General features: G+C 47.8%; 1 long non-coding RNA gene across 1 annotated transcript; it reads right to left on the reverse strand.

Annotated features, from left to right (window-relative positions):
* Positions 1-37,431: 37,431 nt before the first annotated feature.
* Positions 37,432-48,884, reverse strand: LOC148164650 (uncharacterized). The gene is made up of 3 exons (XR_015767924.1): positions 48,752-48,884; positions 40,757-40,835; positions 37,432-39,006 (listed from the first exon to the last, which is right to left on the reverse strand). It is a non-coding gene; the product is annotated as an uncharacterized LOC148164650 (long non-coding RNA).
* Positions 48,885-72,089: the final 23,205 nt, after the last annotated feature.

The raw sequence follows: 72,089 nt of genomic DNA on the forward strand, positions 1-72,089 counted from the left end.
TATCTTCCCTGGAATGAAGGGATTATTCCAAAAGGAGGAAGATATAAAATCGACAAAGCAGAGAAGCCCACGGGGTAGCAAGGCTAAGGGAACGCGTCAGAGGGGGTGAGAAGGTGCCCCACAGTGAGCGCTGTGCGGAGGCCGCAGGAGCGCCAGAGTGGGCAGGAGGTCACAGGGCACAGGGACACCGCCCAAAGGAAATTACAGAATGTGAGTGACCATGTCAAAGGGGTTGTAGAGTTTGTAGCAAGGTTTAAGGTTGAATTTAAAATAGGTGCATAGAAAAACAGACTTTAATGGGGGGTGGGGGGCATCAAGGAAAGGAAAAATGTTGTCCCTGGGGGGAAAAAAAAGAACGTATGCTTTGGGTACAAGTGCCTTCATTGTGAAAAATACATTCACGAGCATAAGAACAAACATCAAATACTGACTTGACCAAAAATTTTGCAAAGACTCGGTGATGAGGGGCTGTGGGGTCTGGGAGGGAGTGTGTTCTCTCCACAGCAAGAGATCAAGACCATAAGCATGTTATTTAGAAACAGCTCCAAGAATTACGAAGCCCTTCCTCTGGGTACTTCAAGAGAGATGGCAAAGGGCAGGAAAAGTCTTGTTTGACCTCTAAAACCAAGTATTTCTTTTACTTTGGTTAGAAAGTGTTGGGTTCTTTTAAAGGAAAAAAAATCAGGCCACCCTGAGATGTTTTCATTATGACAAAATGCCTGAAATTTGAAAAACTATCAAATTTTTAAATCTTTGAGGGAAAAGATTATGAGCAGAGACTCTTGTACCAAGCTATTGTACCTGCAGGAAAGAAATTAGGAGACATGTTTAGATATGGGTTCTCAAGAATTGTTCTACACACACACATGCATATTCCCTTAAACATTACCTGAATATATCCATAGTTGAATGACTAAAATGTCATCAAAACTGAGAGTTCAAAGGTATAGAAAATATGTATTTTCAAAACTTATGGCGATCAATAAAAGCAGTTTTCAAAACACATGAGTTTCAATGAGTACCATTGGAATATTTATAAAAAAAAAACAACAAGGAAAATACTGCAATTATTTGTGGAGAAGTTGCTGATGTTCTGAAATTCAGTAATAACATTTTGGATCAAGCCCCAGAACATAGTGCTGCGGGTTAAAAGGAAGGATGAGTGCACAAAGAATTTTTGACACACGTAAGGAGAGGAGCTTGGTACAAATAGGGTTGGAAAAACCCTAAATGCGCGTTTGTGCTCCTTTCACAACCAGATGTCCCAAACAACCAAAATGTCCGAACACAAAGGATCGGATCAGACTGGATGATAAACTAATTGTTACCACTCAGAATCTAGCCCACAGTGAAAACAGGAGTCACCAGGACAAGATGCAAAATATATTCTCCCATTTTCAGAAAATGTAAACGCGGGTGCATATGTATGCCCAGGAAAGCATCCCCCAAAAGGTTCCCCATCATTCATAAATCACTTCGATTCTCTCCTTTGTGATCTTTCTGCATCTGCCATGTTGTCTGCGCTGATTACGCTTGACCTCTCTGTGAGGGAAAACCAAAGCAGGAGTCTGGGGGACTGAGCCTCCTGATGACCCCAGAGAGGTGAGCGTCCAGCAGGGCTCTGAGCGGTCTGACGCCCTCCCCTTCTCTTCTGACACTCTCTTATTCTCCCCCAGAAACCCAGAGGGAAAAATCCAACAGGTGCACTTTGTCCTCAACAACAACTCAGTCCGGCCAAGACGCTGGCCTGGGGACAGCCCAAGTCAAGAGAGAGAAACAGCGGAGAGGCGGACGTGGGAGACAACGTATGGAGCTTGGTTTCAGAAGGCATTTTGAAATTGTCAACCAAGGTGTTGTAGAAGGATCGGTGAGCTGAATCGAGACACTGAGCTCGGGTGGATTCCAAGCCAGGCTTTACCATTCACTAGGCAGGTTGTTCTGGAGTTTGGGGGAGGGCATCTTGGAACCGCACCAAGACTTGCTGTCTTATTCCTGAAACAGGGCTAACAGAGCGCTTGCCCACCTCTAGGATGTAGTGGGGCTGCAGCGATGTCAGGGACCCGCGGGAGGGAATCCCAGCGCCCCTCCGCGCGCCCAGCCCGGGAGGCAGTCAGGCTAATGCCTTGCACATGGGCCGCCAGTCATGCCTCCCTCCTTCCCCATCACCTTCCCTCTCTCAATTGCCCGGATGAGGCAGTTATGCTTTCCTCTTTCCAAAGGCTGTTGCAAACGTTAAAGAGCCATTACTTTAAACTATCGAAGATGCTTCTGTCTGAAGTGGAAGTTTAAGCCTGTCGGGAAATTTCACCTCCAAAGTCGTTGAGTTGGTTCAGAACAATCCCTCACGTGTACTGTTTCCTAGATGGGGTTTCCAAGCCCCTTGGAGCCTGTCTGAAGGGAAGGGGTCCACGCTGGGGCCCTTCTGGGGAGGTAGGACAGAGCCCTCGGGGCTGTCAGCCTCCTGGGCTTGAACTAGGTCAATCACACCCGGGGTCTGAAACAGGCCTGCTTTCACAGGAGTCTTTATTATGCTGAACTCACCAGTTAACACTGCAAAGCCAAGAATTAGAAGGTTTCCTGCAAGAGAAAAGAGCAAGTGCCCCCTGCTGTGCTTCTCCTCCAAGGAACGCTGGGGCTGGGGCTGGGGCTGGGCTCTGGGCTTCTGGACTCAGGCTCTGACAGCCAGAAATCCAGCCAACGCCAAGGGGGCTGCACCTGGAAAAGGTTGCCCAGACATGCCATTACCCTTGGACAACAGCAGAATAGTTGCCTCTACAGAGGTTGAAACAGAGTTACGGTTAGTTTCCCCGTTTTACATTTACTTTACATTTTACAAAAGGAAAGTAAAAATGTTGCCTTAAAAAGAAATCCTATCAACCCAAGGCAGATTGGTGGTTGCCAGGGGCTGTGGGGGGCGGGGGGGGGGGAGGAGGAGAAACTGCTTAATGGTTAATGGGCTTTACTTTGGAGAGGTGACATTTTGGAAGGAGACAGAGTTGGTGGTTTCACAACAGTGTGAATGGATTCAATGCCACTAAATTGCTCGCTTTAAAAAATGGTTAAATTTTATGTTATGTGAATCTCACCTCCATAAACTATTTTTAAAAATCATTTCAAAGTGCTCTCCCCTCTGGCTTGCAAGGCTCGTCAACTTTGGGTGAGGGGGTGGGGCTGTGTGGTGTATACTGCCGTTGGCAAAGGTGGGAACAGTCCCGTCCCAGCTCTGCTCGGGAGGGGTTTGATGGACGGCTGGGGCAGAGTGCCTACCGGTGCTGCTTGATCCAATGAGGCCAGAGAATGGTTCTTCTTTTAAAAACCCGTACATTTTTCTGGTTCATAAAGTAATATGATGAAAAAATATGTATGATAAAGAAAATAAAAACCATCCATCATTTCACTACTTAGAATTGACATTTTACGTTTTGATGTATAGCCTTTTAACCTTTTTTGAATTTGTATATATACTTTTTAAAGTGCTTTTGGGTCTCTCCACTTTTTTAACCAATTTCTTGTGTTTGGTTGTATGCAGTATCAGGCATAAGCTTAGGGATACCTCTCTCCATTACTCTTAAACTGTGTGTCCCCGGGCGGAGTGGAGAAGTGGAAAGATCTTTCAATAGCCTGCCATTGAGATTTGATCTTTAAAATCTTTAAGTTTTTCTGTTCCTTCCTTTGTCTTCACGGTTTTAACTTAAAAAATACCAGTTTTCCATCTCCTCTGAGGCTTCTCTTTATTTTCTGTTCTTTGACTTTCAGAAAGCTTAACACATGATGTGTGTGTGTGTGTGTGTGTGTGTGTGTGTGTGTGTGTGTGTGTGTGTGTGTTTGAAGCAGAGTGAAAAGGAAGTGGGGTCTGGAATAATTATTTGAACTTGGTTCTTCTACAGATATTTTAGTAAGAAATAAATCTCATTTCCCTTGACAGGAATTTGCATGTTTGCAGGAGCCGAGACTGTGAATTTGGTCAGAGCAACTTGCAGTTGAAGAGCAGCTCTCCCCAGACTTGGTGGCGGGAGTCCCCCCCCACCCCCGAGGGTTCCTGGGCACCCTTCACACGGGCATGGGGCATGAGTCAGGGCTGTCTGCCATTGGAGAAGGACACTCCCCAGGCGCGTCTCTACTTGCAGGATTGTTTCCAACTCTTCAGGCCCCTCTCTCCAGCTTCCTGGTGCGTTGTGGTGTGCCCCCTACCCAAGTGAGACCATTCATAGTCCACCGTCACCAAGGGACAGCTGGTGGGGTTAGTCCCGCCCAGGTGAGTGACTCAGTCCCTCTCTCAGGGTCACTTCTCTCTGGCACTGGACAACAGAATGACTAAAACAAATAGATCTCAAACAATAGAGCCTAAAGCACCAATGAGAGGTCAATGAGATGGCTACTGAGGGGCAGGGCCAATGAAGTTGGAGGCTACCCTTTCTCCCTGCCTGGTGAGGGTGAGGGCTGCTAAGCAGACATTATTAGAAACCCCACAAAGAAGGGAGTCCTCCTCAAAGAACTCAGAAACTCAATGTGCTGAGCTCTCTGAAATGGACTTTCCCCTATTTGTCTTCATGGGTGGCTGTCCATAGCTGTCAAATATACTGAAAAGGCTCGATGAGCAAGTCAACATTGTCACTTTCTTCTGAAAGTTCCCCCCCATAAGCCAGTGTTGCCCTTTCTTCTGCTTGGCATAAAAACCCTGCTTCTTGAAAGCAACCTGAAAAGCAGACAGATTGCAGGGTCTCCTGGCCCTCTTTCCCAGCCCGCCTCATGGTGGCCCTCCACCCGAGCAGGATGCCCAACAAGCCCCTGCAGCCATCGTGTGCCTGAGAGGACGCTGGCTGGGACAGACCCACACGGAAGCAGAGCAGACTGCAGCGGGACCCCACATGGTGTGAGCGGGGCTTTGGTGAAGTTCCGTTGGAGCAGATGTCTCAGACTGAGGCTTTAACAAAGGAGTTGCCTCCTTCTAAACCCAAATCTTCGCCTTGGTATGCAGTCCTCCCCTGTGCAGGACAGTCTCATCTGGAGCTCCATAACTTAACGTCATTCCGTGCCCCCTATGGGGCAGTAGCCTGACCTCCCCTTGGTAAGAAAACCTCATCCATCTCTCCAGCTAGGAGAGTAATCATGCCTGGAACCCAGGGCACTCTTCAGGGGATCTCACCACAGCGATGCCACGCCCAGTAGTTAAGGTTAATTTAAATTACAGCAGCCCAAGAAACCGCAACGTGATCGAGGATTCGGGCACTTGGTGGCTGAAAGTTTGAGTCACTCCACTAGGTAGGGAACCCCCACGAGCTGAGGTTCTAGCTAAGGGTAGGGAATTTGGTCTGGATCATTAAAGGAGGAAGCCATAGATATTGACTGTGTCCTCATGACCCGTTGCAGACACAAGAACTTTGGCAGCCTTGCCTATTTTCTCTTTGCTCATTATGTGCACTTAGAAGTGCTAACTATTTTCTTTTCCTCTGTCCTCATGAGCACGATTATTTTATATACAAGTTGTCACAGGTTAGTTTTACAGTTGGGTCTTTAAGGAAGATCCCAGAAGCAGCGCTTTGCTCCTACACCTGCTGTATCCTCTGTGGTATTCTCTTTAGCTCTTAGTAGGTACCTCTTTCACTAGTTAGCAACTCTTATATTAAATGTTCTCCGGTCAAATTACTGGTGTTTTTCTGTCTCCTACCAGGACCCTGGATGCTACATTATTACTGTATTGTGCAATGATACATACACAGTATTATATGAAGGTGTCATACAAATGGAAACTTGAAAAAAATATATAAACCTCCCCAAATGCAAATTATATATATATATATATCAAAAAATAGAGAGAGAACAAATAAAATAGACAACATAAGGAAAGACAATTTATAGGGACAATCTGCTAAACTGAGGGCACACGTTTATCATATTAAATACATGAAAATTGGGTGAACTCATCTACAAAAGGAAAAGATTTTGAGCTTGACCAACAAAGAAATACCCAAGACTGTGTATATAAGAGACACGTCTAAATCGAAGAAATTTAGAAAAAGTAAAAGTAAAAATATGGACAAAGAGGTACCAGGCAAAGGCAAATAAAAAGAAAGTAGGGATAATGAACTTCGTATCCAATAAGTTAGAATTTAGACAAAACAAAATTAAAAGACACAAAGTAGCACATTTTATAAAACTTAAGTGTTCAGTTTGCAATGAAAATATACACACCAACAACTTAAGCACAAACCTAAGAGAAGTAAGAGATAACAGGAAAATTTAACACACCTCTCTCAATAAAAGCTAGGGCAAGAAGAAAAAAATAGTACAGATACATAGGACCCAAACCACATAACCAATAAGCAATAAGTAGATTTTATACACATATACTGCAGAATATACATTCTTTTCAAGTGTGCATGGAATGATACAAAACCTCAATACAACCCAAAGAACAAAACAAATACAAACAGGCATTCTCTGACTACTATCAGCAAAACTATAAACTAATAACAAAACCAAAAAAGAAAATATCCTGTTATCTAGAAAAAAATTTCTAAATGCTATTTAAAATTTCTTGAATCAGGAGCAGCTGGGTGGCTCAGTCATTAAGCGTCTGCCTTCGGCTCAGGTCATGGTCCCGGGGTCCTGGGATTGAGCCCTGCATCGGGCTCCCTGCTCCGCGGGAAGCCTGCTTCTCCCTCTCCCACTCCCCCTGCTTGTGTTCCCTCTCTCGCTGTCTCTCTCTGTAAAATAAATAAATAAAATCTTGAAAAAAATTTCTTGAATCAAGTAGAAAACACAGACCAATATTGTAGGTTTTCTGGAGAAGAATAATGAAAACGTCGCATATCTGAATTCATTGGCATATGGCTAAAACCGTTCCCAAATAAAATGTACAGTATTAAATCTATTTATGTATCTATTGATAGAAATGAAAATAAATGAAATAAGCATCCAAATCAAAAAGTTTTAAAGAGAAAAAAACATAAAATAAGCCCCCAAAATTGGATGATGACAAAATCAGAAATTAATAAATTAGGGGGGAAATGCTGTGGGACTAATGGTAAACCTAAAAGCTGGTTCTTTTAGAATCTGAACAAAATAGATAAGTCAATAGCTATCCTAAGTAAGAAGATGATGAAAAAGACAAAACACAAATCTGAAATTCTGTGCAAACATATTTGAGAACCTAGATGAAATAACTACTTTTCCAGAAAAGTACAACATACCATAATCGACCTTAGTAGAGCCAGAAAACTTAGCCAAGCCAATGACCACAGAAGAAGCAAAAGAATTAAGGTGTCCCCCTCAAGAAGCATTGCAGAAAGATGGTTTCAAGGGAGAATTCTATCAAACATTTAGAGATTAGATAATCCCACTGCCACATAATTTAGTCTAGATCCTAAGCAACAAAGAAAACTTCTGAAGTTTTTCCATTAAGCAAGCATAACATTAATTCCCAAACCTGATAAAGAATACTCCAAAGAGCAAACTACAGACCAACCTCACTTGTATCAAAGCAAACGCCCTAAATATAATGTTAGCAAACAGGAACCTAAGATCAATCTGTTTAAATAAACCTGAATTGGTCCTGAACTTAAATTGGAAATAACAGAATGGATTCACGATGCATTTATCTTTAAAAACAACAACAACATAAAAAATTACTGGCTCTGCTGAAAATGCTAGACTCAAAGACCATCCAGCAGCACTGATCACTCCAAAGCCCATTGATCTCCCAACACCATTTTCCACTGAAAGAAACCAGGATTACTCGGAGAAATGGCCGAGTCCAGGTGTGGAGCAGGAAATGTACAGGATGAGCCTGGAAGGTCTTCTGGCAGCCAGAAGCAAGGAAGCTCTCAAGACCACTTGGGTGGGGTCAAAAGGGGCCAGGAGAGGTTCCCACTGCCCAGAGATGAGACAACTGGATCATGGATCAAGGGAAAACTGCAATGGATTGGAACCCACCAGGAATATTTACATCTACGAGTTAATGATGACACCTTTGAAAACTCATCAGTCAGCTTTTGAGGAGGCTAGCAAATCAATGCATTACTTTGCAAACTACAAAAGAAGGGAAAGAATAAAGCATCTACCCTGCTTTTTATATATAAACTCTTCCTCATAGTAATCGAGGAGGTTATGGAGATACTCCAACTAATTAAGTAAAGAAATTATAGAAAAAGACTATGACCACATTAGTCCCTCATGAAGGAATAGATGTAGCAAATGATCATCCAAGCCTGCTAGCATCACAGAGAGACAACCAGGCAGGATGGGCCTGTGATAGATGAATACACATCCACTGATGAAGGATTATTGTCCAAAGGGCCCATCTGAACCCCTAAGGCTGGTCCGCATATTTTAGCATCAACCATATCAGTTATTGGTCATTGGCCATATGGCGGGCAGGAGAAGGGCAATCTTTTATTTTCCTCTTCTTCCTTACTCTCTGATTCAAAGAGATTTTAGGGCGCTGTAGGATCCTACATGTGGTATGGCCACAGTTGAAAGAAATAAGTTGCATCGTTGGATTTCACAGTGCCAGAACCCCGTGAGACAGGTGTTCCTTTCCAGCATTTCACAGATGAAGACAGTGACTTCCCTAAAGTCTACAGCTAGTTAACTGCAGACCCAGGATTCCAAACTGGAACTTCTTTTCATTCAAGTAAGGGAGCTTGCCCACACCCCACGTTTTCTGAATAGGGAGAGTTGCTTAGGATTTTTCATCCACAGAAATGCAACCGCCTCGGGCATTCTTTCCACGGCAATGGGAAAGATCACGAAATCAGGAAAAAAAAAAATACGCTCACAAATTTTTTGTGAAGTTGGCATTTTATTTATAGATTTTTAAATCCCATGTCTCTAAAGGATAAGCATGTTTGTCTTGCAAAGCCTCGCTCTGTAGGAAAAACAAACAAAACAAAACAAAATCTTGGAAACATGTGTGTTGCCCTTAAGAACAAACAGTAATCATTGTTGCTACAGTCATGGAAATTCTGAATGTCTTCACCAATGCATAATTCAAACACATCTGAATACATTTTACTTAAAAGTTCCCCCCAAAGTTGTCTCCTACTGGTTGATATCTTCAACATGTCCATTTGTTTGATTTTTAGCAATTGGCTCTCAGCATTACATAAGAATGGAAGGAAGAAGATCTGAGGTGAATTAATGAATTTCCTGAGATGTTCCATGTGTCCTTGTTTTCTGAGAATTTCTTTAAGTGGTACAGGTAGTGACAAAACTGGTTACTTTAATATTTGATACTTAGCATGAGGTGACCCACCAGAACCAGCTTGGTCACAAAGAGCAAACCATGCTTCTTGGCTCTCCGGAAACACCCAGCTTCATGGAGTTTTGTCGGGGTGGTGTCATCTGAAGGGCAATCTGAGGGGGCTGGTTCCTGGGAGTCAGCTTTCCTCTGCGCCTGTTCCAGTAAGGATTCGAAGGACGGACCCGTCAGTCATAGCACCAAAGCTGACCAGTTCAATAAGGAGCCCAAAAGCATTCCATTCCACTTCCTCAGACTCGTGGCACTGAGCTGACCATGAAACAGTATGAGGCCAGACTTCATGTTGAAACCACAGTGTATAGGGACACGTAGGCGACAGCACAATCTGGATGGATAGACTCTTCTGGAAAAGTGGAGCTACCCAGAAAACTCTCCTTTTCAACTTCCTCATTTAAATATTTTAGTTCACTTCTTTGCCTTAATTTGTATAGGGAAAAGGTCACTGAAGCTTTATAAGATAACCATGTTCCTGGAGTGAGCCAAAGGAATTAGCGGGATAGACATCCCAGCACTGTGCAGGGAGCTGCTGAAATCCGGCTGAATGCATTGCCGTCTTTTAATGAATCCTCGGGTAAGTTCTGTTCCTCATGCTTTTCCTCTTTCTCCTGCAAAGTAGAACGCACTGAACTTTCTTTTCTGTTTCTTTGGAGGCTTCCAACAGTTGACTTCAAATAGTTTCAAGACCTCTTGCCTCTAAAACGAGTTCTGAATGTCGGCTAAGATGAATCTTTGCACAAACCTCAGGTTCAAGGTAGAGATGAACTGGGAAATGCTATTTTAAGAAGAACTGAACCACTGGGAAAAGTTAATATTCAGAACCCAGGCCGTCAAGCGCTGTCGGGGGCAGACACTGATGGTGAAAAGATGTTTTGTTTTTATTCTCAGTAACATCTAGCAGCTGAGTACATCTTGTTCAGACTCCCCAGAAAATTGAGAAAATTCACCTGCCAGTGGGATCGAGCAGAAAAAAATCTGAACCTCAAAGGGACGGTTTGCCAAAGGTCCCAGGATAAGGAAAGCTGGGTAGTTCAAACACAGTTCTGAACTGTTCCCAAGTTCGGGGTTTCTCTAAACAGAGGCTGAGGAGCCTGTCCTGCCCACGGGGATGTAAATATAGTCCGTCTTGCTTAAGCCAGCCGGCTGGACCATTCCTTCACTCTCTCTGGGCCTCTCTTCCTCGCCTGCAAAGAGAGGGCCTTGGGGTCACCATCCTCCCATGCCTCAGAGCCCGCCGTCCTGCCAGCCCCAGCAGAGGCCTGTGTGGTGAGGCACAAGGTGGTTGCATACCTTCCTTCCAGACGAGATATAGGCTCTGCATCCACATGGGCAGCCACGAGCCACAAGGAAACATCGCACTCCTTGGACACAGGCAGTGATGGATCGGCACCTCGGGCTCTCTTGGCCTTTTGAAGCAGATCCCTTTTCTCAGACACATGCACTCCAAGCCAAAGGGAAGGCAGCATGTCCAAGAGGGACCCTCCCCTTGCATCCTTAGGACAGCCCCGTCCCATGGGGGCAAGTGAGCCAGGCCCCCAGGAAAGGCGCCAGGACTCAGATCCTGCCCAGGGAAAAATCTCAGCCAGCTGAGTTAGAAACTCCTGGGATATCGGCCTTTGCTCAAGCGATGCGATCTATCACGTGCCTACAGCCCACGGGCTAGTCCCCATGAAGAGTGCCATCTTCAAGCACCAGTTCCACACCAAGGCTCTGTCCCCTGATGTTCTGGGGGCGCTCCCCTCCTGCAGGAGGCCCTCGCTCTGCAGGCAGCAAACCTTCAAAGGCACCGACTCAGGGAGGGCCAGCTGCAGATAATTTAGTCTATCAGTCAAGCGCTGGCCAGAGTCACATCCACTTACATCCAAACACGGCTGTTACATGTCCAAATGACAGTTGTCAGGACAAAGAAGAAGGCACGGGGGCGGGGGGCAGATTCCTGAAGTCGGGCATGACATCTCTGCACCCCTTCCACGCAGAATGCCGATCGGACGGCTATTTTCATCTGTGCCCTGTGGCTTCCCCCCTAAAGCAGCTCATGGGGTCACAGCCCAGAGTTAACAGACCAGGATTCGGATCGGCCGGGGTTTTGCCTCTTCCTACCTTGCAGTCTGGTTTCTTGTCTCCCAGGATAAATGCCGGTCTCGCTGCCTCACCAGGTTATACGTGAAAAAGACTTGGAGAATCCTAAAGTGCACCCAAAAAGATCATTTTTGTTTCTTTCCATTTCCTTTATATTCACCAACATCCAGTATTTAGAAGCTGCATGGGAAAACAAACGATGACCCCGAAGGCTTTACCTTTCCTAGAATGCCAGGCCAGGCCAGCCTCAAAGGACAGAAGACGCATGTCCGCGAGTCACAGCGACAGACACGTCCAGAACCCCGGTGGTCAGAGATTGCAAGGACACAGCAAAATTCGGAAGCCAGGGTCCTCCCAAAGCAGGTGCTGCTGGTCTGTGCATTTGAATAATTTACATATAAAGGTAAAAGCACCCCAGCTGTCAGGAAGAAGTTCCCGATCATCCCATAAAGGCACCTTCCCCAGGAGACTGCCGCGTCCGTCAGTCCATCCGGGGAGAGAATCCCCATGCACCTGCCTTTGCAAATAGTTGCGGGCCAGAGGCAAACCACCTCCGGGCTGGTCAGCATTTTTCCAGCCCTCCTCAGACTCCAACTGTGACAAAGCATGTGTTGAACTTATTTTCCTCTCCCCTCACTGGACACCAGCTCTCACCGGCAGGACTCGGGTCACCCCTCTATCTCCAGAGGCCCCTTCCCACTCTCGACAGGGATGCATGAATGGCCCTGGGTCCTCCAGCTTGGGATAAAAGCCACTGTGTTGGCCAGACACCATGTGTGCCCACCAAGTGTCCCTTCTGACTCCAGGCAGTTCCGTCGTCTTGCCCGAGGGCCTGAGTCTTTACCCTGGGACGCTCTTGCCTTCCCTGCTCCTGACCCTCAAGCTGCCTGGCACGCCTGGGCTGCTGCAGACGTGCAGCTGATTGGAAAGAGCTCTCCAGTCCCCCACTGCCCCCAAGACCTCCTGCTATTTCCTCCTGCTTCTGGGGCTCTCTTCACCAGCCCCGTGAGCAATCCATCTTGGTCCTCACTCCTGGCCGATGCAATCGTCGGGCCCCCGGCTAAGTGCCCTGTTAGCATTGGGATGGCCAATCTTCTACTCCATTTCCACCTTCCATCAACAACCTGGCAGGAGCTTACATGAAGTCCTCTTAGATCTGAATAGTAGGAGCCAACCTGACCGTGAAACCTTGGGGTGGGGGTGGGGGGTCTGTTGCACAGACACGGGCCAACCAGCTGTCACTTCTCAAGGGCCACCATGGAGGAGACCAGGCCATCCAGTTTATCGGTGTTGTTTTGCTGAGTGACGAAACACTACCATCTTAGTTGGCAGGATTCCTCTCCTTGGGGTTCAGGGCTGAGGTGCCAGGGGCTGCTCCGTGCCCAGAGGCTGACCACAGCTCTTTGTCACATGGCCCCGTCCACGCTCGGGTTCACAGAGCGGCAGCTCACCTCTCCCAGGCCAGCAAGGGAGTGTCTCCCACGACTCTGCTATCACCTCCTGGAGGTTAGGAGCAAGCCGCAGGTGGGCCTCACACTCAAGTGGAGGTGGTCACGCAAGAGCGGGAACACCAGGAGGCGGGGACCATAGTCTGCCACCACACTGCCATCCTGAGTCAGGCCTGCTCCGGGGCTCTGTGAGGCTTTGGTTTGTTTCCTTGTTCGGAGGTGTTTGGGAATGCAAGCTCCCAAAGACCACGGAATTGTAACATTAAAGCTGGAGGGACCTGGCAAGTTATCAAGTCCAGCCCCTAATTCAGATCCGGACAGTGAAGCTAGAGAGAGTAAAGGCCCTGTAAGTCTCACAGACCCCCCTGGAGCAGAGACCGGGAGAGAGATCTAGGGTGTCCTACCGCACACCCCTCAGAGGCACCCTGACCAGGGGGCAATTTGGTCAGGCGACCTGAGACAAGCTGACGTCATCTATCCTTTGGATTATCTGCCCCAGTTTGTTCCTCCTTGCCGTGGAAAATGGCCACTTCGAGGTCCTGGTGCTTGGCTTCCTGAAGATGTAAACAGGTTCAGACCTTCTGGAATTGGAGTCACCCCTCCTCTGGTTCTGTCCGTACCGAGAAGAACCACCTCGGGCTCCTCAGCTGGGAGCGCCCAGAGGGAGACGCTTTACAGGGGAACAGTGCAAGACAGGGAAAATTTTAAAAGGAAATAGCAATCTCCTTTGGGATCCTATAATAAAATAAACATTCCTCCGAGACATCTGAGGTTTGCATGAAGGAGGGGGAAAGTTGCTAACACATGAAGAATTTGAGCGATAAAGCAAAGTCCGGAATGCGGTTCGCAGCCTCCGTGGGGAGCAGATGTCTGAGCTGTGGCTGCCTCTGCATCACCCACATGCCCGCTGCTGTGTGCAGTGCTCATGGCCAACGTCTAGACCTGGGGCCCAAACAAAATAAGGACGAACACACAGGAATAAGCAAGTGATTGTGGCTCAAAAGGGCAATGCCACCAGGACGTGGCAGCTTGGCTCCGCACATGCAGCCAGAGGGTCGATCACATGGGGGGCTCTGCGAGCCCACGCCCCGTCCCAGCATTCAAGCCAGCCAGGGTCAGCTGCCGGTCCCTCTCTACTTCTTGCTGGTCTTTTCAGGAAAACAGATCGAGAAGCCCAAGTAAGCAGATGAAAAACAGAAACCCTTCTTTTGGACGGGGACTTGAAAAAATCTTTTTAGATACCTAGCTCCAGCACTCAAATTAGGTGTGTTTCAATTAACGTAAACTCTCTGGCCATTCCACTCCCCAACCCACAAAACAAGAACCTCATAAAGAACCTTCCGGCAACTTCTAACCAGTGTTGGGTGCCCCCCCCAACACACACACACATCTGTTTGTGAAGCAGATTGCATTCAGCTGATGTATTCACCAGATGAGTGGGACGTGCCCCTCGGCTTAAAATTGTTGAGTATGTGCTGGGGTTGGGGGGGACACAGATGTCAGGCAAACTTTTTTAGCGCACAGAACCTCTGACGCACGAGTGTCTGCTGATGCTAATTTGGGGCGGCATCTCTCCCCATGACTCACCAGTGGGCGGACGCGAAAGCCGCCTGCTGACCTCTGGAGCCATTTGGGCCCTTCAGAGTGTGAAATTTCAATTTCTACATCAGAGCTTTCCGTGTCAGGCCGAAAAAAATGCTTCATGTGAGAGCAACGTTGATGCTTTCCAGGTCAGCATTTCGGTGGGGGGAGAGCAGGCAAGAGGAAGAAAGGGGTAATTTCTAGCAGGCACACATCACGTTTGCAAACTGTGTTTAGGAAACATACCATTCACCCAGTCACCCCGGTTGCAAAAAGACCCCGTGCCCCAACCCATAGGAGGCCACTGTGCTGCGTCCAGCATCGGGGGCTCACCAACCTGCAGCTCCCGGGCCCCCCTCCACGGCCGGGCATGAAGGGACACAGGTCCAAGAGCGAGCGAGCCCGCAAGAGGTCACGTTGTCCTCGCTGGCCCTGAGGAAGAAGCAGGTCACCCAGGATCACAGCCCCATGGGGCCCCGCTGCCCTGTGTCCCCGCAACACGAGGTCTCCCCCCACGCCGGCACCCCTCGGCCAACCGGAGTGTGGCGCCTCGGGCTCAAGGCGCTTCTACCAAAGGGGGTCGATACAAAACCAGACACCTGTCTGAACTATCTCCCTAGGGCTAGCCATCGGCGCTAAGCCCTGTCCACATTCCACGGGAGAAAGCAATGCTTCCAGCACCTTCGCAGGGCCGCGGCAGACAGGTCAAGTGCTACCACCCACCTTGCAGAGGCGGCCTTGGGCAGGCCTCTTCTCTCTTCGGGTCTCACCCGCTCATTTCTGAGGCATCTCCAGGACGCAGAACTCTGTGATGCAAACTCTGATGACCTCGGGTTCGTCTGTGGGCCCCAGAAAGCAGAGTCTCCGGGGCCCCTCTGCGTTTGGAAGGTCACAGCCATCCCTCAGCTGTGAGCGGTCCCAGGCACGACGAGACGGGTGTCTACTCCGGAGGGAGTGCTCTGCAAACCACACCAGGAGGACTTGGGACACACTGAGACTAAGGTGTGACAGTGGCGGTGGGGCAGAGGGTGGCTAATTGGACAGAGGGGGCCAGGAAGGAGAAGGAGCGAGGGGCGCCCTGGATGTGAGCCTGGGGCACCCCCAGGACTGCGGTGGCCTCGTTCACCCACGAGAGGACAGCACGGAGGAGGTGACCACAGTGGCCTTCACTGGAAGTCCAGGTGCCTGTGGCACCCAACTTCTCACGGCTGGATGACCAGGGCAGAGCTGAAGACCCCGATTCCAGAACCATCGGAGTAAAAACGTCCCAGCAGGATTTTCACCCTCAGTATCATTCCATGAGGAGTGTGGGCGAGGTGTGTTTGTTTTTCACTCAATGATACTTACTGCGGACTGGGAGGTGACAACTCGATGCACATGGATCTGAGGGGACACGATGGGAAGCAACCACATGGGACAGGCTGAGTTCCTCCGGCCCCTGTCCCCAGATAAGAAGTGACAGCCAGAGGGCACAGACGACTCTCTGGGCTGTGAGGCGAGCACTGGATTTCTGAGGACAAGAGATTCAGCCTTGCCGATATCTAAAGTGCAGGTGGGGTGGCACGGCGGTGAAGCGTGTCTGCAGGGAGACGAAATTCGTACTGACAGGAACGGCCATCCCAACGTCGGCAAGGGGGAGAAAGCGGGTCTGGGGACAAGCCCCAGTGTGGCCGCTGAGCACTGCCGGCACCTCCCTCACAGGGCTGGATGGAGCGGAACCGAGCCGAGGAGCTTGCAGAGGCCCAGCGCTTTCCTCCGAAGGACTCAAGGCAGACTTGGAGAGACTCTCTCACATCCACGGTCACGGGCGCCCACGGCTCCTCAGCACATCTCAGGACGGCCACGGCTGGAGGCCTGGGGAGACCCTACACACCACACACACACATCACATACTACACACACCCCCCACACACACTCACCACACATACCACCCTACACACTACACATACCACACAGACGCTACACACACCACACATACCACACTACATACACCACACACATACCACACACATACACTACACCACATATCACACACCACACCACATGGACCACACACCGCACCACACACACACCACATACCTCACCCACATAGACATCTAGTGAGGGGAGTGAGGGCTTGGCCTAAGCAGATGGCGTCCCAGACCCCCTCTCCTCACTTCAAGTTTTTTTAAAAAAGCTTCTACACGAGATCCCATTGAAGAAGTTTTTCAGCCGCATAAAGTAGGAAGCCTCTGGTCTGGGGATAGGGTTCCTGAGTGATGGCCAGCACCCCTCAGAACTAGACCACACTCCCGCACTGGCCATGTGTGCCCTGTGCCCGCCCCAAGCCCCGCGCGTGTTGCTCACTTTGCGCTGTCTGTCCCCGTGTCAGGAAGGGCCCATCCAGCTCTCGGGGGCAGCATTCTCTGAGGACCAGCTCAGCCGACTCCTCCCAAGGCTTGGGTGGACCAGCTCGCTGCTCGGGCTCCTGCCTCTGCACTATCAATTTCTCCAGAAGAGCACCAACGTGTAAGTATGACGGTGTCCGGGGAGGCCTGGCTGTCCCGTGCTTTAGGGCTGGGACCCCTGCAGCAGGCAGCGGTTCAGCGTGGGCCGGAGTGCCCCACCAGCCGGGGTGACCCCCTGGCCCTGCTGCTCATAGGTGGGGTCCTGGGCTCGCTCCACCCTCAGCCTCAGGGTGGGAGAGCCCCCACTTGGCACAACTGTTGTGTTGACGACGGACATTATGGCCGAAACCAAACCAGCACTCCGAAACCAGCAGCCATCCATCCTACTGACACGTAAGTCCACACCAAAGGGGCAATTTGAAAACAATTAGAAATTGGCTGAAGGTGAGATCGGCTCTTAAGTTCATCCTAGGGAGCTCATGGGCCTCGGCCTGGCCTCACAGCCCAGCAGCGGCAGACCCGGGAGGACAGCGTGAGTCTCCCGGCTCCAACCAGCTTCAAACCGTCGATGTGCCCTCAGCTCTGCTGCGTCTCCCTCACACCTGTCCCTGAGTAATGTTCCGCGGCAGCCTAATCAGATCCCGTAGGAGCCCCCCGCCCCGGGAAGAGGAGGCACTGACCCACGCTGAGACACCCAGCGTTTCCTCTGGGCTCTGGGCCCATATTCAATAGATGAACTGAGCAGCCGGAGGGAATGAGCTGCAGAGCCGGGGTGGGGGGTGCTAAAGAGGGGGGGTCCTGGTAGGAGTGGGGTGTGGATGTTCTGGGGACACGCCTCCTGGAGGCACCAGCATGAGCCAGATGCCACATACGTCATCCCCGATCTGCACCGCTCCGTGGCATGTTGTCACTTGGTTCTCCAGGGAGCTACAAGGCCGGAATTACTGTCACCCTGTCACTGGCACAGGAACGGCAGGGACAGAGACCTGAGGGCTTTCATAACCTCACCCAGATCTCACTGTGGGCAATTCTCATTGACACCAGGTCTGTCTGGCTTTAAAGGTTACGTTCATGACCACAGCGAGGTGCTGGGACCTTGTACGTTAATTCAATCAGGTGCATGCCGGCTCCTGTGGAGATGTTGGGGCAGCGGGGTGGGGGGCAGTGGGGACTGAGCTCTCCCGACCCCCGTGCCACATCAATGTCTCCGTGACTATAGAGCCCCTTCAAGCGCTGGGTCTGTCCAATGACCCCCTTCTGCCCCTGCAGCCACTGCTCAGCATTCACGGACTTCACCATGGAAGGAGCCCAGACCAGAATCAGTTCCTTTCTGAGCTCATGGCATGTGAAGGAGGCTTAAAGTGTCTGCCTAAGAAAGGGCCTCCACATGCCCGCAGGGGTACCCAGAACCCCCTCTCGAGAACCTTCCTAAACACAGATTCCAAGTGACTCAGAACTGTTGTCATCCGGGTGCTAGTTTCTGATAAATTCACACATGAGTTTATACCATTAGGCAACGAAATCAATGTTGTGTGCTTCCCTGCGAAATAGCAAGGGCATTTTTTATTTTTTTCAACAAATAAATGAAGAGTGTAAACAAAGGTAAGGATTACAATTATTTGAAGTAAAATATTGAACAAATTAAAAAATTTTTAAATACCAAGTACCTCCAGCTTATCACGTGATGGAACCTAAGGCCACCTAGCAAAGAGATGAGATTCTTTGGGGGAGGGGATTATTTTTAGGATATAAAAGTATGGATTCCATTCCAACAGTGCTTCCCAAACTGAACTCTTCAGAAAACCAGATGCTCATAATGGTATTATTAAAAAAAAAAAAAAAAAAGTATGAGAAACCTTGTTTAACCCAAAGTGAAACACTGTTCTTTTCCCTGCAGGACTTCTCAGAGCCTTTACTATGTTTAATAAACATAGTAAATCTCCAGGAGGGAAATAGAGTGCAGTGTTTTCTGACTTGTGTGACCACCAGGATGCTTTGTGTGTGAGTCACGGTGTGGGGGAAGCGATCCATTGATGGATCCCAGGAGACAATTTGGTCAGTGGAACAAAGTTTAGGAAATTCTGTGTTCTATTTATGCCAGTTCCAGAGAGTACCAAGCAAAGCTGCCTCCCAGAATCTCCTATCGCTTCCTAGACCTGGCCAGGAGCTGGAACTGCAATGTCCCGGGAAAGAGTCACTCCATGCCTTACACCATGGTCCCCACTCCCTGCTGCACCTACAGGAGTTCCGGGGCTATGTCTACTTAAAGGTGGTGAGTTACCGTTTCCTTCCCTGGTCATCAGCCACCGAGGGTGATTGGCATTCTCCTCAGTGAACATCCCAGGCTTCCCCACTTCACCCTCGTTACTCAGTCTGAGGGACTTTTGCCACAGGTTTGCAGGTTTGGGTGAGCGAGAGCACCTCGCTCTGCCCAAGGCTCCGGTCTGCACCAGGTAAGGGGCCTCTGGCTGGACCATGCCATCTGGGCTGCGCTTACGTTGCCAAATATCTCACCTTTCCATGAGTGTTCTGAGGGACATAGATTAGGACATTTTGCTCTTTCTATGACTGTCGATGAAAAATAAGAAAAAAAGGAAAGACCAGCCTGCCATTAACTCCTTGTGTGGCCATCAGTCCTCTGGCTTTCAGTCCCCTACTCCAAATGCTGACTTCTACAATCCTCCCACAGCTGTAACATCCCACGTTTCCACAGCTCTTTGAGCACACAGGCTAGATCGCCATCAGAATAAACACAAATACCTAGATGCGAGTGGATCTATTGCTATTCTTTGACAGTTTTCAGACAGCGTTTCCACTGCCATAGGATACCGGAGCTGACCTAAGATCCAGACACGGGCCAAACACTGGAAATCCTTACATTATTGAGCCCTCTCCATGCGCCCCCACACAGGGCACCAGGGCCGTTTTGTCTCGGCGCAGGGAGTTACCAGCAAGGCGCTGCATGAACTGCATTCTGCTTACACCTAAGGAACAGAATCTCGGTGCTGTGTTGGGCACACATTGAGCTGAGTCACCTCATCTCCGCCCCTCTGTGTCCATGGACTGTGAAATTAGCACAAGGTCACACACTCGTGAGGTGACAATAATGGACACACCATTCAGAGCAGAACCGTGCCGGAGGCTGGGAAGGTGTTATGATTTGCAGACATTTAAAAACTACACAATTGAAATCATCTGCAATGAGTGTGTTATAAATAAGCCTTGTATTCACTGGGAGTTTTTTTCCTAAATACAAAACAGATTCTGATATATTGTGTGTCACAGGTCTGAGAGCCGTGGCCCACGTGCAGCGCTGTTCATGGGGTCCAAGTGAACTCCCCGTGATAGCTCTGTGATCCGAACTCCCTCCTCCTTTCTGGCCCCATGGGGAGTCTGTGTCCAGAAAAGCTTGAGCAGCTCAGCCCAAATGTTGACTACAGCTACTCACTCAACTAGTTAAGCTAAATAACTAGTTTTTCAGACCTTAGGTGCAACGTATATTCAACAGGGGAGTTTTGTATTTGGAAATTCCTTATTATTTTAATGTCACACTATCACATTCTCATGGGGTAGAGTCAGACTGGGGCCAATCTTTCCATTAGATTGGAATCACAGAGTAGAACCGGAGGGATGTCAGAGATGCACTTCCCAGATGGGTCTATTTTACAGATAGGACATGGAGGACACAGGGGACACTCATCCCCAGTGCCAGGGGTTGGTTCCACCACTGGGTCCTCAGACTCCAGATCTAGTTCTCATCTCCAGAGAGCATGTGAGCATGGTCTTCAATCCACATGGGAATTGGATCACAAAATGCAGATTTAAAAATGTCTCCAATAGGGGCACCTGGGTGGCTCAGTCAGTTAAGCATCTGCCTTCAGCTCAGGTCATGATCCCGGGGTCCTGGGATCGAGTCCCGCATCGGGCTCCCTGCTCAGCAGACAGCCTGCTTCTCTCTCTCTCCCTCTACTCCTCCTCCCTGCTGTGTGCTCTCTCTCTCTCTCTCTCAATCTCTGTCAAATAAATAAACAAATAAAATCTTTTTAAAAAATGTCTCCAATATGTCTTCTGTTGCTCAAGATGACTCTGTTCTATGAAGGCAGAGTGTTTATGGAAAATCATCTCCTCAAAACTCTATTTTTTTAATCATCATCATCTGTCGGTGGAAAAACACAGCTCAATGATAAACAATAGCATGGGAATTCAGGAGCAAAGCAGAGTTCTTTGTTTGGGTTTTGTTCTGCTGTAATACAGAGGATTTTCATTCTTGCCATCCTTGGTCACTACATTGTTTAAAATTCTTCATCCCCAGCTGCATGGCTCTGAGCTAAAGACGACTAGCGTTTCATACTGGGCATAGAGCTGAGGTGAGAGCCTTTTCTGTCCAGAGCCAGACAATAAATAATTCGGGCTTTGAAGACCACCTGGTCTCTGCTACAACTGCTCACCTCGGCCCTTCTAGCATGATAGCAGCCAGTGGCAATGTGTAAGCAAATGGGCTTGGCTGTGTGCTAATAAAACTTTATTTACAAAAAGTGGCAGAGGGCCAGATTTGGCCTGCAGGTCAGAGTTTGCCAGCCCCTGATTTATATGATGCCAAAAAAGTTCACTGAAACATTGTGGCAGCAATGGATCTATTTTGGAATTCTACAAATGTTGATCAAGCACTTAAACAACGTACTGACCTTTTAACATTTTGCCCAGGCATGCTGTCTTGTGTTGTTATAATCACTGTGACACTTATGAAAATGATAAAGGTATACTGTTGTGAAGTGTCATAGTATTATAGAGATGCCAACTCTAAGGACATTCACATAAAGGGTCAAGAATGAGTGAGCTCTTGAGTATTTATTATAGATATTCTACAAAGCTAAGAAGCATCTACAAATACATCAATAAAAGTGAAGGTCTTGGATATAGGAATCTATTTCTCTTTCACGACCACTTTGTGAAATAATCCTGAGCACCCTTTTTCTAAAGCTTTGCCTCTAGATGTCCACAGTGTGGACTGTGGCACATTCGGGAATAGCATGGCACAACCCCAGCTATGTGGTGCAAACTGCATGAGCAAAGCTCTCTGAACGAAGGTTTCCTTCATCATGGACTTGCCATCCTGAATCTGCTGTTCCTTTACAGGTCTGTTGGTGTTGAGGCAAGGCTTTGTTCCCCAGGTATCCAGGGAAGAGCACAAGAGAAAGCCCAGAGTGTGAAAGAGAGAGACAACCCTGTCGTAAGCTTCTCCGGACCTGCCTCTGCCAAATCGGGTACTTCGCTTGCCTCTCTGCATTTCAGTGGGGACGGGAACCTTTGCCCTACCTCATCTCCCAGGATTGTAGGGTACATGAAACAAAGGAGTTGTCAGTCATCACTCCTTCCTACCGATCACTCTGTATCTAAATTACAGAAAGATCAAAATGGCGAAAAAGTCTTGCAATGAGCCATATTTTACATGTCAGAAAAAAATTTTATGGAGAGACTGAATGCACAAGTGAACTACGGCCAGATCATGTGTGACAACAGAACTCTGACCCACAGCCCTGCAATGACCGGCTTGGGAAGCCAAGCCACACCTCTGCAGGAACCGGCCCAGAACGGCCAGGATGGGGCAATGACCCACCGCATCCCTCGGTTTGCCCCCACTTCCAAATCAGTCCCGGCCAGGCCAGCGAAAGTCAAAAATGCATCCCCCGTCACATGGGATCTCCACCTGGAGCGAGCCTGCCTCCAACTTCCCCACATCAACACCTCGCATCAGGGCACTCCTGAGGCCCTCCCTTCGTCCCCACTCCCCTGCCTGCCCATGAGTCTCTGCCAAGTGCAGGGAATGGTGGCTGCCTCCCTCGCTGCAGCAAGTCTGAGCAAATGGCCTCTGTTCTCATTGGGGGGAGGGGGGAGGGGGGAGGGGGGAGGTGGTCTCTTGACGTCCACGTTGTCAAACAGTTATTCTCAGCCCCTCTTTTGCCACCAACCCGCTTCTCACAGATAGCAAAGCCTCGAGTCAATGTGCCCCACTCCCCAGGACCCAGTCTCAGGTCCCACCCGCCTCCCTGGAGGAGTCCTGGGCAGCTTTCTTTCCAGCAGCATGAACTTGGAAGCCCGGACCCCTGCCCACAGGCCGCCTCCCGTGCCCCTGCCTGCCGCCTTCCCAGGCCCATGGCTTTCAACGCTTCTTTGTTCAGCCCTCAGTAACTGCTCACGAACCAGCCAACCACAGCCTTCACTGCCCACTCTGAGCCCACAGAGTCTATCTGTGGCCCCCAGGACAGCTAGAATCCGCCCTACCAGCCCCCATGCGGTTATACCTCCATGATGCGCGTAGTTCAGTGTATCGTCTCCTGTGTGACCGTGGCAGCAATGAGCTCACGTCTTGGAGTGGACTTAATTTCTCCTCAACTGAAACTACAAGTTCTGACCCCTTACTCCAACATTTCTAATCCACTTATGTCTCTCTGTCCACAGACGCTCTCCTCACTCTGCCATCTCCACCTCTCAACTGGAAGAAAGAAGCCAGGAAATTCCTTTTATGGTTAGAGATGAGTACCACAGCATGATAAAACGTCTGAGTGACCAGAAAGTAACTATTGTATGTTTATATCAACCTGACATGAATGGCTTCAAAATACGAAACAAATTTTGACAAATCCACACTTACTGTGGGAGTAATATAACCATTTCAGTGAATAGGCCAAGCAGGGGAAAAAATCTATCAAAACATAGATCAGAACATAATTAACAAGCTTAATTCATGGACATCTATAGAAGTCAGCCTACAGCAATTAGAGAATGCATTTGTTCTAAAATAAGTGTACATTCAACTTCTACAAAGAAAAAATAATTTTAAAGACCCTCTAAGCAAGCTTCAGCAAACTTGAAGGACTATTATTATGCAGCCCATATTACTGGAACACAGTGAAATTAAGTGAGAAAGATATGTTCTTTATAGCCCATACATATAGAAAATTCTTTAAAAACTCATGTCATGAAGTAGGTGAAGGAGATTGAGAGAACACTCACCCTGAGGAGCACTGAGCCATGTACAGAATAGCTGAACCCCTACATTGTACACCTGAAACTAATGTAATGCTGTATGTTAACTACACTGGAATTAAAAAAAAAAAAACACTCACATCAAAGCATAAATCAAACTGGGAGCTTCTACACTTAGAATTAAGCAATAATGAAAATGCCATTAGCTGGGATACAGCTGATGTGGTTCTCTGTTGGACATTTATAGAAACAACAGATTGAAAATCAATAAACTAAGTGTCCAACCAAAGGCAGATTTTTTAAATAGAATAAATTCAAATAACATAAAGAGAAGACCATAAACCACATGCAATACAAAGTTCTCTTCACAAAAGTGAAGAGAAGATAAAAACAAGAGAAAGGACAAGTAAAAGCAGAATTGTGAAATAAACATAAATCTCTGGCTAGATAAGAGAGAAAAACAAATAATAGGAATATAAAAAGGAACACGATTATGCAAGAGTGTAACAATAATATATGTATTATATAGACAACTGATATAAATAATTTTAGTCATGAAATGTTTCTTCTTTAGTATTCTCTGAAAAACAGCATTTTTTCTACCAGTCAACTTTATCTATTTTTTATTGTAGGAGGCCAATATGACTTTGACATTAAAATTCACACAGGGACAGTAAGAGAAAGGAAAATCAGAGTTTGCCAGATCTGCGTTGAGGAACATGATAGAAGAAACTTACTAAAAAAAAAAATATCAGCAAGCCAGAGGCAGCAACGCTTAAAAAAGATAAAATATCATGACTAGTTTGTCTATTATAAGTATCTGTATAACTATACACATATGGTTGAATTTAGTTATTTAACTCAATATACATTTAAAGGAGAATTTTCGTTTATTTACATTCTTGTAATAAATGTGACTAATAATTTTCTACAGTTTGTGTTATGCCACTTTTTTGTGTTTTCTGGTTCTTCCCTTTGTTGTCTGCTCAGCCCTGTTGACTTCTGGCAGACCCGTGTCCTAAGTGTGTCGGGGAGCCAGTGACAGACGGGAGGGTTCAGGGATCTGGTGGGAACCTCTGGAGCAGGGACGGCCTCTGTGGCTTTCAGATCAGAAAAGTTCTCAACCCCAGATTAGAACGAGGAAGTGGGAATGAGGGAGCCAGGCAATTCCTGACCGTCTTTGTGCCGTGGCTCACAGAACAGAGTAATGCTCCAAGAATAGGCAGCAAGGGAAAGCATGTGTTTAAAACAAAACTCAAAAATTTTTTTTAAAAAGCATAAAACCAAAATTGAGATGACCAAAAAATGATAGTCCAGGTATAAGGTAGAATATTACGCTGCATTAAAAATCATGTTCCCAGAAAAAGATTTAATGACCCAAAATCTAAATGTTGATTGGGGGTGGCTTTCATGGAGAACTAATTTAGGAGCTAAATAATATATTCTTAGCACACATAAAAATATGTATTGTATAGACACAAAGAACTTCAAGAAAGAAATAACGAAGTTAGTAGTGGTTTGAGGGACTATGGGTGAATAATATTTTCTTTTTTTTTCATTTAATTTTATTTTCTAATTTCTACAATAAACATGTATTTCTTCTATAAAAACAAAACAAATTATTTTTAAATGAGATTATGAAATAGGGTGTACTGTGTAATTTTTAAATATAGAAAAAAATCACAAGTACTTTCATAAAAATATAACTAGATATCAAAAGTTACCACTAGATACCAAACATACCATATCTGACTATAATCAATGAAAGTTAGAATATAAAATAAAGATATGAGCATGAATATTTCTGAGCCATATAATATAATATTAAAATATTTAAGTGTAAACTCTTCATAACACAAGGAGAAACTGAGAAAACATGCTTATAGTGGACAACATTACTAAGCATCTTACAAATCAAAAGCAAATCTTCAATAAGGATGTTGAAGATCTAAATAATATAAAGAAGAAGGCTACCTTAGTAGATGTATTAAGATTTGTACCTCTTAAACATTGAATACGTATAATTTTTTCAAACTCATGAAGCATTCACAAAAAATGTATCATATACCAGTGAATGGATTTAAAAGGAAATGATGAAGGAAATCAGTATTACCTTGATAAAAATCCAGACAAAATCACAAGAAAACTACAGACCAATATCCCAGAGGAACACTGACGCAAAAATCTTCAACAAAGTACCAGCAACATGCGAAAAGAATTATACACCACAACCAAGGCACCAAGTGGGATTTACTCCTAGAATGCAAGGATGGTTCAACATATAAAACTTGGTCAATATAATACACCATATTAATAGACCGAAAGGAAAAACCCACAGGATCATTTTAATTGATGCAGGAAAAAAACATGTCACAAAATTCAGCACTCTTTTGTGATAAAAAACACTCAACAAACTAGGAATAAAGGGCTATGAACTAGCAGCTGGCCTCTGCTGCCGAGTGGGCCCTCTGCCCTCTGACTGTTCCCCAGGAGGCATTGCTGGTATGTGTTTCTGAATGCTGTGGTGGGGCGAGTGTTGGTCTGCTTCTTGTGCAGGGTCCTGTTTCTGGTGGTTTCTTCTGTCAACCTGCGCTACCTGCAACTCACTCCAGCTGCATATTAGAGACCCTCTGCACCCACCCCTCATAGTCTGCCCTGGCGTCCTTTGGAAGCTTTGCTGCAAGCAAAGCAGCCCCCAGCCCTCCCCCAATGGCAGCCTTCTGGCTCTGAATCCAGTGCTCTTCTGTTATCCTGCAGATGCCATGTAAGGATGCTGGCTGTCTTTGATGGTACAGCCAAGCTGAGGCAGTCTCCCTGCAGTTATGTTGCTTGGCTTACAAAGGACATGCCCACCTACGATGGTCAGCATGCAAGGGCATCTTCTCCTGGGGTTCCAAGTAGGAAGACAGGAGTTCCTCCACCTGGGCATCCCCCCTTGCCTCTCAGACGCACGCCTTCTCATGATGGAGTTTCAGTCCGCCATTCGCCCGTCCATTTCCACTCCTTCGCTCTCATTTTCCTACCTGCGATCCTCCTCCTAACAGGAAGGGGGAGTTCTCATCCTTTCTCTAGGTGGTGTAGGATCTCATTTATATAGAAACCGGATAGACTGCCTCTTGAATGCTAAGTCGGAACAACTCAGGAGATCCCTTTTCTGTCTTGACAAAGTCTTGCTTTCTTGCTGCAGGTACAAAATCCTACTTTTCAAATAGGAGATGAATGTCTACAACAATCCTAATCTCTCCCCCTTCCTCTCCAGGGCAGGGAGTGCCCTGACTAAGGAGGAGATGAGAGGACCAGACATGCAAGAGAGGAATGCACACAAATATATTTCAAAATATTTCATCCCTCTGACACTTGTAGATGAATCTTTGACACTTGAAAATACATTTGGTTGCCTTCTGGTGAACCGTAGACCTCAGTGTAAGAGAAAGAACTTGTTGATATTTCCCTATTTATTTTGGCAGCTTCCTGAGCTCTCATTTTTTTATAAATTGTCAGAAAATTCTATCATTTGCCAATAATAAACGTTACCTCCTTCCCAGTATAGTGTCTCTTATTTTGTTTTCTTTTCTTTTCTAACAGCATTGGCTAGCAATTCCAGAACTATATTTAATAGTAACCGTAAAGGCAGCTTTCTTTTATTTTTTATTATGATGGGGATAGCATTAGCATTTTATCATTCATCAAGACAGTGGCTTTTGAGTTAACTGATAGGATTTTATTTTTCTCCACTCACAAGCTGAATGGCACCATATATCAACAGCATTTTGGGCAGGTTCTATAACTTTCTGGTCAGTTTTGGTTATTAAAATCTATCTCATCTCTAACCCTATTTAATACCCTCCCCTACCCCTCCCGGCAACCTGCCCCCATGCTGTGATCTGCGGGCTTTGACATGAGGAGGGGTCCTGGCTTGCCCTTTTACTCTTCAGCCCACTCCCTCTTCCTCCTTGGGGTGTCCACTGGGCAGTGTGCCTGTCTCCTCCTCACTTGCCAAAACTTGAGCTCTATGTCTCTGTGTTTTCAGGAGTGTTGGGGAAGGAACAACAAGGTAACAGGTGCTGCTTCCCTACCTGGGGATCTGATCGCAATCTGCTTTTTAAGGCTGTGACCGCGTAGCTGGCTTCTATTAGTCTTTGATATCCTGTGGGGCAGGTAAACAACTGCTGGCTTTTTCCAGCTCACTGGACATTTCAAGCTCTTGGGTATCCTCTGGGCTGCTGTGCTGAGTGATTCTCTGACATGGGAGTGCAACTCTGGGTTGGTCTCTTAGTAGGGTTGCTAGATTTGGCATATAAAAATTCAGGATGCCTAAATTTGGATTTCAGAAAAATAATAATTTTTTAGTGTAAGTATGTCCCATGGGATATTTGAGACATATTTATCGTGAAAAAATATTTGTTGTTTACCTAAAATTCAAATTTAACTAGGTGTCCTGTATTTTTTCTGGCAACCCTACCTCTCTCACCTCCTCTTTCCAGCAGGCTTCCCTCTGGGTGAGTTTGGTAGGACCGATCTTGACTTGGGAGGTCAAAGTTCTTGCTGTACTGCTTCACTCCACCCCTGTCTTATGGCCAGCTCTCCCCAGGATGTTTTTCCCCTGCTCAGATACAAACAGACCAGAACCTCATATTCCAAGAATAGTCTAATCAGGGATTAAGATGCAGGTACCTTGCAGGTAACCTCACTCCTGGAGTGTGTGTGTGTGTGTGTGTGTGTGTGTGTGTGTACATATAAAATGAAGAATGCATATTAAATTTTATCAAAAGCCTTTTTGGCAGCTATTGAGATGATCATATGGTTTTTATCCTTTTACCAATTTACATGATTTATATTCATGGATTTCTTATATTGCATTCCCGGAATAATCTCTACTTGGTGATAGTGTTGCTGTGATTGTTGTTGCTTTCCCTGAAGACCACTGCTCTTCCTTTCCCGGTTCTTTATACAGGAATTTGGTGTGTATGTTCATAAGAGAAATCGGGAGAAGGAATTATGTTTGGTTCTAAAAGAAACTGGAAACATTTCCACTTACTTTAATTTAAATTTTTTTACTATGTTCCCAAAGACTATTTAACACCGGAGCTATGTGTTATTTGAAAGCTTGAAATAAATTTCAGTAAGACCGCTTTCACCAGGTACATTTTGGAAGTAGATTTTGCCTTTATTTTTCTTTTTACTTTCTTCCTTCTTCATTATCTGTCCAATTGCCTGAGGGAGGACAGCCTCCTTTCCCTGGGCTCTGTTCCCAAGTGGAGGACTCCTGGTTACTGCCATCACTCCCTTTCCCCGTGGAGGGGCAGCCCAGGTAGGTAGGTGGTGAAGTGGCTATCTACCCGTGGACTCTTGCTAGTTTGTTACCGGACTTCAAGCACTGGGTGTTTGTCCCTCCCTCCTCCAGATGAAGGTGAGGTCACAGTGCTGGTGACAGCAGCCTCAGCTGGGCTTCCTGAGGACAGACATGGGGGATGGCAGGTGTGGGAGGCATCAGGGAGCCCTTTGGGTTCTGCAGCTAGCTGTCCTGGATGGGGTATCCGTGTTGATAAGAGTGTTACACTCTACACCTGCCTGTCTTCTGCATCCTATTTTTTAGTTGGTTCTGAGCCCTGGATCAAAACAATAATGTATTCCTTCAGCCCCAAATCTTACAAACTGTCTCCCTTTTACAGAACCAGTGTTAGCAATTTGTTATTTTAAAGGAGTTCTTGCTTTGAGTTTTTTTTTTTCCAAATGTGGTAGCGTGAGGCTATTATAACATTTGTTTATATTTTAAAATTTCCACTGTATCTTTTATGTCTCTTTGATAAATCCCAGTGATGTGTACTTTTTCTTTATTTTCTAAATAATTAGGATTCTCAGTGGTTTACTTATTGTTTTCATCTTTTCAGAGAACCAGCTTTCAGACTGATTAATCAATTTCAGTTTTTTGGTTTACCCATTCATTATTTCCTGTTTTCCATCTTAATTCATTCTTTTCATATGTTTTCTATGTTTTCCTTGAGGATATTTTGATGCCCTTTTACTAGTCCTTTGATTCAAAGACTTCCTGCATTCCCCCTCATGCTAATTACTTAACATCGACCTGGTAAGATTCAGAGAGTAATTAAATCAGATAATGCATATACAATGCTTATCACTGTGTTTAAAATACAGTCAACACTCTATCAACAGTAGCTATTAATAAAAATGACAATAAGAATGAACAAAATATTTTAAGACTTGGGGTTTTTTCTGAGTACAGTTTGCACACATTCTATACACTCGGATATGTAGTATTGTCATTGTAATTACTTTTTTAATAGCCTGCATTTGGGATGGTCATTTACTCTTTAATCAAATATTTATTTATTGGTTAATCAGTTATGTGTGTATGTATGTATATATTATTTTCAAGAGGTTGGGTTTGGGGGGATGCCTGGGTGGCTCAGTGGGTTAAGCGTCTGCCTTCAGCTCAGGTCACGATCCTGGGGTCCTGGGATCGAGCCCTGCACTGGGCTCTCTGCTCATCAGGGAAGTCTGCTTCTCCCTCTCCCTTTGCCCATCCCACCACTCATGCTCTCTCTCTCTCACTCTCAAATAAATAAAAAAATATTTTTAAAAAAAGAGGTTGGATTTGGGAGTATATATTTTTATTTATTTGTAATTCTATAGATCAGTGTTTGATAATATGACTTGTATAATTTCATTTTTCCCCATTTTTTTATTGTGGTAAAATACACATAACATAAAATTTACCATCTTAACCATTTTAAGTGTATAGTTCAGTGGTAGTAAATACTCTGATAATGTTGTGCAATCAACACCACCATCCATCTCTAGAACTGTTTTCATCCTATAAAACTAAAACTCTATACCGTTAAACAATAACTCACCATTCCACCCTCCCCCCGGTCCCTGCCAACCACGATTCTACTTCAGTCTCTATGATTTTGATGACTCTAAGTACCTATGTAAGTGGAATCATACAGTACTTGTCCTTTGTGATTGGTTTATTTCATTCAGTATAATGTCCTCAAGATTCATCTATGTTGTAGCAAATGTCAGAAGTTTCTTCCTTTTTAAGGCTGAATAACATTCCATCGTGTAGTTTGCTTATTCATCTACTGATGGACACTTGAGTTGCTTCCGCATGTTAGCTATTGTAAATAATGGTATTATGAACATGGGTGTACAAGTATCTCTTCCAAATCCTGTTTTCAATTCTTTTGGGTATACACCTGGAAGTGGGATTGCTGGATCATATGGTAATTCTATGTTTAATTTTTTGAGGTACCAGACTATTTTCCACAGCAGCTGCACCAGTTTGTATTCCCACCAATACTGCACGAGCATTCCAGTTTTTCCACATCCTTGCCAACACTCGTTTTCTATTTTTATGGTAGTGGACATCCTAGGGGGTGTGAGGTGATATGTCATTGTAGCTTTGATTTGCACTCCCCTAATGATGAGTGATGTTGAGCAATTTTTCATGTGCTTACTGGCCATTAGTACATCTTCTTTAGAGAAATATCTATTCAAGTCCTTTGACATTTTTTAATTGGACTATTTGTTTTTTGTTGTTGAGTTTCAGGAGTTCCCTATATTTTCTGAATACTAACTCTTTATCCATATCCATATGTATATCAGATTTATGATTTGCAAATATTTTCTCCCATCTTGTGGGTTGCCTTTTTACTCTGTTGATAGTACTTTTTTATGTAGAAAATTAGTTTTTTTCATGAAGTCTAATTTGTCTATTTTTATCTCTTATTGCCTGTGCCTTTGGTATCATATCCAAGAAATTATTGCCAAATCCAGTGTCATGAAAATTTTGCCCTATGTTTTCTTTTATGAGTTTCATAGTTTACATCTAGGCCTTTAATTTTTGTATATAGTATCAGGTAAGTGTCCAAATTTATTCTTTTGCATGTGGATATTCATTTCTCTCAACATCATTTGTTTAAAAGCATTCTTGTCAAAAATCATTTGACCATATATATGAAGGTTTATTTCTAGGCTATTTTATTTCATTGGTCTATATTCTGTCCTGATACAAATACCACACTGTGTTGATTACAGTAGCTTTGTAGCAAGTTTTGAAATCACAAGTCTCAGTCTTTTAGCTTTGTTCTTTTTCAAGATTGTTTTGGCTATTGGGGCCCCTTGAGATTCCATGTGAATTTTAGAATGGGCTTTTCTATATCTGTAAAAAACGTCATTGGGATTTTAGCAGGGATTGCATTGAGTCTGTAGGTTGCTTTGGGTAGTATTGATGTCTTAACAATATTACATCTTCCAATCTATGAACATGGGATGTGTTCTCATTTATTTATATCTTCTTTAGTTTGGTTTTGCAATGTTTTTTGTGAGTCTTTAATCTCCTAGGTTAAGTTAATTCATAAGAATCTTATTCTTTCTGATGTTATTCTAAATAAAACCATTTTCATGATTTCCTTTTCAGATTGTTCATTGTTAGTGTACAGAAGTGCGACTACTTTTGTGGGTTGACTTTGCATCCTGCTACTTTGCTGAATTCATTTACTAGTCCTAGCGGGTTTTTCTGCGGAATCTTTAAAGTTTTCTATATGTAAGAGCTTATCATTTGTGAAAAGAGTTCATTTTACCTTTTCCTTTCCAATTTGGATGACTTATTTCTTTTCCTGCCTAATTGCCCTGGCTAGGACTTCCAGTACTATGTTGAATAGAAGTGGTGAGAGTGGGCATCTTTGCCTTGTTCCTGACCTTAGAAGAAGTTTCCAGTCTTTCACCATTGAGTATAATGTTCACTGTGGGTTTTTCATATATGACTTTTATTATGTTGGGATAGGGATCCACAAAGGCCTGCCATATACCTGTCCCCAATCTCCAATGCCATCTCAGAGGAAAGCAGGGCAGGGATGGTGACATTCTAAAGATGGAGAGTCTGTCTCAGTCATCTGAGTAGAAGCTAAGCAATTGTTGTAATTATTGCATTGCCTTTCCCTGTAAATCTGTGCAGTGATAAGAGAACAGTTACGAAAAAATAAACATTTTATTTGCACATTGGTGTATTATATGAGTAAATTTACAATACTACTCATGATAATGTTTTATATGTTGTTCATTTGGATGATGCTTGAAAAATTTTAGTGCAAGCATATCCTGAATCACATGGATAGCTAGCTACATTTGGACTGAGTAATGCCACACTGTAAAACCATACCAGCACTAAGAACTTTTTTTTTAATTGAGGTGTAATTAACATATAACATTATATTAGTTTAAAGTATGCTTTAATTGTTTTAGATAACAGAAAATAAGAAAAGGAAATTGATATTTATGCTTTTATGGATTCAACAAATATTTGCCAAACATATGTTAGGCACCGTACTATGTGCTTGGGATCCAACAATAGTGAGATTAATGGGTGGCTAGGACCGGAGAGGATAGATAGGTAGATAGGTTGTATAAACATATAGAAACTTAGATACATATATAAATTCTGTTAGATTTTGATCGGTGTATATAAAAATTTGAGTGGAATAACACCAAGAAGGATTTGCCAGTATAGGGACTGGAGAAAGTTATTTTCATCATTTTGCATCGGAAACTGTACATCAAGTACAGTCAGGTAGGAGCACTGTGATAAAGGGACATTAGAGCAGAGATCATGAAAAGGGATGGCATGAGCTGAGTACATCTACCTGGTGAACTGGTATGTTTCCCCACTCCTACTTTGCACCTTTCTGTTTTCCTTATGGTGTATTTGTCATATTTAAAGCATAAAGTTGTATATTTTTAAATTTATCTAATCTATCAGCCTCTGTCTTTACCCAGCAAATTCAATCCATTTACATTTCTGCCGTTGCTACCCTATTTGAATTGTTTCTGCTATCGTTGTGCTTTCTACCTTCCCAGATTTTACCTCCTTTCCTATCTTCTAGAACAGGGTTTGCAAACTATAGCCTTCAACCCAAATCCAATCCAGTGCCTGTTTTTGTAAATAAAGCTGTATTGGAAAGCAGCCACACCATTTGCTTAAATCGTCCCAAAGTCTGCTTTCATGTTGCAATGGCAGAGTTGAGTCATTGCAACAGAGACCATATGGCACACAAAGTCAAAAATATTTACTATCAGGCCCTTGGTAGAAAAAGTTTGCTGACCTTTATCATATAGGACTAGAGAGTTTCTTTTTTTTTTTCCTTTACTGTTTTGAGAGTTACAAATTCTACTCCATTCTCCTAATAGTCATAACATGTGTACTTGACAAAGTCTAAAGTTAATCCATTTCTTCATATGATCATTCAAAGATTTTAGAATTCTTGGATTATTCTCTCCTTTTACATATTACTTAATCCAATATCTCAGATCCTACATATTTTTATACACTTAAAATAGGTTATTGATATTATTATTACATTCATTGTCAATCTTTATTTAGATTTATCCATATGTTTACTAATTTATTTGCACACAATTTTGCTTACAGTTCACTCCCTACTTCTGGGTTCAATTTCCTGCTTGCTAAAGGACATCCCTAGAAGTTTTTTTAGAGGATCTGTTAGTGATAAATTCTCTTTGTTTTTCATCATTTCTCCGTAATTCTTGTATGACAGTTTAGTTAGGAAGAGGTTTCTGTTTTCTCTCAGCACTTTGAAGATACAATTTCACAGTCTTCTGGTTACTGTTGACAAGCGGCAGCCAAATTAATTAGCATTCCTTCATAGATAATCTTTTATTTCTGCATGCTTTTAAGGTGTTCCATTGTCTTTGGCATTTTTACATAGTTTACTGTTACATATCTAGGTGTAAATTTCCTTATATTTATATCCTTTTAGAACTATTGTTTTCCCTGAATCAAAGAATTCAGGGCTATCTTCAATTTTGGAAAATTCTCTCTGAATATTGATTCACTCCCCTTCTCTCTATTTGCTCCACCTGTAACCCCCTATTATGCTTTTATTGGACCTTCTTAGCCTGTTCTCCATACTTGTTAACCTTGCCTCCAAATTTTCCAGTTCTTTACTTCCATGTGCTCACAGTGATAGTCCACTTTGCTAATTCTCTATTTAGTTGTATCTAATCTGCTTTTTGACCTAACTATTCAGGGATTTGTTGAATTCCAATTTCTATATTTTTTCTTCCTAAAAGTTCCCTTCTTGGGGTATCTGGGTGACTCAGTCAGTTGAGCTTCTGCCTTTGGTTCAGGTCATGATCTCAGGTCCTGGGATCGAGCCCCACATCAGGCTCTCTGCTCAGTGGGGAGTCTACTTCTCTCTCTCAAATAAATAAATATCTTTTTTAAATTTTTAAATAAATAAATAAATAAAAGTTCCCTTCTGTTCTTTTATAATATTCCTGGTCTTTGTTTTCCTTTGGTCAGGGCTTGCTGTTTTCTCATGTTTTATTTTTTCCATTGCATCTTTCTTTTTTTTTTTTAGATTTTACTTATTTATTTGAGAGAGAGAGAGCACAGAGGGAGAGGGAGAGGGAGAAGCAGGCTCCCTGCTGAGCAGGGAGCCCGATGCAGGACTCGATCCCAGGACCCTGGGATCATGACCTGAGCTGAAGGCAGACGCTTAACTAACTGAGCCACCCAGGTGCCCCTCCATTGTGTCTTTAAGCCCAGCTGTTTTATAATCCCTATTTGATCATTGTTTCCTGAAGCTCCTAGGGGTCTGTTCCTACTGTTTGTTATATCTGCAAACTAATTTAGGGTTTATCTTTTTCCTCAGATTGGCACTTTGGGATTCAAAATCATCTTCACTGGGGTCAACTCTTTGTGTCCATCCATAGGGGTGTGTGTTTTGTCCTGCCAGACGTTCCAGAATTATTACCTGCCTGGGGTTAATTCCCTCTCCATCTGTCAGACTGGGGGCTCTGTGCCACACAGATAGTATAAGTTTAAGCCCCACATACACTTGAGGACAACCAATAGTTACAAATCTCAAGGCAGCCATTTTTTCTCTGCAGAACCAGGCCAAGGCTATAATGCTGTCTGTAATCTCCCTGGGCCCATGGCGGGACTCTTTCCTGCTCCACCTTTTCAAAAGAGCAGGAAAACTTATGTAGGAATCTCAGTTTTAACCTCCAGTCTCTTATGAGCCCAATGATTCATCTCCTATTTCTGCACAACCATTAAAATCCAAGAATTCGCTAGTTTCACATACATATGAAGTCCCCTGAACTCTCATCTTTGCCACCCCGCGGTCTGCCCCCAGCATAGCCACACACTCCTCATTTCCATTCCCTTTTTGGTTTGGGTCCTGAAGATATAGTGCTCTTACTTTTCGTGAGTGACATTAATATATTTGTTATATTTTAGCCAACATTCCTAGGCATTTTGAATCAAGATATTGTTCATGTTTTGGATTCATCAATATCACCAGAAATACAAAATATGTGTTAACACTAAACTATTTTAAACATCGTAAAACAAACTCTAACATCCACATGAACCCATCCCTAGTTTATTCATGGAAAATATGTGTGACACAGGGAATAGGGCCTCCCACATCGTAAGGAAACTTTCTCGTCCCATTCCTAGGCCGCTGACCCACAGTCTTGCCATCAAGATTTTTCTATCATGGTAATTCTTGAAAGAGAGATGGGGGCATGGGAGAAAAAAAATCTACTTATGTCAGTGAACTCTGAGATGCCAAAAATAATTGTGAGAGGAAATAGAGCAGCTAATAAGGTCGCAGTCTCTCAGATCTTTGACAATGTTAGAATTTTGCCCTTTTTGGTGTTTCTAGAACATGAGAGAAGTTAGTTCCTGCTGAGGTGCTGTGTGTACAATACCTGGGTCATAACAATGATTTTTAAATCTGCCAGTATTTTTACAGTTTAAAGAGCATTTCCATGCATCTTATTTTATGGCAGTTTGCTGCCACTATGTCCCCCCTTATAAATGAAGCAAATGAGGCTCAGGGGTTAAGCAAGTGACCTGCCCCAGTTGGCGTTTTGTGGTCAGCAGCGCCAGGACTTGTCTATTTTTAGCAGAAAGAAAATAGTGTCCATATATTCTTGTAAGTCAGACTAAGAACCAGATTCTGTTCTCTTGCTGTCACACCATCCCAGACACCACCTATAGGAGTTCAGCAACATTGAAAGTTAAATCTTTTAAAATACTGTCCTACAGCCACTTTGGAAAACAGTGTGGAGGTGCCTCAAAAAATTAAAAATAGAGCTACCCTATGACCCAGCAATTGCACTCCTGGGTATTTACCCCAAAGACACAGCTGTAGTGAAAAGAAGGGCCATATGCACCCCAATGTTCATAACAGCAATGTCCGCAATAGCCAAACTGTGGAAAGAGCTGAGATGCCCTTCAACAGATGAATGGATAAAGAAGGTGTGGTCCATAGATACAATGGAATATCACTCAGCCATCAGAAATGATGAATACCCAACTTTTACATCCACATGGATGGGACTGGAGGAGATTATGCTAAGTGAAGTAAGTCAAGCAGAGAAAGTCAATTATCATATGGTTTCACTTATTTGTGGAACATCAGGAATAGCAGGGAGGACATTAGGAGAAGGAAGGGAAAAATGAAGGGGGGAAATCGGAGGGAGAGATGAACCATGAGAGACTATGGACTCTGAGAAACAAACTGAGGGTTCTAGAGGGGAGGGGGTGGGGGGATGGGTTAGCCCGGTGATGGGTATTAAGGAGGGCACGTACTGCATGGAGCACTGGGTGTTATACACAAACAATGGATCGTGGATCACCACATCAAAAACTAATGATGTTTTGTATGGTGACTAACATAACATAATAAAATAAAATTTTTTTAAAAAATAAATAAAATATTGTCCTAACATGGAAATTGTGCCATTTCCAGCCAAGCGATGCTAGGTGAAGGGTGGACTGTCTAGAAATTGGAAATAAACCAGAAGAGAGCAAGAGGTGTCCAGGCATGGGGTGGTGGGTCCTAGAAGGTGGGGCTTGATGACATTGGATACTGCATGGTCTTGGGGGAACATGCTGGGTTCCAGAGCTGCCTGAGGCTGGCACCTGTGTCACAGGCTGTTCAGGTCTCAGGGGAGGTGTCTCAAACCTCTGCCAGGGACATACAGAGCTGGTGTGACTCACCCCACCTTTCATGTGCATTTGTTCTCTCTTGGCAGGAATGATTTTCATTGTACCATAACTCAGTATGACCCAATCTGTCTGGGCTGATGCATGGACTGGAATTGCTCCTCAGGGAGAAAGAGCTAATACTGGCTTCCAATAGCAGAGTTTTTACTATTTGAGTCATGACTTCCTGGCTTTTCCCCATCAAAAACTGGAAGTCTTAGTGCATCGACAGGAAGTTAGCCATGGAGAAGAACTGACTGCCAGCCCCTTCGTGCCTCCCTGGCCGGGGCAGGGGCTGACTTGAGCATGGATCTCCTCTCCAGAGGTGAGCCATAGGAAAGCAGCAGGGCAAAAGCCAGTGGAAGAAGAGAAGCCCAGGACTATCAGACCCAGGGTCCAGCAAATATGGACAAGCTGGCAGACAAGCCCACAGGGGTGGGTCCAGGAGGGGGGTCCAGGAGGTTCCCTTTGACCAGTGCTGTGGTGGTTGCTGGCTGGTCTTATTTGGCTACCAGGGCAGAAAGTAGGAGTGGTGGGTCCAAGTGCAACGTGTAAGGGATGGGCAGGCAGCCACTGGGTCACTGGGATGAGAGTGGCCAGAATAAGCAAGAAGTAGTGCATGCATGTGTCTTTCTTCCAAGGAATTCTGCACTCACCCTCCTGGGCTTGATTTCACGCTCCCCCGAGGGGGCTAGGGTGATGGTACAGAGATGCACAGACTCCCAGCCAGCCCGGGCTCTTTGGTGAATGTGAGTTCTTCACACTCATGCAAACACTGATTGACCCTTCTGTCCACCCCTCAGGGAGTGGATGGTTGGGATACCCCTCCAGCTGAGGCCAAGGCTGGGAGCAGGGGCATGTCTGTGGGCTGACCTGGGTCCTAGCTCAGACTGGCTGGTGGTCCAAGAGAACCCCCAGCCTCCCTGCCCCTGTCATGCCCAAGCCCAGCTCAGCCAAGTTTCATACCCAAATCCCTAGCCCCTTCTCCCCAGACCTAGAACCAAAGGGATAGACAAGGCACAGACCAGTCACAAACAGGAAAAACAGAGGATGGCTGCGGGCTGAGAAGACAGGTTCGGATGCCTCCATGGCCATCGAGACCCCGCAGACTCGGAAAAGTCATCCTCCACGAGCCTCTCCCATGGCGATGCAACTCATTTCCTGGAGTTACCATGAGGATCAAATGGAACTGAATGTAGCGTGTTTCAAGGTTGCAAGTTCCTAAAGATTATTTATTTATTTATTTATTTGAGAGAGAGAGAGAGAGAGAGAGAGAGAGAGAGAGAGAGAGCATGAGAGGGGGGAGGGTCAGAGGGAGAAGCAGACTCCCCGCCGAGCGGGGAGCCCGACGCGGGACTCGATCCCGGGACTCCAGGACCATGACCTGAGCCGAAGGCAGTGGCCTAACCAACTGAGCCACCCAGGCGCCCAAGGTTGCAAGTTTCTAAAGTAATTTCAAGACAAAGGCAAGCCGAACAGGCGCAGGAAGTACCCGTAGCGCCCACACCCACTGGCCAGCCGAGGACCCAGGCAAGGTCCACATGGCGTCCCAGGGACACAGGAAGGGCATCTCAGTCTCCTTCAGCCTGGGAGAGGGAGGCTGGGGAGACCAAGTCTGACTTTTTGGGGGGCGAGGTAAGCCCACTCCACAGCCCAGGTGGGGGTCATGCAGCGTGCCCCCCCACCCCCGTCACCTCTCCCTCCTGTCCCCACGCCACTTCGCAGCATCTGGCTGCCATGGCAGACCCTCCCACTCCGAGGGGGTCTCCTACGGTGGCTCCAGGCGGGAGGAAGACGCTGCTTTCCCTGCGGGCTCATGCACAGCTCCCTTCAAGGCATCCCCGCACCCAGGGAGGCTTCCCACCACATTCTTGGCAGGCCGGGCCTGTCTCCATCCTGCATCGCCGTACATGTGGGCCCCATTTGCAGGGGGCACGGCGCTGGGGCAGGGAAATCCAGAGGGGTGGCTGTTGGGACGGGCCTTAAATATTTCCACCTGAGAATGTGGACAGAGTACCCCCCAAAGTGATGAAAGGGACCAGAGAGGGCCGGGCTGCCGTGCCAAGAGAAAGGGGGGCAGCGGGGCCCCGGTGGGGGGAGGCAGGAGGCGTCCTCAGGAGGCAGCTGCATGGTGCTGAGCCCACGGACCCCCCAACAAGAGGCTGGCAGCAGGGACGCGGGGGGAACAGGAGCGCCAGGATGCCAGCCGCACCGCCCAGCCCAGTCGTATGTTGGCCGCTGTGCGTTCTCCGCCAGCCGGGGCTCCCAGATCCGGGGGAGGCCCACCCCAAGGAGGCTGGCGGACCCGCCAGGTTCCTGTCACAGCCACCTCCTCCTCAGCAGTGGGGCGCCCTTTGTAGTGTTTGTGGGGCATCAGCAGGCTCCGCAATGGGCATGGAGCCCTGCCCAGAATGGGCCTGGGACCAGCCAGTCCAACCACCCCCTCCCAGATAAACAGGCTGACACACAAGGTGGGCGGGCAGATCGCCCCACATCAGGGGGGCAGTTAGCCTCTGACCAGCTGAAGTCAGTCAGTGTCCACTGCCACTATAGCCCTTTCTTTCCAAGCATGGGAGGCTCAGCCAGGGCTCCCAACAGACCAGGGCCTTCTGTCCCGACGCTAATATTTGAAAACAAAGTGAACAAACCACACCCTCCCAGTTCTGGCCACACCCAGCACCTGTGGTCAGGCCTCCTACACCAAGGCCACCATCTCCAGAACCAAACCCACCCCACCCCAGGAGCAAGCAGCCACAGGATTCGCAGGCAGAGCCGCAGGAAGGAGAAACCCCCTGGCTCCAGGTGGCAGCCTGACCCAAGCGTTAGGCACTGTCCACCACAGCAGGGCTGGCCCTTGCAGCCCACCCATGAGCCACGGCATCCGCTAGTTCTTCCAAGTCCAAATGGTCCCATGAAACTTTTCCCATATTGCTACCTCCCCACTGCTCCCCAGTTCCACCAAAAATGTTACCTCTCAGTGCTGTCCAGGTTCGGAAGTTTAGAGGCATAGCGACACAGAAAGACATCAGTCTACTTTGGTGTCTGGGCCACTGTCGAAGCAAAAAACAAAAATACATAAATGATAAATTGACCCCTCACTAGGCAGGATCAGAAGACTCAGGCAAGGGGACACCATGGGGAGCATGACCCCTTAATCCCTAATTCCCACGTCACCCTAGCCTATCCCAGGATCTCATCCACCTGTGCATTTTAGGTGCCCCTGGGGCCTACAGCCCGTGCGGGGGATGAGGGCAGAACCCCAAGGGTCCGGAGAAAGGTCGCGGAGTGGAGACGTCAGGTTGGTAGAGTCAGTGTGCATTTTTGAAGGATCCTCCCAGGGGTTGTGTGCGGCATGGAGCAGGTCAGAGCAGGAAGGTGACAGAGACCTTCGAGAAAATAACAACGCAACACCTCATCTAGTCCCTGCGAGCTGTCCTAAGCACTTCCTAAGTATGGATTCATGAGATGCCCATCACCCCCCATGAGGTGGGCACTAGCATGACCCCCAGTTTACAGGCAAGGAGTTTGACGCCCAGAGAAGTAAACCTCTGAAGTCTGAGAACAATCCAGAACGGAAGTGAGCACCTGAAAAGGGCCATGCGGGATGTGGGGCAGGTAAGAGAGGTAAACCCCAAGGAACATTCGGCAGCCAGTTAGGGACAGGAAGCTGGGGCATCCTGGGCTGCTGGTCGGGATCACAGGGAAGCTGGTGAAAGGAGAGATGAGCACTTCTATAGGGGCTGGGGACATCTGTGGGGCATCTGGGGAGATGTCCTGCAGAGGGCTAGACTCAGAGGTCTGAGGCCCAGGAGACCGAAGCAGCACAGGCTCCAGGTTAGTCCTGCAGGGAGTGTGTAAACACGAGGCAGAAGCCGTGCAAGAGCCCACAGGCCTGGGCCTCCTCCAGGCTGCCCCACGGGCTGGGCACCTGCCCAAGAGCTGCCCTTGCCCAGCTGAGGGCAGAGAGGTCTGGGGAGAGTACGTGACACTGAACTCTGAGCCCCACCGCAGCCTGTCCACAGTGGGGTTGAGCGGGCCCAGGAAGGACTCCACAGGAGTCCAGCCTCGGTGGTCTCCGGATTCCCCTCAAGCCAGAGGCTTGGGGAAGGGAACACTTGGCCAAACACGATCCATCCGGGAGGGTGCCCTCAGAGAGTGGCCAACGCAGGACAGAGGAAGTTGGGGAGAACGCCACAAACCTTGAAGAAGTTCACAGGCAAGGAAACTCTTACACTCCAATAAATGGTTTTCCTTTTCAAAAAGAAAGGAAAAACGTTTAAAAAGGAAGAGCCCTTACAAAGGGGGGGGGCGTTCTGTTTAACCTCCAGGCAAATCCTACGGGGTAGGGGGGGCAGGCACAATTCGCGGGCCCACAGCGCCGCGCCAGCTAGAGAAGGTGCCAGAGCCGCTTGGCGCGGGGCCCGCCTGCTGACTGGGGTTTGAAAAACAACTTCCTGTCAATAAATGTGAACAAAAGCTTGGACCCATCTTCAAAGTGATGAGTTATGCCGAAAATATGTTCCTGTGAATGGGGGAGTGGATCATTCGTGGTGCTTTGGCATTCAGGGGAGTTTATAAATAACCAGGCAGGTCTGCTTGGGTTGCGCCTGCCATGGGAAAACGCACCGCCCCAGCAAGCAGAGGGGGACCTGGCGACCAGGAGCCATATGTGATCCATCAGGAGGTTAAAATTAGCCCAGCGCCCCATGGGCCAGCCTCCCCGGCAGGGCTGGCCAAGGGGTGCCCGGAGAAGCCCAATCCGCATCCTGGTGCAGGGAGGCAGAGGGGCTCCCGGGAGCCTCTGCTCTGCACTGAGCTACAAGGTGGACCCCTGGACCAGTTCTCCCATTTGCATTTTGGAGGGAAAAAAGGAAGGGCTAGGTTCTACATGTGGTTTCCATCAGCCGAGAAAAGTAAAAACATGCACTGGCATTTCTAGCTGACATGGTCCTTGTTATTTTAATGAGAAAGTCCATAATTAGGGACAAGAGTGAAAAGGAAGGAACACCACGCTTTCCCTGGGTGCCCACACCTTGGCCCACGGGAAGCCCCGGGGCCCTGATGCACACTCCTCTCTGCCCCTTCCCTGCCCCAGCTGCCAAGAGGAAGGAAGGAAAGCATGCACAAGGCAGACCTTCCAGCCCTAATGATTCCTTCCTCGGTGTCAAAGGTGTGGCCCAAGCAGTTCATTTGTCAGCATTTAAACATCATTACAGCATTAACAGTCTTGCTCCATGCCAAAGAGTCGGCTTTGCACGACCATAAATTAGAGTACATCAAACCGGAGTTTATTGAGTCTCGGCCAATCAGAAGTAAGACTTCCATAACTTTTTACAATTCTCTGCATTCTTCCAATTACATTAAAACATTTATTTGTACCTTGCATGATATATACAAACGTTTTATTAAGAACATTTGAAAGCTGGTTCTTTAAACAGAAAAGGGATACACTGCATGCGGGTGGAGCCTGGGCTAGCATGGCTCAGGGACCGGCTCCGGCTGGACCCGCAGGCATTATGGCAGGAATAAACGGCCAGGCCAGCTGCCTGCTACTTAGGGCTGTTTGCCTTCCCCGGCAGGTCCCCTTCGGAGCCGGTCTCTGCTTTGTGTCCCCTGAGTTTGTCGTTGGGCCTGTGTCCCATGGTCGCAGAGCACCTCCTGCCCCCGCAGAGAGCAGGACATTCCTCAGCATCCCATCCTCACGGGAGAAGCAAGCCAGTGAGCTGGGTTAAGAACCCCGAGCCCCACCTCCATCCTGCCCTTTCCTTCCTTGGACTCGCCCACTCGGAATCTCGGCTCCTCCGCCCCAAAGATGGCCGTAATAATGAGCACACCCGAGTGCCGCCCTGTTGTCCCACTGCACAGTCACAGCTGGTGACCTGCCTCGCCACTCCAGAAGCATTCTTTTCAATGCTGTCTCCGTCCTGTCACTACCTGCCTTGCCTGAAGGTCCGTCTACCGCTGACAGGCCAAGTTCTCAGGGATGTCACACGTCCCAGCAGAAGGTTGCTAAGGCCTCCCTGAGGCTCTGCCTCGAGGCTTAATGTAACACCACCACCAAGAATCCCTCCTGTTTGCTGAGTGCTTGCAAGGTACCAAGCCCGAACAAGTGCCTTCCCTGGAATCCTTCACCCCAGCTGTCCAAGAGAGGGGTTCCAGCTGTGATGACGGAGCTGGGTCTCAGGGTGGTTCAAGGTTGTGGCCAACGGGGCAGGGACAGGCCAGGCGGCCAGTGCCAAGGCCTGGGTGGTGACCACAGCACTCCACTGCCCAAGCAGAAAGCATCATAGCCAACGATTCAGGAGCAGAAATCCAGATTCAGCCAGCCCAGGAAGCAGGGGTGGCCATCAGCAGGATTACTGGCCAGGCCAGGCCAGGTCCAGCCAAGTGGGACTCGTTTCAGCAGGGAGGGATTCTGCCCGCTGTGGAAGCACACTGTAGGAGCCCATATCAGAAATCTTCACCCTGCAGAGACCACCTTGCTTTTGGGGATTGCACTGCCCACAGAGCCCATGGGCTGGACACATAGAGCTCATTTTTTGTTAGCACATCATGGACAAGAGCTGACCTCACAATGCGGAATGATGCTGGCAGGATAGAAGCTGATTTCTTGTTCCTACCTGTCCGAGGCAGATATTTCTGATGGGTGGGCATGCTGCTCCCCCAGTACTCAGAGGCCAGCTGCCTTCACCCACCTTGAGCCTGGCCATACCATGAACCCCCAGCAGGCAAAGGACAAAGAGGCTGGAAGGGCACCATGGTGTTGTCCGGGGGCCAGATCTGGAAGTGGCACCCATCACTCTGCTTCTATTCCATTGGTTCAAACCCAGTCCCACAGCCACATCTAACTGTAACAGCAGATGGGAAATGTAGTCCATCTGTGTGTCCAGAAAGAAGGCGGAAGATTTTGGTGGACAAGTAGCTATCTCAGCGGCAGGAACCTGTTTTTCTCACATAAGAAGAACATGGGAGGCAGGTTTGGCTGCTCAATGATGCCTTCACAGCCCAAGTCTTTGTCGTTTCCACTCGCCACCTGATCAAATGAGCTGTTGCCCTATCCTTGCCTCTTCATGGTTGCAAGCAGCTGCTGCAGAACCAGTCATCACATTTGCATTCCAGGCAAGAAGATGGGGAAGAGGCAGGGAACTGTGCTAACCACATCCATCCCCTTCCATCCCCTACTACAGGAAAGCACTTTCTCAGAAACTCCCCCAGCACATAAAGCTCCACTGGCCAGACTGAATCCCATGCCCCGCCTCCGGCCTAGAGGGAAGGTGGGCTATCAAAGAAGAGGGCTCCCACGATTGCCCTAGACGGATCCTGTTGCCTGCCTGGGGCTGAGCTCATTGCCATTACCAACAAAACTGTGGTCTGGCTCTCCAAAAGAAGGATGGATATGGAATAGACAGCTAATGGGTTTGCCACCACCAGGAAGCCAGCTCTCTCTAACACCGTGGCGGGTGACTGGTCTCCCTCGGAATCTTACTTCCACCCAGAATCTCAGAATATGGCCTTACTCATAATTAGGCCTTTGCAGATGTAATTAGTTAAGAATCTTGAGATCCATTTAGTCAAGGGATTGGGACTTAACACAGGCTGCAGCTACCTTGGTAGGTGGGAATAGGGCAGAGCTGAAAGCTAGCACTAGAAGTACTAGAAGTACTAGGAGTACTTGAAGTGTTAGAAGTACTAAAAGTACTGGGAGTGCTCCAGGTGTTAGAAGTACTGGGAGTACCAGGAGTGCTCCAGGTGTTAGAAGTAGTGGGAGTACCAGGAGTGCTCCAGGTGTTAGAAGTACTGGGAGTACCAGGAGTGCTCCAGGTGTTAGAAGTACTGGGAGTACCAGGAGTGCTCCAGGTGTTAGAAGTAGTGGGAGTACCAGGAGTGCTCCAGGTGTTAGAAGTACTGGGAGTACCAGGAGTGCTCCAGGTGTTAGAAGTAGTGGGAGTACCAGGAGTGCTCCAGGTGTTAGAAGTACTGGGAGTACCAGGAGTGCTCCAGGTGTTAGAAGTACTGGGAGTACCAGGAGTGCTCCAGGTGTTAGAAGTAGTGGGAGTACCAGGAGTGCTCCAGGTGTTAGAAGTAGTGGGAGTACCAGGAGTCCACCAAGTGTTAGAAGTAGTGGGAGTACCAGGAGCGCTCCAGGTGTTAGAAGTACTGGGAGTACCAGGAGTCCACCAAGTGTTAGAAGTAGTGGGAGTACCAGGAGCGCTCCAGGTGTTAGAAGTACTGGGAGTACCAGGAGTCCACCAAGTGTTAGAAGTAGTGGGAGTACCAGGAGTGCTCCAGGTGTTAGAAGTACTGGGAGTACCAGGAGTGCTCCAGGTGTTAGAAGTAGTGGGAGTACCAGGAGTGCTCCAGGTGTTAGAAGTACTGGGAGTACCAGGAGTGCTCCAGGTGTTAGAAGTACTGGGAGTACCAGGAGTGCTCCAGGTGTTAGAAGTACTGGGAGTACCAGGAGTGCTCCAGGTGTTAGAAGTACTGGGAGTACCAGGAGTGCTCCAGGTGTTAGAAGTAGTGGGAGTACCAGGAGTGCTCCAGGTGTTAGAAGTAGTGGGAGTACCAGGAGTCCACCAAGTGTTAGAAGTAGTGGGAGTACCAGGAGTGCTCCAGGTGTTAGAAGTAGTGGGAGTACCAGGAGTCCACCAAGTGTTAGAAGTAGTGGGAGTACCAGGAGCGCTCCAGGTGTTAGAAGTACTGGGAGTACCAGGAGTCCACCAAGTGTTAGAAGTAGTGGGAGTACCAGGAGTGCTCCAGGTGTTAGAAGTACTGGGAGTACCAGGAGTGCTCCAGGTGTTAGAAGTAGTGGGAGTACCAGGAGTCCACCAAGTGTTAGAAGTAGTGGGAGTACCAGGAGCGCTCCAGGTGTTAGAAGTACTGGGAGTACCAGGAGTCCACCAAGTGTTAGAAGTAGTGGGAGTACCAGGAGTGCTCCAGGTGTTAGAAGTACTGGGAGTACCAGGAGTGCTCCAGGTGTTAGAAGTACTGGGAGTACCAGGAGTGCTCCAAGTGTTAGAAGTACTGGGAGTACCAGGAGTCCACCAAGTGTTAGAAGTACTGGGAGTACCAGGAGTGCTCCAGGTGTTAGAAGTACTGGGAGTACCAGGAGTGCTCCAAGTGTTAGAAGTACTAGAAGTGCTATGGCAACTGAACAACAGTGAAAACCTTGCTCTAAGTCTTCAATCCAACAAGGGTAGATTTTGATAATGCAGGCAAAACACACACAGTCCATTCTTGGTCCTCACAGTGGTCACTTCCACGAAGTCACTGCAAACACTGTCTTAGTGAACACTGAACCATTGCTCCCAGGAGATTCCCTGAGCCTCTGGTCACCACATTTTCATCCACTGACCAACACATGACCTTGTTTTATGTGTCTTTCTATTTAAAGACATGTAATTTAATATATGCTGTTGATCGGTGGCATGTTGCTCGCGGCCAGGGCTCGGTAACTCGGGCCTGAATGACGCTCATTGGATACTCATACTTTCTCAGCACTTCCCAGCTTCCCAGCTCAGGAACATAGACAGCTCTTCAGCACTGGGCCCAGGGCCCCTTCAAACAGCAAAATCACCAATGAAAGGCACAAAACTGTGAGAGCGTGGCACTAAACAGAGGGCAAAAAGGATCCTTGTCCACAGTATCAGAGCTGAAACAGGAAGGTAGCGCTTCTCCTTGTTCAGCCTCTGCTGAGAATGAGCCCACGGAGCAGCTCAAGTGTGTCACCCTCTGCACATGTCCACAAAGGACCCTGAAAGCACCACAAGTGTTGAGTCTGTGGTTACAAATACATTTCAGCAAGCAGGCCAAGTTGCAAATACGGAATTCACGAGTGGAGAGGATTGACACTACTGTGAAAGGGTGGGACAGTCGCTCCGGGGAGGGGACTGAGCTGGCCTTCCTGTCCTGGTGGAAGCTGCGGCCCTGGGGAAGGAGGCGTCCTAGGAGTGTGGCCTGCCGAGAGCGGGCTGCTCTGGAGGGCTTCGAGCTGAGGGGGTTGGCATGGAAGCCTCTCTGGCTGCGGGGGGAACATCTGGCAGGATCAGTCCAGAAGACCGCAAGCAAGGGGTCAGAGCTAGCTGGCTGAAATGAGGGCCGTGGGACAAGTCACTGGCAGTGGTCTGTCCGCATAACTACGTGCCCAGTTTTCATCTAATTACCCTCTTTTCGAGTCACTTAGCCTCTGATTTCCACATCATCTGGAAATAACCACCAGTCCCCAGAATTCGGCAATGAAATCAAAATGGCAACCGGAGCTCCATTGTGAGGTAACATCTCCTCAAGGTCAAGAGCCCTGAGATGATCCAATGACAGCCAAATGCTCATTACTTTTTCAATTAGGGGAAGGGGCTTGTCCTGGGGGCAAGAGAAGACCCTCTGTTCTGTTACACAATTTTGTGTACGGCTGGGTTTTAAGTTGTGAAGATTTAAGAGGTTTGGGGGATCAGAGCCTTGCAATCACGACTTTACTCGTGTGGAACAGAAGCAATAAATCAGTTGGTGTTGTTTCTTCCTCACAGACTACCCCAGATTTCGGACAGTTTCTAGGTTTGTTTCCTGGGGACGCTTGGCGTACCTCCTGGTCCTCAGAAGAGCCTCTCTCACATCTTGTGAAGGTTTCAGTGTGCACATTGGAGAGAAAACGCAGAAGCTGTAATTCAGGAGCCACGATTTGGACCTGGTCTGAGCATGGGGTTCTAAAGCTGGAGAGGGCCAAGCAGCTGGGAGTGCAGTTGCGGCCAGGTGGGTCTTTCTCGTGGGCAGGTAGGCACGGTCCCCTGGGTCCCTGCTCTCCATGCCCATGCTTCCTCTTTCAAATGCCCATCAAAAAGTTGGCAATGATGCTCTGTGTTCATAAAGATAGTGGGAAAGGCTGCTCTATCCAGTGTTGGTAAGAGTGCCAAGTATTGCTTTTCTGCTGAATATTTTGCGAATTAATTTCAAAATAGCACATCCTCCCTCTTACCGTTTAGGATGGCTATGATGAAAAAAAAATCAGAAAACAGCAGGTATTCACAAGGATGTAGAGAAACGGGAACACTTGTGCGCAGTTGGTAGGAATGGAAAACGGTGCACGGCCAGCATGGAAAACCGTATGATGGTTCCTTAAAAAGTGAAAACAGAGTTACTGCATGATATACAGTACATCCACTTCTGAGCATCTGCCCAAAAGAACTGAAAACAGCAATTCAAGAGATACTTATACAGCCATGTTCAGAGCAACAATTTTCACAACTGTCAAAAGGTAGAAGAGCCCGTGTCCGCTGAAGGATGAGTGGATCATCAACATGTGGTCCACACACACAATGGAATATTATCGGGCCTTAAAAAGGAAGCAAACTCCAATAAGCGTGAATGAACCTTGAGGACACTGTGCTCAGTGAAACAAGCCAGTCACAGAAGGACGAGTTCTGTGTGATTACACTTACATGAAGGACCAAGAGCAGTCACACTCATGGAGATGGAAGGTAGAGTGGAGGCCACCAGGGGCTGGGCGGGGGTCGGGGAAGTGAGTGTTTCATGCCGACCAAGTTTCAGTTATGCAAGATGAGAAGGTTCTGGATGGATGTTGGTGATAGCTGCATAACAGTGTGGATGTATTTAGTACACATTTAAAAATGATTAAGATGGCAAATTTTCTGTTACATATATTTTACCACAATTACAGATGATAGATAGATAGATAGATAGATAGATAGATAGATAGATAGATGATATATAGATAGAAGGATACACATCATTTGACCTGACATTTCCATTTCTAGTTTGCTCTTTGACCGGATTCACCTCCAGTTGCAGGGATTTATTTAGCTATAAGCATTGTTCTTATCAGTAATATTATAGCCAAAAAAAAAAAAATCAACCTGAATGTTCAATAGTAAAGAGTCTGTCAGAATGCTAGGCAAGCATTAAAAATAATGATTTGGAAATATATTTGTTGATCTAATTTTTATAAAAGTGATTATATATTCATATTGATGGAGAAAATCTGGAAGGATCTATAATAAAATATTAATTACAGATTATCTCTGATTAATGTAATTTTTTTCTTATTTTTGCTTCATCTGCATTTTCTGCTTTTTTTCTTCTAAGCATGTAATAGCTAAAATAATTTTACAAGCCAAAACATTATCCTAGAGGGGTAACACAGAGTTTGAAGTAGTATTATTACAAGTGATGTTACTTAACACCTTTAATATGTTAGCTTTTTTTTTTAAGATTTTATTTACTTGTCAGAGAGAGAGAGAGAGACAGAGAGCACAGCAGGGGGAGTGGCAGGCAGAGGGAGAAGCAGGCTCCTTGCTGAGCAAGCAGCCCGATGCAGGACTCGATCCCAGGACCCTGAGATCATGACCTGAGCCGAAGCAGACACGTAACCGACTAAGCCACCCAGGCATCCCAATATGTCAGCTTTTACCACACAGATCATCCCATGTAATCATCAAAGAATTCAATAATACACAGACTTTTTCCATTTTACAGCTGAAAAGCCTGAGTCTCGTTGCAGTTTGGTCTCTAATAGATAACACTTTTATGTCACCTGGTCATTTCCGGAACACTTCAACATATGATTTTTTGCATCCTTGACCAAAGGTAAAGTGGATAAAGCAGAAATTATCTCCATTTCACAAACAGGCAAAATGAGGTGCAGAAGTGTTCAGAGATCCATTTGCCTGAGGCTACAAATCTCTGTAGCTGGGCTTGAAGTCTTGCTTCGTTACTTCACTATATTACTTGTCATTTGACAACTGCAAGAACAAGAAGCAATTAAACACTCTGACAGAGGGTGTGGGGTTGGGGAAATGGGGGCTGAGATGCTGGAGGTGAGTAAGCAGCAGAAAGTTTGAGACCCCAGTCCTGCCCATGCCTGCAGGATGGCCCCTCCAGACCTCTGCATCTGCCCCTGAGCTACCCTGAGATTATCTCCATATTAATTGGTTGAAAAGTAGAAAATAATTTTTAAAGGCCTTTTCTTTCTCAGCCTCCCATGCAAGCTGCAGAGGGTGAGTGGTGGCCCCCAAATGATATGTCCATCCATAACCTGTAATGTGACCTTATTCAGGAAAAGGGTCTTTGCAGATGCAGTTAAGGGTCTCGAGATGAGATCATCCATGGGTGGAGGTAAGCCCAGGCCCAATGACAGGTGTTTTTATAAAGAAAGGAAAGGGAGATCACACACAGAGGAGCCGATGTGAAGACAGGACAGATGCATCCCAAATCAACAGACGCCAAGGATTGCCGGCAACAGCAGAAGCCAGGAGAAGGGCATGGAGCAATGCTCCCCTAGAGCTCCTGGGAAAGCATGGCCCTGCCAACGCCTGGATTTCAGACTTCTGGCCTCCAGAACTGTAAGAGAATAAATTTCTGTTGTTTTAGGCCACCACGTTTGTGGTAATTTGTTACAGAAACCCAAGGAAACTAGTCCATAGGCTCAGACTCAAGAACTCCCATTTGGTGGAAAATTTCTCTAATTAATCTTTCAAATGGCTGCCTACCCACCCCGTCACTGACCTGGGTGCTCCTTGAACTCTCCGTTGTGATTCAGCTTCCATCAGAGGACACGTGACGGATGAGTCTCCGAGGTGGGTGAGTGATTCATCAAACCAGGGAAGATGTTGGGTTCACTCAGTGGGTGAGGTCCACGGTGACCCATCTGCTCCTGGCCCCACATGCAGCAGGAAGCCCCACTGTGATGGGCAGTCCTGCCACCGACCAGGTGGCACTGAGTGTCCCAGAAGATGCCACACTGACTGCAATCCTCGTGGCCAATGGTCACTGCCCAAACGGTCCCAGATCTGCCCATGATGAAGCTTCACATGTTGGCTCAAATGGCCCCTTCTGAGTGCCCCCAGCCCCGATCTAACACTGGAGGCTCCATGCTCCCGGCCCCACCCTGGTTTCTTCTCTTCTTTCCTGTCACTCTCATGATTAGACAATCATAGGCTATGTGGTTCACATATTGATTATGTGCATGGAAACTCCAAGGGGTGGGAGTACTCATCTCTTTGTTCCCTGCCGTTCCCCAGCCCTCAGGACACTGCCCAACACCGGGCTGGTACCACACAACTAATGGATTGAGTTTGAGTGGGGGAATCATCTAGAACTCAATTGCCTGCTGTATCTCCAGGCTCTTGCTGCTTCTGAGGGAAGAGGGGAGTCATAGATAAACAAATGACCCCATGCACACTCTACCCACTCAGTGGAGGACAGTCCTTGTGCACCTCAGCTGCCCCTTCTCCCTGCTTCTCTACCTGGGGGCTTTTTCTGGCCATGGGAGCTTACTTAGCTCTAGGTAGGGCAGCCCAGAAATACCAGGGATTTACAGCCAGGGTGGTGAAGGATGGGAGTCAGTCAAGAGACACCCAGAAATTCCTCAGAGGGTTTCCAGGCTGAGCCCCAAAGTCCACAGCAGGGACCAGCTCACTAAACCCTTAACAGCTCCCCTCCCTGCCCCGCTCCTCATCTGGCTCCCTTCCAAATCAATGATTGGCATCAAGGTCTGTTTTCAGGATGCCCATACTAACATATGGCAATGGTGCCACATTAGCCACAGTCTCACTCGACAGCTAGCATGTGCTCTTTGTAGCTCTGGGAGTCACATGGGTTCTCAATTAAATCTGGAAAGGGTTTACTTCCCAAATCACCAGACACTTTACATTTTCTGGTAGTAATCTAGATTTTGAATCTGCGAAGAACTATCCCCTGCCACGCAAGCCAGCCATTCGGAACACGTTCTTGGCGAGTGAGTTGCTAATTCAAAGGCTTGAGACACAAGCCAGAGGCCAGTATGCCTCCTTTTTATGTTTGAAAATATTCACATGGACAGCTCATGGGCTCCGTGATCTGCCCAAGATCCGGCTTGTTCTGCGGCTGATGTGCTTTGAGAAAAGAACAGGAGTCAGAAGCAGATTTTCATGGATTGATTTCCTTCCAACTGGGAAACGTGTCATCAAAGCAGGAATGCTGCCATGGAGTGAGTGCCTTGGACCCACATGGAGGAGGGGACCGTGCCTGCCAGTGGAAAGAGTCTCTCTGACCAGCTGTACCTCCCTCTAGCCCGCCAACGAGACACGCTCCCATTCCCCTAGGGCCACCATGCTGCTATTTGCTGGCTCTCCACCTGGACGCCCATGCCTGGCCTTGCTGTCCAAACCACGCCAAGACTCAGAGCTTCATCAGCCTGTTTGTCTTGGCCAAAGATCCTCATGACTTTTCAGTCATTCTGAAAACCAGCTGATTGCTGTTTTCAGCTTTTTGTTGGAAGACTGTAAGAATCATGGATCAGACAGAAGCCTGGGCTGATAACATGGTGACAGGAAATAAGGAAGTTTGCTGAACTGAACAGGAGAACCTGCAGCAACCACAGAAACCACTTTCCCCCAAGTAGGTAGACCTGACCAAAAAATCTACCACCAACTACATACGGCTCAGCTGGGAGTTGACAACAGTGCACTTCTTGGGGGAGTTCAGCCCAGCAGAGACCTCAAAGGCAGGGAGGCCTGGCCACAATAAGGCAGCCCCTGTGGGGGACACCGGGGGAGGGCAAGGAGACTAGGAAGGCCTTCCAAGATGTGACATTTTATAACATTTTTTCTAAATATAAATTAACAAGTATTTATATTATGGAAAATTTGGAATCTATAAAACTTTTGAAACACTGATTGAATTTACAAGCCTAGGCCATGCCTTTTCATGTTGCTTTAAAACTCTTTTTAAACCTACTTTTTGCATTTGCATGCCATGATTCTGTTACGCATAATTTCTGCAAGTATTCTCCTACCATTAGACACTTACACTATTCCCAGATTATTCTGGACAACTTTGTTCATAAAGCTTGTCTGCCTTTACCCGAAAGCATAGGCACTGGGTCAAAGGTAGGACTCTCCTTTAAAACTTAATATCTAAAATAATTTTGTTATAGAAATAACACATCATAGAAAAAGATACTTAAATAAAAAAATAGCATTGGACTTCCAGTTTCCAATGAAGCATGTAAGGAGCTTGGAAGTTGTAACTCCACCCTAACAACAAATACAAAGCTGAAAAAAACTGAAAAAGCAGCAACTCTCCCTGGATCCATCAGAAAAGTGAGGTCACAGGGCAAACCACCACTCACAAAATTGGAGAGACGAACAGACAGACACAGGGCAGCACCCCATCGGCAGAAACCTCCTTGAGAACCCATGCCAGGGTAGAGAAACCTGAACTGTACCATGAATTTCTGGAGGCTCAGTGTGAACAAGCCTGAGGGTTAAAACTCCAGGGAGACCATGTCATCAGAGGCTTTTGTGAGTCTTACCTCTAGAAGTTGGACAGTGTTCTCACAGTGAAGATGGGAGACAAATATCCTCACGCTTCTGGCAGGGGGAGAGGAGAGGAGCAATTTTATAATATGTAAGAGCATTCTGTTCTTCTTAACAAGGCCCGGCCTGAGGAAAAACTACTTAGGGGTATTATCAGAACCTGAATGTCCCAGAGGAAGGAAAATGCCCACCTCCAACCCATTCTAGCCTTCCACACGGGAGAAGGGAAGTAACCAACTCCAGCCAACTCTGGCCATCCTGTTCCACATAAAGGGGAGGAAAACCTGAGAAACACTTGTGCAGGTAACAGTCCGGAGTCACAGGCTCACAGAAAGCCTGAGACCTAATCAAAGGACTACAGAACAATCTCCTCCCCCATACCTCACCACCACATCACTAAAGGCCTATTTATCAGAGCTCCTTTTATCCAGTCCATCATGTCCAGCTGCCAAGAAAAACTTACAAGGTGAACTAAGAGCCAAAAAGCACAGTTTGAAGACAGAACAAGCATCAGAACCAGATATGGCAGGGGTGTTGGAATTATCAAACTGGGAATTTAAAACAAGAATGATTAACATACTAAGGGTTCTGATGGATAAAGTAGACAGCACACAACAGCAGTAAGCAGCAAGATGGAAATGCTAAAAAAGAATCAAAGAGAAATGCCAGAGATCAAAAACACTCTAACAGAAATGAAGGATGCCTTTGACGGGCATTTTAGTAGACTGGACATGGCTAAAAAAAAAGAATCTCTGAGCTTGAGAGTATGTCAACAGAAACTCCTGAGCAAAAAAAAATGAAAGAAAAAAAAGACTGAAAAAAAAAAAAACAGAACAGAGCATCCAAGTCTGGGATATTCGAGTCCCAAAATTCAACTGTGGGACAACTAAAAAACGTACGCATAATATATGCATAATGGGAATACCAGAAGGAGAAAGAGAGAAAGGAACAGAAGGAATATTTGAAGGGGAATAATGACTGGGAATTTCCCCCAAATTAATGTCAGACACCAAACCACAGATCCAGGCAGCTCAGAGAACACTAAGAAAGACAAATGCTCAAGAAACCCACACCTGGGAGCACCTGGATGGCTCAGTTGGTTGAGCATCCAACTCTTGATTTCATCTCAGATCATGATCTCAGGGTTGTGGGATCAAGCCCCGTATCAGGCTCCACGCTCAGCAGGGAGTCTGCTTGAGAATCTCTCCCTCCCCTTCTCCCTCTTCCCTCTAACCCCCCTCTTTCTCTCTAAAATAAATAAATAAATCTTTAAAAAAAAAAAAACCCACACCTAGGTACATCATATTCAAACTGCATAAAATCACAGATAAAGAAAATATCTTGCAAGAATGCAGAGGGGGGAAAAAAAACCTTACCTATAGAGAAGCAAACCTAAGAATTATATCTGACTTCTCAGAAACCATGTGAGCAAGAAGTGGAGCATATTTCACATAATAGTCATTAAGAAAATTCAGGAAAGAAAAATGAATTATAATTCTGTGAAGCCACTTTTGTGGTAAATTACAGTAATTAGTCCATATGTAGATTCTCTGATGATGTGATTTGGTAAATGAATGAAGCTTAAGGATACTAGCAGTGCTTCTCAAAATGTGATCCTCATCATCATTTGTGATGCCTGTTGAAAACTGCAGTTGTACTGAATCAGCATCTCTATAACCTCAGAAATACACATCTTTATTATGGAAAAAAAGAGAGTGGAGAAAGTGTTGAGGGGGAAAAAAACCACCAATCTAGAATTGTATATCCTGCAAAATTATCCTTCAAAAATGAAGGAGAAATAAAGATTTTCACAGACAAACAAAAACTGAGGGAATTTGTTGCCAGTAGACCTGACTTTCAAGAAACTTTAAAAGGAAGTTTTACAGAGAGAAGGAAATTATGTAGGTCAGAAACAGGTCTACATAAAGAAAGGAAGGTTATCAGTGAATGAATAAGTAAAGGTAACAAAAAAACTTATTTTTCTTATTCCCAATTGAACTGACAGATAATTTGTTCAAGATAATAATAGTAACAATGTGTCAGATTATGTATGCATATATATAATCACCACTGAGTGATTGTATAAATGGTGAAATTGACCTTTCACCATGGAGTATGACATTAGCCATAGGCTTGTATGGCCTGTATTATGCGGAGGTACATTCCTTCTATACACATGTTGTTGAGAGTTTTTATCATGGAAGGCTATTGAATTTTGTCAAATGCTTTTTCTGCACCTACTGAGATAATTGTATGATTTTTATCTATCATTCTTCTGAAGTCGTGTTTCACTTTTCTTTTTTTTTTTTTTATGTATGTAGCACCATTCTCGAATCCCTGGAATAAACCATTCTTGTTACTTCATCTTGTTGTATATCTCTAATGTGCTTTTGAATTCAATTTACTAGCATTTTGTTGAGAATTTTTGCCTCTATATATATCAGGGATATTGATCTATAGTTTTCTTGTAGTGTCCTTATCTGGCTTTGGTATCAGAGTAACGCTGGCTTTGTAATATAAGTTTGGGAGTGTTCCCTCCTCTTCAATTTTTCGGAAAAGTTTGAGGACTGGCATTAATTCTTTAAATGTTTAGGAGAATTCACCATGAAGCCCTCTGATCCTGGGCTTTTCTTTATTTGGGAGTTTTTTGATTACTGATTCATCTCCTTACTCATTATTGATCTGTTCAGATTGTCTATTTCTTCATGATTCAGTCTTCGTAGCTTGTATATGTCTATGAATGTATCCATTTACTCTAGGTTGTCCAATTTTGTAGGAAGAAGTAAAATTGCCTCTGTTTATAAATGGCACAGTCTTATATAGAGAATCCTAAAGACACCACTGAAAAAGTATTAGAACTAATAAACCAATTCCATAAAGTTGCAGGAGACAAAATCAACAGACAGAAATAGTTACGTTCTTCTACACTAGCAGTGAACTCTCTGAAATGAAATAAAGAAAACAATCCCATTTATAATAGCAGGATAAACAATAAAATACTGAGGAATCAATCTAACCAAAGAGGTGAAAGATTTATACACCATAAACTATCAGACTGATGAAAAAGATTGAAGGAGACACCAATAAATCAAAAGAAATCCCATGTTGATGGATCAGAAGAACTAATATTGTTAAAATGCCTACACTACTCAGAGCCATCTATAGAGTCAATGCAATCTCCATTTTCACAGAAATGGAAAAAACAATCCTAAAACTCTTATGGAACCACAAAAGACCCCAAAGAGTCAACAGAATCCTGAAAAAGAAAACAGCTGGAGGCATCACACTTCCTGATTTCAAATTATCTTACAAAGCCAGAGTAATCAAAACTAACATGCAGGCATTAAAAAGAGACACACCAGCCAATGGAACAGAACCGAGAGCCCAGAAATAAACCTATGCATATACAGTCAATTCATATTTAAGTGAGAATATCCAATGGGGAAAGGCTAGTCTGTTCAACAAATAGTGTTGGGAAAACTGAACAGCCACATGCAGAAGAATGAAACTGGACCCTTCTGGAAAAGGTAAAACAATGAAGACAGTAAAAGGATCAGTGGTCACCAGGGCTTAGCAGGAAGGCTGAGCATGGAGGACTTGGGGCAGTGAAAATACTCTGTATGATACTGTAATGGTAGATATATATCCTTACACATTTGTCCAAACCCACAGAATGTACAACACCAAGAGTGAACCCTAATGCCAACTATGAACTTTGGGGATAATGATGTGTCAGTGTAGATGCATGAGTTATAATAAATGTATCCCTCTGGTGCATATTTTTGATAGTGGGGGAAGCTGTGGGTATGTGGGCACAAGGGGTATAAGGGAGATCTCTGTACCTTCCCCTCACTTTTGCTGTAAACCTAAAACTGCTCTTTAAAAAAAGTCTTTTTTAAATAATAATAATAATGTCAATAGCAATTTATCATCCAGAAATAACCACTTTTTCCTCAACAGTTTATCATGAAAAATTTTAAGCATACAACAAAACTGAAAGAAGTTTTACAGTGTGCATTAGGCTGAATAATGGCCCCCAAAGATATCAGGCCCTAATCCCTGAATCCCTGTAGATCTTGCCTTATTTGGGAAAAGGGTTCTTGCAGTTATTGGTTAAGGATGTTGAGATTGGAGGTGGGGGGGGAGGGTGGTGTCCTGCTTATCGGGGCGGGCCCTAAATGCAATCACAGGTGTCCTTACAAGAGAGAAGCAGAGAATGGCCACCCCGTCTCTGCCCTGTGAACACAAGCTACGGAGCCCGCAGAAGATGGGAGAGGCAGGAAGCCTTCAGAACAAGCAGGGCCCTGCAGACAGCTTGATTTCAGACTTCTGGCCTCCAGAACGGGGGAAAAATAAATCTCTGTTGTTTTAAGCCCCCCAGTTGGGTAGTAATTTATTACTGCAGCCACAGGAAGCTAATATCCAGTGGATGCCCAAATAGCCGCCATCGGGGCTTGAGCACTCACATCTTACCATGCTCCGTCCCTTGTGCACCCGTCTGTCCTCCCCTCTGCCCATCCATTAATCCAGCTTGGCTTTTTACGCAACTCAAAGTAAGTGGCAAGTACTAGTATGTTTCCCTCTAAATACCTCAACATACTTATCCTTAAGTGGAATTCAATAATAGCTTTTTCTCTTGATGTAAAATTTATAGACAATGCACAAATCTTAAGTGTATATTTGCTGAGTTTTGACAAATATGTGATCCAACCCCCCATCAAGATAAAGAATACCACCATCATCCTCCCCAGCCAATCCTCTCCCACATTTCACAAAAGCAACCTGGTCTGGTTTTTGTTTTAACCAAAGAATACTTTTGGCTCTTCTAGAATCTTATAGAAATGGAATCATAATCATTTTGTGCAAAACTTCTTTCATTCAGCATGACTTTTTGAGTTTCATCCATGTTGTTGTAGGTGTCAATAGTCCAGCCCTTTTTCTGCCAGGGGGCAATCCGTTGTGTGGCTAAACCATGATTTGTTCATCCAGTCTCCTACTGGTATGCACTCAGGCTGCTCCCCTTTGGGGTCTATTATTGTCCAAACGGCTGTGCACATGTTTGTACAAGTCTTTTTGTGAGCGCATGTTTTTACTGCTCTTGGATCAATACCTAGAAGGGAATTGTTGGGTCACAGCGTAAGAAACAACCAGAACTTTTCCAACGTTATTGTATTATGTACACATCCCCACACTGTATTCCACTTGCTCCCCAACCTTGTCAACATTTAGTGTTGTCAGTCTTCTTAATTCTAGCCCTCTGGTAAATGTGTACTGGTAGAGAAGTAGCCATTTTTAACATTTTTATACATGAGACTTTCCTCATGCCGCTAAATATCATTCTAAGGCAGGATTTGGGTTGGCTGCAGACGGTTATTGGCATGAAGGCACCATAATGAATTTGATCACTTCCCCTCAACCACTCACCCTTACCAAGTAAGTGTTGCTGCCTCCCCCGCTCCAGCCACAAGGCACAGAGCCTGGCTCTGGGGGCTGTATCTAGTGAGGGACACGCTCAAGTCCCCAGGCAATGATAGTACACTGTGAAATACTGGGGCAAGAGCAGGGGTCTTGGGAAGCCTTTAGAGGAAACACCTGGCCCTTGAGCGGTCAGAAAAGGTTTTTAGAAGGAGTGACAACCAAGCTAAGTCCCAAAGGATGAGCATGAATTCTGCAGGACATGGTGGGTGTGCAGGGATGAGGAACATGATGGAGGTGAAGAGGGGCTTCCTCCCTCCACTGGCTGCCCTGTAGTCAGGCTGGGTCTAGCTCGGGGGCAGGGGAAGAGACAGACAGTGGGCCCCCAGAGGCTCTCTTGTGGTGTGGGGCCCACACATGCTCTCCTCACCTACCCCAAGGCACTCTGGGGATGCAGGTGTTTCCAAAGTCCCAACTCTGCTGCTACAGCCCTTCTTACAGCCTCTCACCCCTGCAGGAAGTCAGAGCCCCCCAAGCACAGAATATCCAGATCAGGTCTCCCCAGTTAACACCCTTGAAGCTGTCCTCACTAAGGCCGGGGTCAGAATAAGACACCACCTCTCACCCCCTTCCCTTCCAGGAAGGCCTCCCAAAACAGCTCTCCCCAAAGGTGTCCCCCTTCCGACCTCCAGTGACTCTTTCCTTGGCTTCTCCACCTCTCTCAGATGCTGGAAATGGGTGGTCCAGTTTCCTCCCACCCTCTTGCAACCCTCCCACCCTGGCTTGAAGCTCTGTGGAAGGTGGCGTCTGTCACGGGCGCCCCGGGTAGAACGGAGTCCATTCCCACAACCTGGTTCATTTGCTCTCCCTCCAACAGCCTGTGGGGGGTGTTTATCAGGTTGAGGGTGGAAAACTGTCCATACATTCACTCTGCATACTTCCCAAATCTGTTCTTCACGGCACAAATATGTTTATAACACGGTGCACAAAAATTTAGCCTTTTAAAACTGCAAAGACCTTTTCTCAGAGTACGGTCTCATCCGGGAAGTTTCAAAGCATTATTTTGAAACTCAAAGTGGAAAATAATCTCCTTTGTGCTCTATTGTCCTGTGGGGCCTCCCTTCTTTGAGACAGAGATTTTGGTAGCCCCAGCCACCGCAGCGTTTTGGGAGAAGGGTCATTTGATAGAAGGTCATTGCCATGAATGAATAGGCCTCTGCAGACCCATCTCTCAGGCTAGCCCCCATGCCCTGATGGCTTTCTGGGCAGCCAGAAGCCCCTCCTGCTCTCCCAGTCCACTCCCCAACGAGTCATCTGTCTGGACACAGTGGCCTTCCTCAAGCATAAACTGGACCACACTGAAAGCCTCCAGTGGCGTCCCAAAATACATTCAGTAAGACACAGCTCATGTAGACTCTGAGCAGGTGTGACAGGAGCAGAGGATTTAAAGGATCCTTGCACTTCTGCCCCCTCCAGGAGAGGAGTGTGCCCTGGGAAACCAGTGGTCCTGGAGAGAGATGTGAGGGGCAGACCTGAGGCCGACCCTCATCATCGAGCTAGCCCACCTGGTCTCAGGCAGGGTCAAGCCCATCCCAGGTGTGTGCGCTGCATGAGGACCACATAAGATGACAGGAGGAAGCGGGGAGAACAGTCAGGAGGCTGTTGCCATGTCTAAGCTAGAGACCAGGGTGACCTGGATCAGGGTGGTAGGTGAGAAAAGTTAAGAAAACTTTTGTAGAAAAGTTAATGTTATCCACAGATGCTTTGCCATCTCTCCTGTCGGGAGATGGGGAGTCTTTTCCCTCTTCTTGGAATCTGGGCTGGCTCCATTCTTTAACCAACACAATGACCCCACCACCCAGACTGTGTGAGGCCTAGGGTGCTGGGAGAAGGGGGGCATTTTGAGAGAGAAGGATCTAGTACTCTTGTCCTCCTGAACCACCCAACGCGGTGTGGAAGCCGGCCAGCGGCAGGTCTGACTCACGTGCTGGCAAGGACTGAGCTCAGATCTGGCTGCTCAGGAAGGCTTCTTGAGCAGTGGGGTCCCATGAGACTGTGACCGGGAAGATGAGTCTGGAAAGCTGGCAATGATCTCTCCCGGTGAAGTGGGCTACATTGGGTGGAGGGTGTTTGAGGCAGTGGGAGGCAGAGAGCAGAATGCTTCCATCTCAGGGGATGGCGGGGCCCACCCCTAGGACACCAAAATGGTTCAGCGTGGAAGCCTGGAGTTCCAGCGGGGCTGGAGAGCTCCGGAGGGCTCCTGCTGGACAAAGCGCACTGGGTGGCCAGAGGGCACTTTGAGGGGCAAAGTCGTCTTAGTCCGTTCTGGCTAGATAACAGAAGGCCAGACCCCGGGTGGCTAAGCCGCAGGCCTTCCCCTCCCACAGTTCCTGGGAGGAGGCCAGGCTGCCAGCAGGGTCAAGTTCCACGCAGCACCCGCTCCCCGCTTGCGTCCTCCACAGCCTTTCCTTGCTTCGTGTACACGGAGGGAGAGGGAGAGCTCATAACTCTTCCTCTTCTTGCAAGGGCCCCACCTTCATGACCTCACCCTACCCTAATCACCTCCCAAAGGCCCTGCTTCCAAATACATCACGTTGGGAATTAGGGTTTCAGCAGAGGGATTTGGGGGGACGCAAACAGCGATGGGACCAGATGAGAGAGGCAGTGTGCACAAGGACACGGAAGGGAGGTTGGCAAGGGGCAAGGCAGGGAGAGGTGAGGGTATCTGGCACAGGTCACAGGTGGGGGGAAGGGGAAGGGTCAACCGCACTGAGAGTAGTGGGCAGGTGGGCCACAGGGCCCCCCACATCGACCCCTGGCTCAGGGAGGGCCCCAGGTTCACGGGGGGACTGCGGGGAAGGGGTGCGGGGCCCTAGACCTTTGCATTTCTGGTGCCCCTCCTGCTGGCCACATGGTAGGCTTGCGCCTCCCTGCCCCTGGACGGCAGAAGTGGCCACGTGACTCACTTTGAACAATTAGATGTGGGCAGAGTGCCGTGTGTCACTCCCCGGGAAAGCAGTGACAAGCCGAGGAGTGACTCCTCACCTCTCCCATGTCCCAACAGCAACAACTTTGTCAGCCTGAGCCCCTCGCCAAGTGGCAGACAGAGGGAACAGCTTGAGCTGCTGAGATCTGAGGCGTGTTTTTTACCATACACGACGGAGCCCGTTCCCCGACTGTTACGTCCCCTCTGTCACTCCACCACAGGGTGGGCACTCCAGCCTTCCGCAGGGGGGCGGCCACTGCCGGAGCTGTCACGTGATGTGTTTCTCCAGAACCGTGCTATTAGCAGGATTTCTGTAGCAAGCCTTCAGAATGTCATAAGCCACTTTCTGGGTATTGTTTTAAGGGCTTTTCTTCATTTGACTCGTTCCATTCTCACCACAAGCCTGTGAAGGGGGTGCTGTTCCCGTCCTCACGTTAAAGACGGGGAACGGAGGCCCGGACGGGTGAAGGAACTTACCCAGGGTCGCTGCCTCGTCACCCCTGTCCCCATCCAGGCCGGTTCTGCTGTGGCGCCTGACCTCCCCAAGACCTGACACCCCCGTGCACAAGACCAGCACTTCCCAAAACGCATTTGAGGAGAAGATGAGGAGACACACCGTGAGCAAACAGCCATACTATTAGGAGAGTTTGAAAACCCACATTCCTGCGGATCACAGCACACGGGAGCATATGACCCCGGGCTGACCCAGCATCTCCCAAACTCAGGACTCATGTGACCTTCGGGAAGAGCCCTCGACCAGGGCTCCAGGATGCACTGCGGTAAAGCCTCTTCTGGGTGACTGTCCCCCTGACTGAGTCGCCTGTGGCTGTCGTAATAAGTGGCCAGAAACTGGGTGACATACGACAACATGACTCTATTGTCTCGGTTCAAGGCCAGGAGCCTGAAATCCAGCTGAGGGCAGAGCGCACTCCCCCCGGAGCCCCTGGGGAGGCTCCTGTCTGCCTCGCCCGGCTCCAGGGCTCCCATGGCTCTGGGCTTGTGGCCGGGTCCCTCGCCTGCCTCCTGTCTCCATGTGGCCTCTCCTCTGTGTCCCTGCTTCTCCTTCTGTCTCTTCTAAGGACCCCCGTCCTTGGGTCTCGGCCCCACCCTGACCAGGATGATCTCATCTCAAGATCCTGACCTTCATTCTGTCCTCGAATGCCGTTATTCCAAATAAGGTCCCGTTCTGTGCTTCCAGGTGGACATATCTGTACAGCTCAACGTGCCGCCACCCCCATGTGTTAAATTCCTTCTCAAATTCCTGCTCAGTAGCTCCATCTCTCCCAGGCCTTGTTTCTGGTTGTCCATTCCATCCACCTTCCCCTACCCCCCCCCAGTTCCCTTCTGTTGATAAAACCCCTGCGGACGTGGGCCCCGCTGTCCTCACCAGCCCCCAGGGTGCGTCCTGACGCTCTGGTCGGGATCCAGCATCTGGCTGCTCCAGGAGACGCACCATGGCTCCCGTCTCCGGCCTGGGAGACTCCGGAGGCCACGTTCCTGAAAATCCCTCTCGAGTTCGACCAAGTAGGTCGGGGCGGGGAACGCCTGCCTTCTGTCGGGAGGGTGGAGAGTTAGGCCACTGAGGATTCCAGCACTCATTTTTGGCCGGGACCAGAGCTAAATGCTGAGACTAAGTGCATGGGAATATTATTTCGACTGCCTTTAAGAAAACTAGCTCCACGCCATAAAACTCTTGGCTGGCACCTTTGCACTTCAGCTTTCAGACTTAAATGCCATCGGTCTGTTTCTCAGCAACATTAATTAAAATCCTTTTAAAGACCGGGCTGTTTTCCGCACAGGAAGGCTCTCACCTGGGGAGCACTTTCACAGGTGAATTGGCTCCTTAAAAGCTTTTAAATTAATGTCATTCCCCATAATTCTTATTTTGTCCAAAAAGAAAGCCTTACAACTGCACTGGCTTCCCCGCCTATCGAGAGCGGGTCGGTGGGGAAGCGGGGGCAAGGCTCACTCTGAAGGGGCGGCTCCGTGGGAGGGCGCACTCCCGGCCAGCGGTGCCGCGTGGGGGGCCGTGGCTGGGACTGTGGCTCCATCACACGCTTCTGGAAAGGGCAGTCTCCCTCTGTTTGGCTTCACGCACTTTCTGCTGAGAAGGAATTATCCGTAGAGGGTGAATGCCCCCCACGTTGTTCCATTCCTTGAAGACCCAATAGCAACCCGGACTCACGCGTAGCCCCCTGCTTCTGGCAACGATGAGGAGGCCTGTGCCCAGGCTCCCCCCGTGTCTCCCCCGGCCCCGGCTCAGTGCTTCGACATTTCCTGGAATTCGCTCCTCACGGCTACGCCATGAGGCAGGGCCTCTCATCTCCTTCTAAAAACGTAGAGACAGTCTCAGAGAGACCTAGTCACCGGTGCCAGCTAACACAGCAAGAAAGTGGAAAAACTGGGGTTATAGGTCCGTTCTTCTGGCCCCAAAGTCTGTTTCATTCCCACTAGGCTCTGAAGAGGGGCTGGTTTTGTAAGTAATTGAACAAGGACTGAAGAACCGGGACGCTACACGGCCGACTTGGGTCGAGAGTCTGGGTTGTGCCATCTGCCTCCCCGGGGGCCTCCTCAGCCCCTGGTAGTCGCTCCCCACCTGTTGCAGAGAAGGGGCGAAGCTGAGGCAGGTCTCAGGGGCTCCCCTGGGAGGCCAGAATAAAGCGGGGTGCAGAAATGCAGCCCGGGGGGGGCGCGGGAGAGCAGAGCCGCTGCGCCAGGGCCTGTAGGGTGTGGGGAGCAGGGAGCCCAGGCACCAGCAGCCTCCAGGCCCACCAACAACGAGAAGCATGAGGACTCACACCAGGTCCACTGAGAGCAGAGCCTGGCCACGGCCTCAGCCGACAGACCGTGCCCCCCAGACCGGGAGCCAGAGCTGCGAGGAGCCCGGCAGACCAGCCCCGGGGACCACCGGCCGGGGAGAGGGCAAGCAGTGCTTGCCCAGAGGATGGCGCAGTGTCCCACCTTGACGTCAGCAGGCCAGCCAGGGCGTGGGACAAGCTGGGAGCCCCAGGACAGCGGAGGGATGCTGGAGGGGCCCGTCCGGGGGTGTCTAGCTGCAGTGATGCAAGCTGTCTTCAGGTGTCAGGGAGGTCCACGCGTTCACGCGCCGCAGCAAGTGCACTCTCAGGGGGCGATGGCCGCAGGGTTCAGTGCGGACCACGATGGGCACAGGAGACCGGGGAGCAGCGTGTGCGGAGAGGCCAGCCTGCGGGGCTCCGGGAGGCCCCTCTGGACTTCAGAGGCCGGGTGGTCAGCAGAGGTCTCTGAGCCTGGATCCCAGCGGGTCAGGGGCCCAACACCACCAGCGTGGAGGCTCTGATGCCACGGGACTCGGGAACGAGCCGACCCAGGAGGGACCAGCCGAACTCCCACAGCTGTCCTCGTACCATGCCGTGGGGTCTCCTTCCTCGTCTCCTCCAGTCTGGTCGAAATTAAAACCAGCGTCCGTCCCGTCTACAGTGTCTCCCACCCCAGCTCAGGCCAGACCCACAAAGTCCTCCACCAGCCCGGCAGAGTCCCCCACCCCTCCTCTGCATTCTCCCACACCTGTTCCTGTGCTGCAACCTGGGTCCCCCGGGTGTGGGAGGCAGGGAGAAGGCACCTTCCTCCCGACGTTTGTCCCCACGCTCACCATGGGCTCCGCGGGCGCTGCCTGTCCCTGCGTCCCTGCTGGCTGACCACTCCAGCCCTCAGCTCCGTCCCCACGCTCTCTCTGCTGCGGGCTCTGCCTTCCCTGCTGTGCTCGGAGGCGCCCCGTCAGCAGCTTCGGCTCCTCAGAGGTCACAAGTGAGGAGGAGAGGCCTGATCCCTGGGCGGTGTCGCCAGTAGCAGGCCCATGAGCGGGACCGAGGGCAGTCTAGACAGGATCAACGCCAGCAGGCAGAGGCCAACGGAGACTAGGAGAGTCAGATGCGACACCTCCTCGCACCCGTGCCAGGCCGCCCGCCCCTGCCCCCACCAAGCTCAGACCCAGCCCCGGCAGACGGGAGGAAGAATCCCCGAATTGACAGTTTAAACAACTGGGTTGATCTGGAAGACATTCTCTTTCATTTCTGTTATCCGGCTATGCATAGCCTTGATTCCGAGAATAAGTTTGTTATTTAAAAAAAAAATCACTTTTTGAAACCTTTTATTAAAGCATACTACTCAGACAGAAGAGTGTGCATATTGTAAGTGTGGAGGTCAATTAATTTTTCACAAACTGGAGATGCCCAATAAAATAGTCACTTCCTAAACTTCGTGTGTGTGGCCTCTGAGAATATTGTTCCCAATGCACAGGAAATGAGTCTTCCCGCCAACAAGGGTTTTAAATCCCCTTGCAGGCGCCCCTCACAGACACACACCACCCAGGGAGGTCCCAGTCTCAACGAGGAAGCCGGGTGGGTTCTTGTCACCCCGGTGGGGACGGTGGATCCTTGATGGAGAAACCCAGGGGCTGACGCAGAATGCAGGAATATATGCCCTGGAGCAGCAGCGCCCCCTCCCTGGCTGCTCATGTGCGTCCTGCGGAGCTTGTAAAAGCCGGGAGCCCGGCGTGCACCCCAGCCAGTCAGTCCCACCATCCAAGGCCAGGCCCCAGGCCTGCTGTTTGTGAGAGCTGCCCAGACGGCCGGTGAGCAGTGAGGGGTCCGCTCTACAGTCCCCGTAACTGCTGTGAGCACACGGTCCCGCTTCCCACGCCACCCACGCCACCAGGCGGGGTCAGAAAATCTCAAAGAGCCCTCTGTTGCGTTGGGAAATCAAAGAACCTCTCGAGGGCTAGGTGGCCAGTGTGCTTGTCTGCTCGGGCGGTCACAACAAAGTACCAGGCAGCGGGCAGCTTAAATAGCAGGAACTCATTTCCTTGCACCTCTGGAGGCGGGGCGCCCAAGACCAAGGTCCCCACCAGTTTCTTCTGAGGCCTGGCTCTCCGGCTTGTAGACAGACGGCTGTCTCCTCCCGGGGTCGCCACAGGACGTTTCCTCTGCAACTGTCTATGTCCTAGCCTCCACAACTCTGTCCATCTCAGCCAGGTACCTCCTACCTGACCCACAGCGACGCCCGGGGGCACCCTGCACGGGACTCTGCCTCCAGGAGACTAGAACATGCTGTCGGAGAAGCCCTACTGAGAACCAGCCGGGCTTCGGGCCCCCGGAGGGCCAGACATCGGTGAGCAGCCCCCGCCCCAGCTGTCCACGCGGCGGATCCTGGAGGGGCGTCCTCACTTCCCGGGGGTTTCGGGCAACGAGCATGGCTGCCACGTGGGGGAGGGTGGGCTTGAGCAAGAAGAGGAGGGGCAGGGATGCCCAGGCTGGGGTACAGCAGTCCCGGCAACACATCATTAGGACATGCGCATCCGCGGGGGCCATGAGGCTGCGCCTCTGCCACGGAGCCATCTGCAGACATCTGTGGGTGCCAAAGGGGACCAGGCTGCACACACGAGAGGACTCACCGCCTCCGTGAGCACTGGGGGCGCCGCTCTTGACAAGCCTGCGCAGGGACTCCCTGAAAATGCGTCCCTGTCTGGACTCCATAACTGCCAAGGTGTTTTATTTCCTGGAACGTCTAGATCAAAGGACACCGTTTTAAGACTCTGAGCTGCAATTTCCATTTCTCTGGAGAAATCGTAAGAGGCCACGGCCAGTTACTATCAGTATGGGTGAAGGGAAGAGAAAGAAACGGCCACCTTCCCTTCGAGAGCAGGACCCATCAAAGACCACGGGGCCTGCCGGCCTCAGCCCTCGGGAAACGCGTTGCTCGAAAATGAACTCTGCCCCAATAGCAGATAAAGAATGGAAATTCCTTTGGCAGAAGGAAAAAGGATCAAGCACTGTTAGTGAATTGGCCCCGCTACCAGGAAATACACACGTGCTCTCTGACACTATCACAAAAAGAATATTCTCCATCTGCTGCTTCTGGAGAAGTGCAGCCAGGGTCTCTGGCGACACCGGCTGGCAGGGGAGCCCTCTGGGTGACCTCGTGCTGTCCAGACCACGGGCTCACCATTGCTGCCTTCACCCTCCTTACGGATGGGGCGGCTGCTCAGCTGGAATGTTCTGGATGAAAAGAGACGCTTCATGATCACTTCCACATACATCATTCCCATTTCCCTTTAAAACAGCTCAACGTCACTTAGGTTTTATGTGTAAGGAGATGCTAAGGCCACCCACATCGTGGAAGCTGGGGTTGCCAGAAAAATTCCCAGAGTCCACATAGCTCCCTTCCTGGATCTGGGGACTTGATTTCACTAGTGAAGGTTTAGCCTCTGGCCCCAAGGTACAGTTTTCAAACATTTTTAAGCAGAAGAATCCTTTGTAAGATGAAATCTTACACAGCAGCCTAATTTACAGAATAAAGTACAGGGGAGCTCTTTGGGCTGCAATGGGCCCGGAGCTTCCTCTTAGCCCTGGAAGGGCCCCAGATCGTCCCCAGACCCCTGGCGGGGGTGAAGGAAATGCCCAGCCTCGCAGAGAGACAGAAGGACAGCTCAGGGCATCAGCTCCCGACGTGCTCTCACATTATCCACATGTGAGCTACGTGCGAGTCCTGCAACATACCCGGGCTGTGTCCATTTCTGAGGATAAAACCAACCGATATGATCTTGGCTTTGCACTCAGAGCAGTGACAAGTCTCTGGGGAGCTAGGCCGTGTTTCTGAGAAGCTATCCTGTAAATAAGCCGGACTGTCCCAAATTATTTTGAGTTTAACGCTACTCCAAAGATTTGACTAACCCCAAGATGATCTGAAAGGATAAACCGATGGGAATAAAAACTGAGACTTGCGGAGAAGAGGAGCCCTGAAGGCTGTCTGCCCTGCAGGATCTTCAAACATGCAGGAAGGAGACAGTGATGGGGTGGTAGCCAGATGGGGAAACCAGGGTACAAATGGGGGGGACACGGGAGAAAGATGCTACTAGCAGAGCTGACGTCCATGCGGAAGTGTCCCCGAAGGGCAGGCAGAGCGCATGAACTTCCCACTACAGGTGCTTGAAAAATTGCCTCCTTGGGAAAAAATCCGAGTCAGAGCCCCACTCCAAACCATACCCCAAAATAAACTCCAAACAGATCTAAAAGCTAAACATAAAAAAGAAGCCATAACTGTTTTTAAAGAAAGCATAGTTGTATATTTAACTGACTTCATGGTAAGTTAAGTAGGATCTCTTAAAGTCTGGAAAGGGAATTTTCACCTAAAATGTGCTAGTATCTGTACCTCAAACGATAAAATTGAGCAAACGACGAATCAAAAAAACTATGGGCAACAAGGATGACAGAGGGTTAGTATCCTTGCCCTGGAAAGGGTGCTCTGACACAGTTATTTTTGTAAAAGGCAAGTTTCCAAGGGAAAAACGGGGCAGAGTCTTCACTGGCAATCCACAGAAGAACATCAAAATGGCCAATAAATGTCAAAAGGGCATTAAACCGCAGTCAGTAACCAGTGTTTTCTTCTCTGGAGTTCACTCCATTTTCTCAATTCTGTACGCGGCAGTGCTACTTTCATAGTCCGAGGAGAGCACGGGCTGGGAGGACTCGCTTACGCGAAGCCAACAGAACGGCTGTGGGCAGCCGGCAGCGAGGGCGGGGCCTGGATGCGCAGAGGGCGGGGCCTGGATGCGCAGAGGGCGGGGCCTGGATGCGCAGAGGGCGGGGCCTGGATGCGCAGAGGGAGGGGTCTGGCCTTCTATGAGCATTTTACCTCTCGATGTGGGGATGATCACGCGGGCATATTCACCTTGTCGAAATTCACCAAGCCGATCATTTATGATGTGTGGACTGTTCTCTACGTACATCTACTCGAACGTTTAAGCTCACTTTAAACACACGCACACACACATATATATATAGCCAAAGATACCACAAAAAAAAATAGAAAAGAAGAAATGTGTAAAATATCTTTTAACAGAGATGACCAATAACATGGAAATGTTTAAAATATTCAGTAAGCATCAACTCATAAGAAAAAGCCAAATAGCCAAAAGAAAAGTGGACAGAAGATATAAATGGGCAAAAGAAGGGAGTCAGAGCAAATGAATGCCCAGCAAACATGAAAAGATGCTCAAAGTCACCACAAGTCAGGGAAGTGCAAATCACAACCACAGAGAGGTACCACTACACCCTTAGGATCACAAAAATAGAAAAATTTTAAAACACGTTGCGAGGGACACCTGGGTGGCTCAGTAGGTTAAGTGTCTGCCTTTGGCTCAGGTCATGATCCCAGGGTCCTGAGATCGAGTCCTGCACTGGACTCTCTGCTCAGCGGGGAGCCTGCTTCTCCCTCTGCTTGTGTTCTCTCTCTCTCTCTCTCTCTCTCTCTGTCTCAAATAAAGATAAAATCTAAAACAAAAAAACATTGCAGGGAGAGATGTGGAGAAAAGGTTCTGTGGTACACTGCTGGTGGGAATGTGAAGTATTCTGGCCTTTTAGGAAGCACAATGCTAACTGCAATTAAAATGAAAATGGAATACCCTCCAGGTAGAATCCAAGACGATAGGAACTACATGAGACAAAGTATTTGTATCTTCAGAGACACTTGCTTTCTCCTCCTTATGTTCAAGGTCCTCTGAGCTACAAGTTCACATTACAGGTCCCCTATTGGATTCTCCACCTGTTTATTCATCCTGGAAGAAGGGACTGACCCAGACCAGTGTTTGCTCCCTCCACTCTCCAGGGACGCTCTGTGCCCCTCTCAAGATCCACAGGAGGTTTGGACGAGTGCAGTAACCTGCTCTCTGGTCTGCTTAGCCCACTCAATCCAGCACACTGCAGTCAGCAGGAGCCCCGTAGAACATGAATATGACCAAGCCATCATCTCTCAGTTGTTCTTAAGTGTGATGCTCCGGCACGGCCTTTACCCTCTGGCCCCTGCCAAGCACTTGGGTCTCATTTCTCACCACCCTGAGCCTGTCTCCGCCACCCCCAGCCCCTCTGGCCTTTCATCACTTCCTGGACTGCACCAAGCTCTTGGTCCCTTGGTGGCCTTCACTCAACCTCCAGCGCTCTTCCTTTGCTTCCCTGGAGGCCTATTCTCCCTCTGGCCAGTCCCCAGAGAGAGCACCACCACTCCCCCTCCAAGCCCCTATGACCCTTCCGGGCCCTTTCTCAGTCACAAGTAAATCATCATGCAATCCCGTGTGGAATGTCCGGCCCCCTCCAAGTCCCTAGCTCCTCAGAGCAGGGACCACACCTATCCGGCTGCAAAAAGGTGGCAGAGCGCCTGTACCCACCAGGGCCGCCAGAGGCCCCAGTAGGTGGCATTTGCCATCGGGGAGTGGACTGCCAGCCTGACTCCGTTTAGCCTGAAGGCGCTGTCTCCCAGCAGCCCAGGAGGACTGGGGGACATTGCCACAGCTACGGGACAACGTGGCAAAGGTATAGCCCGTCTGCCTTAGCTTCCCTCCGTTCCCGTCTTCTGCGGAGCCCCTCTGCTGGAATGAGACATGCTAGGACATCCCGGGAACTCTCCCTGCAGCCTCCCATGGATGCTCTGAGGCTCCTGGCCCTCCGGGTTTGGTAAGGGGGCTGGAATCACCTCTCCCCTCCCAGGCTAGTCCTAAGCAGCAGAAGTGGGGGAGCCCCCCGCCCCAGTCCCTGCAGCCCCTACAGCCCTCCATGCCTGCCTGAGCC

This window comes from Eumetopias jubatus, unplaced genomic scaffold, assembly GCF_037043125.1.
Source record: "Eumetopias jubatus isolate StellerSeaLion01/CBP00866 unplaced genomic scaffold, mEumJub1_p1.0 scaffold_3, whole genome shotgun sequence".
NCBI classification, from domain to species: Eukaryota; Metazoa; Chordata; class Mammalia; order Carnivora; family Otariidae; genus Eumetopias; species Eumetopias jubatus.